The 60,948-nt window shown below is 44.0% G+C and overlaps 2 protein-coding genes across 2 annotated transcripts; both read right to left on the bottom strand.

Moving 5' to 3' along the window:
• Positions 1 to 831: 831 nt before the first annotated feature.
• Positions 832 to 11,199, bottom strand: LOC138788228 (cytochrome P450 2J6-like). Its single transcript, XM_069965918.1, has 9 exons — positions 11,013 to 11,199; positions 9,393 to 9,555; positions 9,103 to 9,255; positions 8,765 to 8,925; positions 4,356 to 4,529; positions 4,093 to 4,237; positions 3,812 to 3,999; positions 1,741 to 1,882; positions 832 to 1,372 (listed from the first exon to the last, which is right to left on the bottom strand). The coding sequence occupies exons 1-9, from the start codon at positions 11,172 to 11,174 to the stop codon at positions 1,191 to 1,193; spliced, it is 1,470 nt and encodes a 489-aa protein (XP_069822019.1). The 5' UTR covers positions 11,175 to 11,199; the 3' UTR covers positions 832 to 1,190.
• A 3,984-nt stretch (positions 11,200 to 15,183) lies between these two features.
• On the bottom strand, positions 15,184 to 39,132 carry LOC138789666 (cytochrome P450 2J6-like). The gene is made up of 10 exons (XM_069968423.1): positions 39,038 to 39,132; positions 24,142 to 24,361; positions 22,932 to 23,094; positions 21,553 to 21,705; positions 20,863 to 21,023; positions 18,046 to 18,219; positions 17,748 to 17,892; positions 16,997 to 17,184; positions 16,154 to 16,295; positions 15,184 to 15,456 (listed from the first exon to the last, which is right to left on the bottom strand). Exons 2-10 carry the CDS (start codon positions 24,301 to 24,303, stop codon positions 15,275 to 15,277), a joined length of 1,470 nt encoding a protein of 489 aa, XP_069824524.1. The 5' UTR covers positions 24,304 to 24,361; positions 39,038 to 39,132; the 3' UTR covers positions 15,184 to 15,274.
• Positions 39,133 to 60,948: the final 21,816 nt, after the last annotated feature.

Raw genomic sequence — 60,948 nt, 5'->3', positions numbered from 1 at the left:
CAGACCCCAGAATCGGCCCTGACAACAATCAGCCGACATGCACACTGTCAGCTGATGGTTCTCTTTCAACATGTTGAAAGCTCAACAATCTAGATAGCAGCAATATGCTGCCATTGCTTCCCGTAACTGTTGCTTTTTTCTATAAGCTGGCCGAAAGATCTAGTGATCACCCCGGCAGCCTCCCCGCACCCCCCTCCCTCCTTGCTCTTATGAGCGGGGAATGAGGAGCAAGCGAGCGCTGACAGTTCAGCGCTGGTTTGCTCCTCTGAATCGTCCTGTGTAATAGGGGCTTAAGTCCTGCCTTCAGTTTCCTGCTCGGCCCGGCTCTGCACAAAACTGCTCTTCACTGACATCCACAGTCCATCTCCATCCGTGCATAGAGCAGTGTATGGGCCTGTGCAGTAGGACTCTGAATGTGCAAGCAAGGCTTAAAGGGGTTGTCCACCAAAAAAAAATCTCTTTCAAATCAACTGCTGCCATGAAGTGCCAGAGATTTGTAATTTACGTCTATTAAAAAATCTCAAGCCTTCCACTACTTTTCAGCTGCTGTATGCCCAACAGGAAGTTGTATTATTTCCAGTCTAGAGAGCAGGAGGGGTTGTCTATGGGCATTTGCTGCTGCTCTGGACAGTTCCTGACATGGACAGAGGTGGCAGCAGAGAGCACTGTGTCAGACTGGAAAGAAAACACCACTTCCTGCTGGACACACAGCAGCTGATAAGTACTGGAAGACTTAAGATTTTTTAATAGAAGTGAATTACAAATCTCTGGCACTTTATGGCACCAATTGATTTGAAAGAAAAATTTTTTTGGTGGACTACCCCTTTAAGGTCCTATTCCACCAACAGATCTGACGACAGATTATCTGCCAAAAATTTGAAGCCAAACCCAGGAGTGGATTTGAAAAGAGGAGAAATTCAGTGTGTCCTTTATGACCTGTTGTCAGATCTGTTGGTGGAATAGGGCCTTTAGTAAGAAGAGAAAGCATGGGAGAAGGAAATATCTTTGTGCTGGGGGTCCAGGGCCACCTCCAGTGGACAACGGACCTCATTTGCATTTCTAAATACCGGCAAAGATCACAAGAATCGGCCAACTAATTCAAAACAAGGACCACGTTAACTGATGCAGTGCAGCGCGTCAATAAGGTGGTATGTAAAACTAGGTTTATTGATGATCGAAAATAATCAGCTTTATTGACGGGGAACCAGTCTCATTTTAAAACGTTTAGGAACCTGAGAAAGTCCAAACACTGGCTTGGTGTCAGGAGGAGATTTCCAGTCTGGCCAATGGAATTCAAAATGGATTAGCATATTAGTGAAGAAGAGGAAGATCTCCATACGGGCAAGGTTCTCCCCAAGACAAACCCTGGGTCCTGATGAAGAAGAATATATTGTTAATAGGAAGCATTGAACCAGGTAAATATTATAGATGTCATAATATTAGAGCTCTGTAAATATTACTGCATGATGCCAACAAGAAAGATTAAATGGATTGTTTACAACTATAAAAAAGGCTATGCTATTTTTCAAGAAGGAGCACCACCCTTCTCCATGGTGTCTGCTATTGTAGCTCATTTAGCGAGGAAATAGTAGTACTGTAGGGCTGGAATCACACAAGGCAAGGGAGGACTTGTAATAGTAGTCATACTACCTTATACGTATAAAGACGTGATGGATCTCAGAAAGAATTGACTAGTAAACCACCAATTCTCTATACAATTTTCTTCCTTTTTTTGATTACCTGCAGAGAAGGGTATAAAGCCATCTACTTTCATAAAATCTCCTTCAGAATTCAGGAAGTTTTCAGGATTAAACTCATGTGGATACTTCCATTGTCTCTCATCATAGTGTAATGAGGATAGGTCTGGGATAATCATCATTCCCTTAAGGCAAAAAAAAGAAAATATAAATAAATTAATAGAATATAGCCCCAGGTTTACTTTCACAAATGTGACATAATTGCCCACTTAAAGGAGAAGTCTGGCGAAAATAAAAAGTCTGGTGCAGGCGGAGAGAACATTATAAAGTATACTTACCCATGCCCCCCACAGTGCCGCATCACTGCTCCAGGATCTTCCGCTGGAACACATTTTCCCCCTGCTTCCTGGTACGTCACAGCTCAGGTGAAAGTACTTAAGCCTGCAAATGGATTGCCCGCTCAGACAGTCAGTGACTGTGATGGTGTTCCGGCCCAGTCACTGACAAAATTGTTTAGAGGGTCACAATAGGCTCTTACCCGCAATTTTAACTGGGTCACAACAGGCTCTTACTCTGAAATTTTAACAGGGTCAACAGGCTCTTACCAACAATTATAAGGAGGGTCACAACAGGCTCTACTCCATAAATTTTAACATGGTCACATGGCAGGTACCCATAATTCTAAGGAGTGTCTCAACAGGCTGTTGCCCACAATTGTTAACAGGGTCACAACAGGCTCTTACCCACAATTATAAGCAGGGTCACAACAGGCTCTTATTCATAATTTTTAACAGAGTTACAACAGGCTCTTACCCACAATTATAAGCAGGGTCACAACAGGCTCCTATTCATAATTTTTAATAGAGTTACAACATGCTCTTACCCACAATTATAAGCAGGGTCACAACAGGCTCTTATTCATAATTTTTAACAGAGTTACAACAAGCTCTTACTCACAATTATTAGGAGAGTCACAACAGACTCTAGCCTACAATGTTTTACATGTCACAATTATAAAGGCTTTGGCATTAGCTTGATGAGTCTACGAGTCCATACTTCAAAATGTAAACAAGATGGGTCTGACCATATCACAAACACGCAATGACAGTCAATAGTGGGTGTACTTTGTGTTCCCCCTCGTCTATGGCAACTATGGTTGTTAGAAATTACGGGAATTACGGTAATTAAGGTGAGAGATGGGGCAGCTTTTAAGGGGTGTAGGTGGATTTTTTTCTTTTTCTTTTTGTTTTCTCTACAAGTAAATGTACAGGAATGAGTGTTTCCTAAAATTTTTCTAAACTATAAATTAGACTTTATCTTGGCATGGGAGCGCAATATTGTCATTCTATAAAAGTGCCATTATTCAGGGACCTAGGAATCCTTAATGCATCCATGTATGCTCGCCCTGCCGTGCCAGTTCCATTTCCATGGTGTTTATTTTAGAGTATCCAGGTCATCTGTCAACTGGTCATGAGCAGACAAAAACAATTTCAGATGGCTAGCCATGCTCCCACTGGTTACTATTCTGTTGACTTGTGATTGGACATGTATAAGTTGAAACATCAATTGAAACATCAGCAAGAACTTACTGGGCTTTTACTTTGGAATAAAGCCTTATCTTACTGACTTTAACCATATTTTGAGCTCTGTGCTGCTCAATCTCCCTCTAACTTGGTAAAAATTGCTTATATACTTTCTCAGCCCTCCAGGGAGGCCCTAGTTGCTTGTCTCTTTTTGTGGTTATTCTGCTGTCCCTTCATTGCCGTGTTTTCTAGAGGCCTTTTGGAAAGGTTTTGAAGAACCTGGTTGAATGACTTTGTGACTACAATCTTCTCCTTGGACCTTCTCCACAACATGCTATCAAGCTCCACACTCTGGCTTTACATTTATTTTTGGTTATCTTCTAGAAGGGCCTCTCAGGTCATACGAAGGATATATTGGTACTACATGATAAACATTCACATGGTGATAATATTTTACTAACTATTGGTCTTTTTAGGAAGAAGGTTGAATAGAAGGAACACTCTTTATGCCCTCTGACCTCACAGTTTATTGAGACCACAGTGCTGAATTGTTTATGAATAACTGTCATGAAAAAAATTATTTTTTCTCACCTTTGGTATGGTATAGCCATTCAACTGCATGTCTTTTATAGGTGCATGGGCAACTCCCAATGGCACAACGGAAGCAAAGCGTTGGACTTCTTGCAGCACAGCTTGTGTGTATGGCATCCTTATCCTGTCCTCATAGTCAAGATGTTCCCTGACTCCTCGAATTTTGTCTATTTCTTCCCGACACTTCTCTGAAAAAAAAGGACGTTGTTCAGTTGACATCCGGCAACAATGAAAAAAAATTTTGAATATGAGAATGCCCATTCTGGACAGATCCTACGTGCCTTGTATTTCTGGATACATCATCATATACAGCAGACACCACTCAAGGCTGGCTGATGTTGTCTCTGTACCAGCAATAAACAGATCAGCTACACAGATAAATAGATTCTCATTATCAAATGTTGACTTGTTTCTTTCTCCTTGTCCCTAAGTTAAAAAAAAAAATTACAATAGGTTATATATTCTACACTGTGTATGGGAAAACCATTCTATTCTAGAATGCAGGGTCTTTGGTGTTATAATGCTTTATGGTGTTGTACTGTACCTTTTCCATCTCCTCCAAATAGCAATCTATGTAATCTCTAGGTTGTCCAGGCTCTTTTGTTCTCCTGTGCTCTTCTAAAACCCTTTCAAGGAAATCAAATACAATTTTCACATTGCTGAAGATCTTCCGATGAGGCAAAGGTAGGTGTTTGACAAATCCGAATGCACTGTACAGCTGAGAATGGAATCATAGAATGATCACATGCAGGAAATAAATGTTAACATAATAATATCTTTTGCAAGAGTGTATATATCATAGCATTACTAGCAAACAAGTGTGGGTGACTAGCCCATGGGTCATGTGAGGGATGTGAAGGAGGTAAAAAATATCAGATGTATGGGAGAAAAGAAAAAGAACAGGGAGGATGGTGCCTTGTGTAATGCTGCTAAGTATCGGGGTGTAGGTATAGATGGATATAACCCCAATAGGCAGGGGGTTCCGTTCATCATGGAGAGGGCTACCGGACAGATGAACCAGATATTAGGATGCTGCCATGGAGGGGGAAAGTTTTAATAGGCAATAGGAAAAAGAAAAAAAGTGGTCTGGAAAGTATCCTGGCGCTGCCACTGAGAATTAGAGTTATACAATTTGTTATGCCTTTATTGCCATATAAAACCAGTTAAAACAAATAGAAAAAAAAATATTGCTTATAACCATTTGCTTTTACATTTTTATGCCAATAAAGCCAGAACACTTTCCAGACCACTTTTTTCTTTTTCTGATTGCCAAATATCAGACGTGTAAGAGGAGTCTAGTGGGAGGTGATGGTTAATCCTACTGATGTTGCTGCAAGGGATCTGGTGGGGACCAGTGTACTGGCATAGCAAGTAACTTGCTAGGCAGTGGTTGCTTGACAGCACTTATGAAGAGGCGCAGTGCTTAATATAACAGTTTAAACTGAAGCTGGCATTTCTAATGTGGCAAACATACTATACACTCTTGCATGAACCAGGGGAATACACATTCAATTTCACCTCCAAGAAACAGCACTTTGGTACAGTCAAATGCTGTACCAGTGGAGCTACTCACATAGATGTGACTGATACCAATATTACTGATGGTACCAATATCACTGACAGCCTACTACTACTACATCAACAATCTTCCAGTTAAGCTGTCATTTTATGGTCACTACCACAGATGTGCGCAACCCGAGCATGCTCCAGTCTGATTGTTCGCCACTTGAATATCCGTGGCTGAAGAAGTTAGATGTAGCCCTTGGGAGTCCGGGAAAGCAAGGATACATAGGTTGTATCCATATTTTCCAGAACTTCCTAGAGCTGCATCCAACTTCTTCAGCCACTGGTATTCAGATGCCAAACAACTAAATGCTTGAGTTGCACTCATCTCTGGTCACTACCTCTGCATCTTCTGTTACCATTGGAAATTGCATAATATATCTATGGCCTAGTCAGCAGTCTCTCAGTTCATGTCTCTTTAGGCCCAGCCTCAGTCTCAGCTGTCCATAGCAAACACCGCTGTACCAGAAGTGGCTTGTCGCATAGGCCATAAATTCCTATTTATCCACTGGTTACTCCACACATTGTGCAACAACCACTTTTGGTGGGAAACTTTTAGTTTTATTGCAAGCATAGGGCCTTGTCCATAGAATGGTCACATATCACACTCTCACCAATCCTAGATGTGTTGCCCATGTGTAATATGAGAGGTGTAGTGTATGCCCAGCTGGTTGAAGTACTCCTGACAGACACTATGGTATCACGGTAGCTTGAGGCCCTTGGAAGGACTATGAGTATCCTACCTATGGACTTGGCAACCTTTGTCAATGGGTTCCTTTTGTCAATGTGGTAGACTAGTCTAGGACTCCCAGGCACTCTATAGTAATGGTGTCTCGGGGAGGATGTGACAATGATGTTAGGTATAGTATAAATACGTTTGACACAACACAAATGATGATAAACTTGATCAGGAACAATAACTGTTGAAAGGAAGTTTCTCTGTACAAGCCAATACAAGATACAGTTGCTCAAATTTGAAAAAAAAAAAAAAAACACTTTCTTGCAAAAACAGCACCACCCCTGTCATCAGGTTGTGTGTGGAATTACAATTCAGCTCCTTTTAATTAAATAGCCAGAAGCTGGAAGAAGCACTGTAACACTTGTTTTAGCCCTGCTGTTATGCCTTAATAAAGCATCCCAAGAAATGATTTCATGAGTACTGTCACTTTGTCTCCTTTGGTGAAGATTTCAATTAAATAGGACTGAGCTGCAAAACCACATCCAAACCGAGGACAAGATTGGTGCTGTCTTTGGAAGATAGCAGACATGTTTTTAAAAGCCTGGTAACACCTTTAAGCACTTATTATTATTGCTCCTGGCTCAGGAATAGACTTACTTTACTGAGAGGAGGGCAGACCGTGGTGAATACTTAGAAGCCTTTTGTTACTCATGGTTGGTTGTGCTATGATACCTTATTGCAAGCCGTAGGGCAAACAGGGTTGTGGCTTGTAAGTCACATAGCACTGGCTCCCTCCAGTATAGTAAATTGTTCCTTTTTTATTCTATTTGATGACCTTGTTCCCATACATATTAGAGAATATTCCGCAAGAGGCAGAAGCTAGGAGGATAATAACCATTGCACAAGTTAAAACCTCAGTGTATGCACATGTTAGGGTATGTTTAGACTGAGGAATCGGCACGGAATTTGAAGCAGAATCCGCGCTTAATTTCCCATGGATTCTGCTGGAAATTCTGCCTGTAAAATATGATATATATAAAAGAGCAATGTCCCACTGTGTTTAATGGAATTTTCACTGTTGTTCACACAGTGGAATTTTCACATGGAAATTTCCGCCACGGATCCTCTAGAAAAATCCTATAGAAGTCAAAGGGGCTTGAATTCTAACTTAAGAAGAAGAGGAAATTCTCCTCAGGAAACATTTTTCCTCTTCAATAAACTTAAGCAGTATAAAGACATACACGCTAGATGTGTTTGAGTTTACAGGACTTACAGAACTTTACTGATAGAACAGCATCTACTGTTGCACTACAAACTATATTTTCCAGCAGCAACAGCAGGTACCCTGGGGACTGGGTCACCGAACAGTCACATAATAAACCCTCAATCCTGGCCCATGCTAACTACTTCTTATAATCACAAGCCTGGAGAACAAGAAAATGGCTGCACATCTCACCCATGTTTGATATTAAAGATTTTCAGCTACATTAAAAACCAACATCAGGTCACAGGACCAAGCCCCCAGGGCCAGGGCTCCACCACCCCACAAACACAACAAGCATCCAAAGCTATACTAACGTCTGTTGGGTGAGATGCAGTCTTTTTCTGTTCTCCAGGCTTGAACACTTTATGTATTCTGTCTCTTTTTTGTGGTTTTGCACTCCACCCAGTAAGACCCATATGTTACCAATTAGCAGGAGGCGGTCTACATGGTAAGTACTTCCTCTATTTCCCAGTCTAACTGGGAGCACATGGAGTGAGCTACAAGACCTGTTCACATTGGTGTTGGCTGGCGGCTGTTGCCTCTTCTTGTTGTGTCTGCGGGTTGGTGTGACCCAGGGGGCTTGGTCCTGCCATGAGGCAATATTGTTTGATCAAATGATACACTAAAGGGCCTATTACACGGGTCGTCAGAGGAGCAAACGAGCGCTTTCAGCGCTTGTTTGCTCCTCGTTCCCAGCTCGCTGCCGCCGTTATTCAACGTGGCTGCAGCGAGCGGGTGAGTGCGGGAGGGGCGGCGGGGAGCTAGGGGGGGGTGCCCGGGGGATCGCTAGATCGTCCGGGCAACCCATAGGATATAGCAGCGTCTGCTGCCGATGCTCCTATTCAACGGAGCGACGGCAGCAGATCGCTGCTATATCAGTCGCTTGTTTTTCAACATGTTGAAAAACAAGCGACTGCAACGATCAGCCAACATGAACGATGTCGGCTGATCGTTGCACTCTATTCCACGGGACGATTATCGTCCGTAGCGGCCGATATCGGCCGAATACGGACGATAATCGTTCTGTGGAATAGGGCCTTAACTTCTGATGTTGGTTTTTAATGTAGCTGAGAAGCTTCAGTATCAAACATGGGTGAGATGTGCAGCCATTTTCTTGTTCTCCAGGCTTGTACTTTCTATAATTACCCAGTATCCAGGGGCAAAGTTCCCTTTAGTCAAACTATACAGATACTTCAGAAATATACAAGTTCTTTTCTGGAGCATGTTCGTACTACGCAATTCTTCCAACTCTAGGACAGTAGTTATTGCTACCTAATTTCCCAATGCACCATCCACTCTATTCTCAGGCCAGGTTTTTAAATTTGATTGGTAATACACACCATCCATTGGGAAGGGTGGTTAAAAGGATTTTATTTACAGAATTCAAAGGAAAGACATCAATTTTTTAATTCATCACTTTCAATAGCCGGTTCATGAAATGTCTTACCTGAGCCCAAAAACCAGATGCCATCTTCATATTTTCATGTATAATGTTAAGGATAATTCGGAATGTTGAGTCATTATAATCGTAACGCCTTCCAAATACAATCATACAAATTATATTTGACACTGCATTATCAATGACAAGGTGGGGATCAAATAATGTATCTGCGAAAAAGCAATATCAACAGTGAAAGACTAAAATCTGCTGCAATGGAGCAAACAATGCGTAATACTGTCAAAGTGAAAAATTATTTCCCTAACAGCTACTTTAAAAAAAAAAAACTTTATTGCAATCTATAAAAATATAACATTCTGCTTGGACTGTTATATTGAGGCATTTACCTTTATTTTTCTTAAGTTCTTCAATTAGATGTACACTCTCATCACAGATCCTCTCTTCCATGGATTTTTTACCCAGGCCAAAGTTGCGAAGTGTAGAAAGAGTGAACCGCCTGTGCTCCTTCCATGCTTGCCCATAAGGAGCTACTACCAGACCTAGAGATCAATGTTGTTTGGATTAGTAAAGGTATTTTATATGGAGTTTTGCCTCCATCTCTATTTTTAGTACATGAGTATCGGTTGATATCGACTGCTGCTAGTCTGTGGCCAATATCAGAAAACTCTTCGATTACCTTTGGTTCCAGAAATGTCTTCCAGCAGCCTATTACGAGGCCTGTCTGCACATTCATGTCCTTTATTTACCAAGACTTCTTTAAGGTTTTTAAATCCTCGGACCACTACAGCTGGTGTGAACCCTAAGTAAATACTGTAAACTGGACCGTATTCCTCAGAGAACTAAAATGAAAAACAGATTTTATGGATATATAAAGGGGTTATCCCAAGATTATGCAGAAAACTGGGAGCTCCTACAATCATGAGGTTCCATGTCCTACAAGTGAAAGGAGCAGGTGCCTGGATAGCCGGCGATGGCTTCTTTCACTCTCTATGGGGGGGGGGGGGGTCCATTCTTGTGATCGGTGGGTGCCCTGACAGTAAGACCCCCAAAGAAATTAACGGACGGATAAGTTCCCCTTCTCTAAGTTTTTTGCCTGGCCTTGTGTTACGGGATAGGGTGCAATAGGGTAAGATTAGTACCTGGGTAGTTGGGGAGGTGGGGAATACTTGATTTTTCAGCCTAGGACCACATTCCGAGAATCAAGGCCCATGGGCTTTTTATGTATTACTTAACAGTATTTTTTGTGTATTTCAAAACTTATCAGATGGGAAAATGCAATACAGCTAGTGATTATCAGTGGAGGAGACGTCTGACTGTAAGTGACCCCCCCCCCATGAATCTGTATGGATATTGTTGTATGTGTTGATGTCTGTATCATTAGATCATGTACAATTGACCCTTGCTTGTGTGAAGGGTATACTACTGTGATTCTAGCAATACCAAAGATAATAAATAATATAAGTAAAGTCACAAAAATCACGAAAGTAAATGAAGAAATGTAAGAATGATTATACTTAGTATACTTAGTTACACTATGCTTCCATTTATTCCCCCATTTCAGGGTTTGGTGACAAACAGGCTCTGATTGTACAAACTGTTTTTGACCTATTAACTGCACTGACACTAAGGGTCATTTATCCCTGATGAAGTCTTGAGGATGGAACCCGTAGGGACTCCTCTATTCTATCCACCCCTCTGGGAGCTGGATAATGTGACCTACAAATATCACCACTATTCAATAATTTATTTTTTATTTACTTTTGTGGAATATTGAAAGAAACCACTATTCCATTCTCCAGAATTCAGTAAAAAAAGGTTGTCAAATGTGTGTTTTATAATATGACTATGGGTAACATTTCATGATGTTTCAATTATTGGACCTGTTAAACAAATGCCTAACAGTGGCATCTGTCACCTGTAGGCTATCATGTCATCATAGATGTCACAACGCGCAGGGGTAAGCGAGAATAGACCTGCTAGATTGGGGCTCAGTCACTGAGCCTATTACATTGCTTAATAATTCTGCAGGCAGAGCTGCACAGATATCGCAATGTTAGTGGAGCACTTGCTTTCATCAGCTGTTGGTGGCGCTGATGGAGAAATGTGCGGCCAGCGGTTAATGACTTTTTGATAGATATATGATAATGGATATAAATAGATTCATATTTTAAGAATATGTTCAATAAAAAAATAAATAATCAATCACAAGCCTGTATTAATCCGTCTTCATATTGACATTGTAGAAATTAGGATTCAAATAATACACACTGCCTCTGACCCTGGAATTTCTACTTACTTTCTTCATTGATTTCAGTGGATTTGAAAAATCTATCTGCAGTATGTTTCCCAACACAGGTAGGGGTCGAGGTCCAGGAGGAAAACCCTTAGGTCGAGATATCTTCCTCCAAAGTAAAACCAGTAATAAAAGTCCCAGGAGAAGAACTGTGCTGAGCTCCATAGTGTGTTTTGTTAGTTCTCTCCTGAATAGGGCCTCCTGCTACTGTACTTCCTACAGCCCAAAGTACAACCCCTCCCAGAGAGGAAGCGAGGATAATGACTATATGCATACACACCACATGTATCGCTGATGAGTACAGAAATACCTAAAGTGTATTCTTAGGGACAAGTTAGCTTATGGGATCTCTGGGGTAAGATGAAGAAATGGCACATAAAGAAATACTAAATTCAACCCAGTGGATTAGGTACTTAACTGTGCAACTAGCTTTATTCTTTTCACACAGCAACACAGGCTGTTGATATAAGACCATTGGCCATATACCCAGAACAACATTTATTCTCAACGATCTTGACTACCACAGGTCTTGACAGAGCTTGTCCTTACCTGGTTGTCTGTGATATTACAAATGATTATTGGCCGCATTTGGCCGTTTAACGCCCATTATGGTCAATAATCGCTTAGTGTAATAAAAGGCAATAATCAGACGACATGCACGATATCTGCTGATTGTTGTCTTTCCACGTGTTGAAACACAAAAGATTACTAAGGCAACAATCTGCTGCCATCGCCCCATGCAATAGGAGCGGAGGCAGCAGACTGGGGAACCCACCACAGCTCCCTGCAGAGCCCCCCTTGCACTTTCCCGCTTACCGACGAGAAGCAAGCGAGCGCTGACCTGAGCACTGTCCCATTATCCTCCCCAATAAACGCCCCAGTGTTTGCACACTGTCAGGTTCATACACTTATTTGATCATTGTCACTGTGATATGTGTAAAAGACAATTGGTCCATTAACTCATTTTAGTATACCAGAATGTTGTCCACTCTGCAGTAGTGTTTGCAGCTCTTGTTCTTAGTTTGTGTGTGGTATCGCAGCTCAATTTCAATAAGTAATAATAAAGGACTTTATTGGGAAGGGGCAATTATTTATTTTTTTTACACATTTTATTTTCCCCCCAAAAATTTTTAAGTTAAACTTAAAGGGGTACTCTGATGCTGAGTCTGTCTCCGTTTGAATTTCCCGCTGTTTGCAGGTCCCTGAAGCTTCAGTTGGTGGCTTTATTATCTCTTCGCTTCCTGGTTTGGGGTTTCCCATGATGCACTTTGTCTCCAGCGATGTCTGACTCTGTAAAACTGTTAGATGGATTACAGCTTGTTCAGCCAATCAGAGCTGACGAGGCTGGCCTAACAGGGCTTAGACCCGCCTCCCTCTTGATGTTGTCATTGTCACAAAATGTCTTCCTGGGGTCAAAATTCAATAGGGAAGAATGAGTTGACTTCACTTCCTGGTGGGTAATTGAGGGGGTAAAAGATAGGGAAGGGGGGAAGATATAAGTTTTGTAACTTTGTAATGTGTTTCAATTACTGGGAAAAAGCTTTTCGCTGGAGTACCCCTTTGAGGTAAATCATTGTACATCAGTACTGCTGCATACTATACATGTCAGTTTAATGTTGTCAGATTGGAGGTCATGATCTAACCTCCAGCTGCTAGGCTACCATTGGGACACCACAATTGCATCCTGGGGGCCCGATAGGTGACAGGGGGAGCACCCTCCCTCTCGCAACTTTACAGATGCAGCGGCCGTTGCCAACGGCTGCATCTATCTGGTTATACTGCTGGAACTGGTGCCAGCAATGATCTCCACAGCAGGGGCCTGGCTGTCATCAGCTTCTGAGCCCTCACCACAATAAATAACACGCAATAAGTACTTTATCCAATTCCTTGTTTTATTGCGTATGGAAATTTCTTGCCTTTATTGTGTATTTAAAACCTTGGAACTTTTTAGCTGATGAAGAGAGCTGGAACCTTCAAAGCGCATTGTTGTGGGAACAATAAATTACAACTTTTGAAAATAATATTGGCGTCCGCAAGTGTCTACCAGCGACTCATGGGCTCCATCTCAGAAACAAAGTTAGCACCAAGAATTCCACCATTTTTTCCAGGCTGAGGCAAGCTACTACGGTATTGTTCATTGCTACAATTATGCAATTAGTTTGTGTTAGATGTGTTTTACACATCATTTTTTTTTCTTTGGTTGTCTCTTAAATGCAATTCTTAAATGCAAGCGAGGAAAGACTGACTGCTGGCCTTAGCACACAGAACATTATTAGCCTATTAGGCTCATAAAACCCCCTGTAATAGGGTTTAGAGATACACAGTTTACAATATGTTGTGATGCATGATTACAACGCAAGGATCTATATCAGCGTGGGGGATTCCTGACCAATATGGTGCAGTACAATCATGATGAAGGTGTGAGCAATGGGATTTGTGATGTTTTGCATTTAAATAGAGGTTATCTGCTCTGTTGAAACTGCCTGTTTCCTCTTTAGTTTTAGAAGCCTGATCTAACACTGTAAAAAAGAAGTAAGTCAGTAATCTGTAGCAGTAGGTATCTGGCACTCTGATGTGGATTCCTACTCTTTTTAGGGACTATAGAAATAAAAGGATTGTTACAGATGCAGAGTCAGTTCTGTAAATACATAAATGGTAGTAAGAAATTTTTCACCCATATGGGCTGGGAGCTTTACTGTTGGCCATTTCTTAGGGGCTTGAATACATTTTTTCCCATTATCCCTTGAAGTGCTGTATACCAGGGTAGCTGTACAGTGTTATAGCAGCTAGGTGGGTGTTGGATCACTTGGGCACTTGTCACGGTGGCCAGGAGTGGTGTTGGAACCCATCCCCGGACTGCGCTTGAAGTTGAGGATAACCCAAGTGTAGGAAGGTGTAGGTGCAACAAAAGTCCAATGAGTCAATGAGCCAGAGTCCAATATCTTAAAAAGGGTAACTGCATTTACTTGTAGAAAACTTCAGTGCAATACAATATAATAGCAACTTGGAGTGCAGGTGCAGGCAAGAGGTAGTTGAAGATAGTTGTAGAGAAGAGAGTAGAGTAGGGAAGCGTCTTGGGGGCATTCTCCAGGTAGAAATGTACTCTGTTGGGATAGTGTAGAGTAGTAGAAGAAGTAGATAGACAGAAGACTCATACTCACGTTTAGATACAATATCTGACCGCCTTGTGCCCTAACTAGTTCACGGAGCGCCAAGATTGGGTAGTACAAGGTCCCAGGAATTTACAACTGGGCAAAGCAAACTTCAAGACTTCCCAGAAGAGCAGTGCGATACAGTAGGGAACGTCAGCTGGGGCACTAACGGACTAACTAACCTGTAACCTCTCTTTTATAGGGGCAAACCAAGCTGTGTGTTGATTGATGGGCTGTGGAAAGAGGACAGCGAAGAAGTAGGATAGGTGGAAAAAGAGAAGGAAAAGAACCTACAAGGATGATAGGACAATCAATAAGCATATGGCACAAAGCAGTTAACCCATTCACCTTCAGCTGTGCTCTGTACAGAATACATAATAAATACGATTATGGTTTATGCGCCACCAACATTAAAGGCCCTAAAATCTGTGGCGGCCTTAAAGAGTCACTGTCGTATTTTTTTTTTTTTTTTTTTTGCAGAAATCAATAGTCCAGGCGATTTTAAGAAACTTTGTAATTGGGTTTATTAGCCAAATATTCCATTATCTGCATTTAAAAAGCCTTTTTCCAGGTACCCCCCCTCCCTCCTCTTTTCCATCCACTGCAAAAAATCAGGAAATTGTGACTTGTTGCATCAGACGTACCCAGTCTGTTCTAGGGAGAGGGGAGGAGGGAGGAGGGAGTTAGCCGACAGCAGAAAGCAGATAACAGAGGATTACAGGCACAGAGCTGGGTGACAACTGTAATCAGTGCTCAGAGAGGTCAGTGGTGACTGCCAGAGGAGATATTTTCCTACAGGAAGGAAGATATTTCTACATTATAAAAAAAAATCATCTTATTATTATTATTGTTTATGTATTTATTTATTTATCTATTGTAAAGCACTCTTGATTCCAAAGCATTGGTAAAATACATAATGTCAAATAAAATTAAGAGAAATGACAGGGTGCTAGGGCTTACAATCTAGAAGCTTTTAAAATTTTCATCTTTCATTAGCCTCAGCTAATTTGGTAGGGAGATAACATATAGACGACCAACTAAGCAAAAACATAGACGCATATACACATATATTCAACTAAGCAAACAAATTATTTTTATTTTAAATGATCTGATCTATACACGTTGTACAAGCCTCATCTTAAACCGTTTAGGGGAGTGAGAGACCCCGAAAACTGGTGTGGTGCCTGGAGGTGACTTTGGGTTTGGCACGTGGAATTCAAAGTGTGTCAGCATATTAGTGAAGAACAGAAAAATTTCCATGCGGGCAAGATTCTCCCCAAGACAAACCCGCGGCCCTGGTGAAGAAAAAGTTGATTAGTAGATAGCAAAGCGCAAATAATGTACGAGCAAAGAATAATTGCACCCAACCCTTACAATGACTTCTTACTTTATTGTACATTACACTGTTAAATAGTTATGATGGTGACATACAGATGATTTACAAGAGATATAACAAACTAAGATGGGAATATCCTTTTACATAAACTTTAAAGGGGTACTCTAGAGAATTTTTTTATTCAACTGGTTTAGAAAGGTATACAGATGGGTAAATGTTTTATTATTGTTATTTTTTTTAATCAAGCCTTTGAGTACTTATCAGTAAGGTTATTTGCAGTGCAGGAAGTGGTATATTCTTTCCAGTCTGACACAGTGCTCTCTGCTGCCACCTCTGTTTGTGTCAGGAACTGTCCAGAGCAGGACAGGTTTTCTTTGGGAAATTGCTGCTGCTCTGGAGAGTTCCTGTCATGGACAGAGGTTGTAGCAGAGAGCACTGTGTCAAACTAGAAAGGATACACCACTTCCTGCAGGGAATACAGCAGCTGATAAGTACTACATTTTAGTACTATTTTCTTAAATAAAAGTAAATTGCAAATCTGTATAACTTTATGACACCAGTTGGTTTGAAAACATTTTTTTTTCCTTTGGAGCACCCCTTTAAAGGTCAGTTTTGAAAATTGCACATGAAGCAACAATTTTTTTTTCTCATGGTACCTGCAGAGAATGGTAGAAAGGAGTCTACTTTTGTGAGATTTCCATCCTTGTTCAAAAAGTTCTCAGGATTAAATTCATATGGATACTTCCATTGACTCTCATCATAATGTAACGAGGACAGATCTGTGATAATTGTTACTCCCTGGGTAGAAAAAACAAAACAGGTATATAAAGTCTAATATACTGTGGACATCAGCAAGCTCAGCTTCATCGTATTATAGTAAAAGCATGCCGTACATGAAAGCAGGGCCGTATTAACAGCTGCTACTGCCCTATCTAAGCCCCATCTTCACTCACCAATTAGCATCATGATTTTCTACCTAGCTAATAGCTCCAGGCGTCACATTTAACACCGCCACACCAGACCTGAACAATACCACAATACCTCCCACCCCCTCATCACCAGATACCAGATTTACTGGCAAGTCTGAATGGGGGGTTGGAGAATAAAAAAAATAAAAACAAAAAAGATTTTTTTTTGCCCCTGCTCCCTGGTGCTGCCCCCCTGCAAGGAGCTGCCCTAGGCACCCGGACTACAGGTGCCTAGTGGTAAATACGGCCCTGCATGAACGCCACGTGTCCAAGCATTTGCATCTTACATGTACGGGATGTGTCACCAAGGGGTTTATAAATGGTGAGTGCATCATCTAAAGTGCCTGTTGTCAGATTTTCGCCTAATTTGGAGCAGCGGAACACCCTTCAGAGGCCACTGTGTAGCAAGTGTACAGGTGGGATTAAGCAGCATGATACACATCATGCTGAAATCCCTTTACTATACTCCATACAGTTACTCAAACCAATATGTTCACATATTTATTACAAATAACTAAAAAAATTACTTACTTTTGGAATAGTATAGCCATTTAACTGTACATCTTTTATAGTTGAGTGAGCCACTCCCAGTGGTACCACTGAAGCAAACCGTTGTACTTCTTGTAAAACAGCCTGTGTGTACGGCATATGTGCTCTGTCCTCGTAGTTAACATGATCTCTTGTTCCTCGAATCTTGTCTATTTCTTCTCTGCACTTTTCTAGAATAAAATGATTATAATCAGAGAAATGAAGAGCACACAATTAAAGAGGTCCGCCGAAAATTTTTATTAAAGTATTGTATTGTCCCCCATAAATTATACAAATTACCAATTTTCACTTATTACGGGAAATGCTTATAAAGGGCTTTTTTCCCTGCATTTACTACTGCATCAAGACTTCACTTCCTGGATAACATGGTGATGTCACGACCCGACTCCCAGAGCTGTGCGGGCTGTGGCTGCTGGAGAGGATGATGGCAGGGGGACACTGAGGGACACAGGGCACTGGAGGGACACTGAGCATCCTCCTGCCATCATCCTCTCCAGCAGCCACAGCCCGCACAGCTCTGGGAGTCGGGACGTGACATCACCATTTTATCCAGGAAGTGAAGCCTTGATGTAGTAGTAAGTGCAGGGAAAAAGGCACTTTATAAGCATTTCCCATAAATGTATATTGTTGATTTGTATAACTTTTTCTTTTTTTGGGGGGGGGGGGAAGCAATACAATACTTTAATGAAAATTTTGCTGGACTTCTCCTTTAAATATAATTTCAAACTATTACCTTGAATATCTGGATACAACATCATATAAAGAAGACACCATTCCAGGCTAGCAGATGTTGTCTCTGTGCCAGCCACAAAAAGATCTCCCACACATGTAAACAGATTTTCATCATCAAAGGTTGACTTGCTGTTATCTTCATGCATCTAAATGGAACATAAATTAAAGGGGAACATAATTTAGCCAATTATTTATTCTAAAACCAAAACCTAATATGGTTTGTGGTGAACACAGCTTGATGGAACTGTTACTGGCAGAATTTTGTGTTCAAATATTTTTGTTATAGTACATGACTTTACCTTGTCCATTTCATCTAAATAACAGTCGATATAGTCTCTTGGATGGTTGGGTACCCTGGTTTCCCTGTGCTCTTCCAAAACATTCCTGAGAAACCCAAAGATAGTCTTTACGTTTCTGAAAATCTTTTGATGTGGTAGGGGGAGATGCTTGATGAATCCAAATGCATTGTAAAGCTGGGACAAGAAATTAAGATTTGACAATTATTTTGAGGGTGTTATAACAACAGGGTCTTGAAAAAACAAAATCCATAGCTAAAAGTACCTTCAGCTGGGCACATAATCAGTTCAGTGCCCAAGCCAGCTGGCTATGGTATAGTAGTTTGTTTGTCCCCTCGAGACCAAACACACACATTTTTCCCCCCCCTTTACCAGCTATGTCCCGGCAAGACTAACATAACTTGATAACAATGTTTTCTTCTGAATTCCATGTCATTTTGCTGCCTTATGTTTAAGCATGCGTATCAGACTTTAATTTGGGAAGATTTGACAGATGTGCAGATTTCAGGTGAAAAATGTCTTGGTGGACTTCTAGGCCATTGAGTCTCCCGCTCCCTGCCTTGGTCTGGGGCTGTAATCCACACACCCCCTCCCCCGGGGAAGGCCAATCCTAGTAAAACAAGCACTGGAGGGGGCAGGGAGAGGGCGACTAAGCGGCCTAGAAGCCCCACTCGATGACACTGTGCACCAACTATAAAAAGCGTTTTTTTTTTAAACTAGTTTCTAAGCCGCTGTCGCGTATCGGTGCATTGAACTTCATCTCTGCCAATAGGGACATTATCACTTTAACAACAGGCAGTTGATAGCAGATTGCAGAAAAATAAGATACCTAGTGATCAAGATTCAAATGCAAGAAAGTTTCTTGAAACAATAATGGCTGTTTAAGGGAATTAAACACCAGGGATCAAAGTTTTATTTCATTCTAGTGGATAGTGATAGTACTATCCTAGTACTGAAGGGCAACTGTCAATTACGACTGCCGGCAGGTGTGACACCTCCTGTAATATATCCTTTTTTGCTTAATGGTGTTGGCTTCAGCTTATTTCTTTTCTTTGACTTTAACATATAAATATCAAGGTACTTCAGATTTTAAAACAAGGCTAGAAAGTCCACCTTTCCAGCATATCACAGACCACCCTTTTTCAGGGACAACCAGTCCCTGTGTTGATAGTATGAAATATTTAAAGGTTTCTTAGTATGAATTGTTTCTTGAAATGTTACACATTCAGTGGAAAAAAAATTCTCTCAGGTCCTATTCACACATCCGGGGTTCTGTCTGCAATTGCAGACCTGCAACTGTGGACAGAACATAGGGCCACTACATTTTAATGGCCAAGTTCACAAATCCATACACGTGTACGGGTCCGTGATCTGTGCCACAAAACAAAGCACAGGTCCTACCTACTATTGTACATTGGTAGTGCATTCCGAGGTCGCAGGTTGCACTACGCACGTGTGAATGAGGCCTAACTCTACCAAGTGAATCTGTACCGAGCACATGTCGCTTCTTACAGCTTACTCTGCTATCTGCTTGTCATGCAATATTTCAACCAGGAAACAAACAAGAAAAGCAAGTTCACATAATTTTAATTCTGCATCACAAGCTCTTTGACTAGTTATTGTTAGTGCATCAATTTGCTATAATTTGTTGTTAAAAAATGGAAAGAATGTGTTGATAATGTTAAAGCGTAACTGTCATTTCAGGGTCATTTTTCTGAAAACATTAAATATCAACAGTACAAGCGATTTTAAGAAACTCTGTAATAGGTTTTATAAACCAAAAGAGTTTCCTTCTGTACTGAAAAAGCAATCTCCCAGCCTCCCCCCTCACATCAGATGAAGCAGGATTTCTGTCTCCATTATGTGGCTATGGAGAGGGGAGGGGCTGGTAGGAGTGACTGAGCACGGAGGATTTCTGCAGAGCACAACACCCTGCAACCTTCTCTCAGTAAGTTCATAGATAAGCACTGACCTTTCTGACACCTGAATTCTGCGTTTTAGGTGCCCAGAGAGTCTACAAACAGCTGACCTTCATGTCACCTCTTCCTGCTCCCTCATTTCCCTCAGCCCCTCCCCCCTTCATAGGCTTACAATGGAGAGAGCAGAGCCCGTCTTCACTGGCTTCTCTGTAATGAAGACGTGTTTGCCTGATAATGCACAGATAAGAAGTCAGGGGGGGAGGCTGGGAGATTGCTTCTTGAGTACAGAAGGAGGCTTTTTTGGCTGGTGAAACCTATTACAGAGTTTCTTAAAATCACTTATACTACTGATTTCTGCAATAAAAAAAAACATGACAGTTACGCTTTATGGCTAGGTTAACATACAGTAAAATAAAAGCTATATACAGTACGACCAAAATTTTCTTAAAAAAATAAATAAAACAACGTGTGAGCAGATTAAACCCACCAATATTTTGCACATGATAAATAATGGTAAATAATGAGCATGTTCATTATTTGGATGATTGTACTCAGTTGTGGACGTTATTCTATACAGTGTGTGCACTGCCAGCCAATTTCCCTTTGACTTCTATGAAGCGCATTATTACATTGAAAATATAACTGCAGTGAGCAGTCTGAATATTCCTGAAGAGGGACGGGTAGATGTGTGCACCAAGTCCTGTAGTCCCGCCCCCAGTGCGCCAAACTGCCTAATTAACAAATGTATAAAACTGAGGTGTTCATCCTTCCCTATGGGATCATAACAGCAGTTAGATTGTTCTAACCAGCTGATATTTTCCCTTTACATTTTCATTCTATGTATTTACATTCTTTACTAGTCTGTAAGTTCAGATACATAAGATTTCATAGATTTTCATACCTGTGCCCAGATTTCAGTTGCCATTCTCATGTTTTCACGCACAAGATTGAGAATATTTCGAAATGTTGAGTCATCATAATCATAGCGTCTCCCAAACACAATGAAACAAATTATATTGGACACAGCATTTTCAAGTAAATGGTGTGGATCATACAGAGAGTCTGAAAAACACCAGTATAGAACTCTACAGAACCAGTATAGAACCTTATTAGCAAGTAAAATAAATTGTGGCATGCTATACACACTACACACATTACAAAGATATTTCACCTAGAAAATTATTTTATGTGCCTATATGTCCTGGACTTCGATCATTCGAATCTACTGTTTTTATTATTGCTTGCCATACACTATGGGCAAGATTTATGAAACTTGGTGTAAAGTGAAACTGTTTCAGTTGCCCCTAGCAACCAATCAGATTCCACTTTTCATTCCTCACAGACTCTTTGGAAAATGAATGGTGGAATCTGATTGGTTGCTAGGGGCAACTGAGCCAGTTGTACTTTACACCATGTTTGATAAATCTCCCCCTATGTATTTTCCAATAGGGTAAACCCTAAACATTACCTGTATAACCTTAACTGCGAAAGTTAGCTAAAGATGAAGGCCACAATATATTTATTTCTGAATTATGTGTCATTTTACATACATTTGATTGATCATTGATGAATTCTATCGGACATTTATCACCTTTATTCCTCTTTAATTCCTCAATGAGGTACAGACTCTCTTCACAAATTCTCTCTTCCATAGACTTTTTTCCCAGGCCAAAATTCCGTAATGTAGACAGGGTGAAGCGCCTATGCTCCTTCCATCCCTGTCCATAGGGGGCAACAACCAGCCCTGAAAAAAAGAATAAACTGGATTTATTCCAGCAATCAACATACAGGAGAGGATTCCTTTAAATGTCTCATACGTTGTTCTTAAGAAGAAAAAAAACTTCTCCCAGCGCATGGGCACATTGAGGGACGTTTATTAAAGGGAACCTGTCACCCCCCGTGCCGGGGTGACAGGCTCCCGACCCCCCGTTAGAGACCCCTATACTTACCTCATCCCGCCGGGTCCGGCTTCTGGATTCGGTCGGGTCCCGGAGATCTCAGCCGCTGCAGCCCGGCGCGCGCGCTGAGAGATGAGTCCAACACCCATAGAGAATGACAGGAGAGTCCAGCGCTCCGTCATTCTCTATGAGCGTTGGACTCATCTGTCAGCGCGCGCGCCGGGCTGCAGCGGCTGAGATCTCCGGGACCCGACCGAATCCAGAAGCGGGACCCGGCGGGATTAGGTAAGTATAGGGGTCTCTAACGGGGGGTCGGGAGCCTGTCACCCCGGCACGGGGGGTGACAGGTTCCCTTTAAGACTGACGTACATGTACACCAGTCTTAAATAAAGCCCCCAGTTTCCCAGACTGGTTTACTAAGGAACACACCTCATAGTAAACCTGGCTGGCCCGGCACCTGGTGCAGGCAGCAGCAAGTCTACACCTGCTTGGAAGCAGATGTAGCACAAATCAGGCACGAGTGGAGACCACACTGTCACTGACAGGCTGAGCGGGACATCCGTCAGCTGGGTCATGACATAGCCAGGGGGGGAGCTAAGAAGACAGCTAGCTGGGGTCCAGGAGCAGGACATGGCACTGCGCGGGTGCCGAAGCAGGTGAATATGAGCTCTTCTTTATGTTACCCCACCCCCAGCTCAAAATAATTTTTTTGCCTCCCCCCGGACTTCTCCTATAAAAGGACTATTTCCATGCCATCACTTTATGATCAGTGGGGATCCTACCGCTGGGGCCCCAACCATTCTTAAACCCAAATGGCCGCAGATATAATTCAGTACTGTAGTCTCTCCACAGTTTATTCCTGCACACAGCACTCTTGGCACCAAGGTGTACAGATAGAGGCTGCAGTGCTGAATTAGCTATGCATCCCCTTTTTATTAAGGATCATGAAGTGATAGCGTAGCCTAGTAATATGTATTCACTTCATGGGATGTAACAGCTCCTAAACCAATTTCATTATTCTAGTCGAAACTGGCCAGATATATAAGTATAGGCAAGACTATATAGCATTTACCTTTTTTACCAGAGATAACTTCTGAAATCCTGTTCTGAGGTCTGTCTGCAAACTCAACACCCTTAGTCACAAGAACCTCTTTAAGGTCTTTAAATCCCCGGATAACTACAGCTGGTATAAATCCCAGATAGATGCTGTACACAGGACCATATTCGTTGGAAAACTGGCAAAGAAATAGAAATGTTTTGTGTACTAGGCATATAAAAGAGGCAATAGGACTTCAGTTTTCCATGCAATTTAATCCTTCTGCATGTGCTTGACTTCATTGGCAGAGATCACCTTCTTAGATTTATATGTTGTGCTAGAGCTATCCCCACATACTGTATACACTGTGGCTACATGTCCATCAGCCTCAGTCCCTGAACTTGGCATAAAGTGTCTCTTTAGGATCATCACAAAAAGATTGCTAGTGAGAAACTGTCGGGTCTGACTGTTCAGATGCCTATCAATCAAAAGATTGAGCCAGGAGAAGTGCTTGGCTGTGCACTTCACTCCCTGGCTCCCTATGCAGTTACAATAGATGGGCTCCATTATATTATTATATTGTATGGAGCCTATATAGTGTAACGGGGGAAGATAACAGCAATATCTCATAGCTGGGATAGATTTAAGCTGGGATTTACACCTATTTGCCAGTGTAAATTATATAGTAAATTTGGCATGCGTGGGAGCAGGTGCCGCGATTTGCAGCTCCAGAGCGACCTATTTCAGCTTACAGGCCGCTCTGAAGCTGGAGCGCGCGGGACCCGGGGAGAAGCAGAGCGCAAAAGAAGCACTGCAGCATGGATAGGTAATGTATAGAGTTTGGAAATTGTCAGCCGCCAGCAGCACATCGCTATTACACATAGCGATGCGCGATCTACGGCCGACAATTATAGGTCCAAACTATATCATGATCATTGTCATTGGATGATTGTTGTGTTTATTACACGGAGCGGTAATCGTCCGGGTAGGGCCGATTCGGACGATTATCGCTCCGTGTAATAGGGCCCTTAGACGGTGTAATAAGCTTAGCTAACATTTCAGCATCGATGTTACAGTTGTAATTCTTTGACCAAGTAAAGGTCGGACAAAATCATATACTTTCTATATTAAGATTTTGGTAAAATATACAAATGCAAAAAAGTAACATTAAAAGATACTCTACTTTCAACTTCACTAAAATAAAAATTCCTGTCTATAGTCCTGCGACCCTGTATTCTCTACTTACTTTCTTAAGTGCCTTCAAGGGATTGGAGAAATCTATCTGCAGCATGTTGCCAAAGACAGGCAGGCATACAGGTCCAGGGGGGAAATTCTTAGGGCGACGCATCTTCCACAGTAAACACACTAGAAGGATGATCCCCAGGAGAAGAGCTGTGCTCAGATCCATGATTACTCCTCGCCTGGTGCTTCAGAGCTAACTCCTGATCAGGGCCTCCTGTTACTTCCTGCAACACAGAGTACAACCCCTCCCAGAAATAGTTATGATAAAGACTTTCCTCTAGTTACACACAAGAATTACATATACTTCTTTAAATACAGGGTGGCTTGACTAACATTTTAATTCTAAAGGTAAAACACCTTACAAACATGGACTTTGCTCCCTCTATAGCAGGTCATATAGATTTGTTATTTGTCAATAGATACTGCTAGGCACCTAGGGTTTATTCACACATCTTAGTAATGTGCTGGTTTTTCCACAATTTTTAGGACATTAGGAGAAACACAGGGAGCCTGGAATTTTATCTACCAACATCCTTGGAATGGATGATAAAAGACTTATGGTCCTTTTACACGGAACGATTTATCGTTCGAATTTGCACGATAACGATCGAATTCGAACGATAATCGTACGTGTAAACGCAGTGACGATCAAACGACGAGCGATAAATCGTTCATTTTGATCTTTCAACATGTTCTCAAGAAATAAACTACAAAAACATGTGGTATGTGTCAGTCTAAAACATAACGTTTAATACTACTATTAAAATATACGGACTTACAACAAAGAATAAATCAGAAAACTCTGCCACAACAAAATCAATAGCCACAGTTCATCTATATTGCAGAGTGGGGACAGAGGACAGTAACACTTACGGTTATGGTGTTATTCAAGATCAGTCGACCCCAAGCTCAGTGATGGTCTGGGAAACAAAAAATCCCACAGTGAGTCACAATGATTACTGTACCTCAAAAATTAAAAGGACCTTGATAGCTGGGAAAATGCCCTAATCAGCCCTAGATATAGTCCAGGCTCTCCCTAGCCTGTCCCTGTCCCAAGACACAAGGCCATTGAAAAAATCCTACGGGGTCTCATAAAGACTGGAATCGCAACATAATGTTATAATCTGATGCGATCCTGTCCAGACCCCATTTAAATACCTCTAAATACCTCTACGCGTTTCCCTCCTAAGCAGTAAAAGTCTCTAGGAGTTCATCAGGAGGTCAATACAAAAGGATAAATACGTCCCTGGGGTAAAGGATACCGATAGATGAAATCCCACAGCGGAACCTGGCACCATGGATGGAAGGCAGCCTCAACATGTTCTCAAATCATCGTTGATCGCTAAAAATTCGCAAATCGTTCAGTGTAAACAGTCTTTCAACGATTTCACCTATGTGTGAGATAGGCTTAAACGATCGCAAAACGATCGCATAGCGAATTTTCCGTACGATGTATAGTTCCGTCTAAACGCTGATCGTTATAAAAAAAACATCGTTCATTCAAAATAGTTAATCGTGCGATTGGGCGAATTATCGCTCCGTGTAAAAGTACCATAATGGTACTTTTACACGGAGCGATAATTCGCCTGATCGCACGATTAACGGAAATTTAGTAGGAGCACTGACTATAGATTCATGAACATGTAAACAGGGAAAAGGACCACAAGCATGGTGATTATGATGGGTTATATGAAAAGGTACATAAAGACTGACAGAAGACCGCCTTCATCTCTCCTCTGGGGGTATACATACCCTTCAGGATGGCTAATGCCTCAGTTTTCTACCAGGTGTTAATGAATCTTTGGCCTCTAACAGGTCTCTTTGCCTGTCAATCAACCCTGCATTGTCAGAGAGCTGTGACTAGTTATGGGCCAGACACCACCCGGATGACTAGTTTCTGCCTCTCTCCCTGTCTCATGCGCCACTTTAAAAGACGCTTTGCCCAGATATAAGGTTACTGAAAAAGGAATCCCAGACATGGTAGGGGGTTTCATTATAACATCTATTCGGTGCTGCTAGGAAATTAATATACACAATTGGGCTGATTAGCTGCCTTTAAATTTTATATGTGTAATTTCTCCTCTTTACCACCAGGTGGCACATGGTAGTATTTATTCCTGCTGCTATTCACATTGCAGATTGCTGTCAGTAGATTCCCAGAACTGACCCCGGGAATCGAATCCCTGCCCAAACTATAGCATAGCAAGACAACACTGTTGTATGTAGCGCTGACTTGCTGTCAACTGCTTACTGAAACTGGGCTTCTCAGGCAAAAGCAAAAAGTTTTATCAAGACTTGCACCAAAACCTTAAGCTTTTGTCCTTAGAATCCCATGGCTTCCCCACAATGCTGGAGAGGTATGTACTTGCTGACAGAATGGAACCAGTGTATTTATTTTCTTCGCAGCTGTGATGTGAATTGTGTGGTGGTTCTGAGTTTAACTGGGAATGTTTGCTGTACAATTCTCGTCTCTATTGGTATGTTGTTGTATATTTACTGTGAACAATATTAAAGTCATCTTGTACTTTAACTTTCTGACACTCGATCTCATAACAATTTGTTACATTTTTACTGTTCTTTGAAAAATTAATGAATAAACAATTTATTTTAAAAAATGGTGTTAACCTTGAATAACTTTCCCAATGTCTACCTAAAGGCTTTCATACACTTAATACAAGTCAGCATTGGCCAACTTTAGTACAAAGTGTATGGGGGCCTTTAGTCTTTAGTGTTCATTGCTCTTTCATTGCACTACTGCTTATTATAAATGGTGAAATTGCAACAAATTGGACAGTGTGACTGTAAATTCATGGACACGTGTAAGCAGGGGAAAGGACCACAAAAATGGTAATTACTCTGTGTTACATGAATCGCTGATTGTTTTGTAGAAAATGGGACAAGCCTAGTAACAGGGCAATCTCTAGGGCATTTTGGCAACGGGGCAAATCTTGATAAAAGCGCCCCCCTCCCGACCTCACTCTGTTCAGCGCTGGGGAAAGCAGGGGAGATTTTATCAAGATTCAGGTTACTAGGAAGAAGCAGTGTGTGTATTACGGCCATAGGCAGATTATGAGGGCAATCTGGGCAACCGCACTTCTCTCCTCTCCTGCTCGACGGCACAATGACGTCACTTGTCCACTGCCAAGCAGGAGAGGAGAGAAGCTCGGGCACCATGGGGCTGCACTGGGGGGGCACCAGCTGGCCCAAGCCACCAGTGATGCTGCTGCCACCCCCTGCCCCTTTCACCCTGGCTGCTCCTCCCTGCCCATGCTACCCCAGTTGCTCCCCCCTGCCCCTGCCACCCCCACTTTTCCCCCCTTCCCCTGGAACCCCAGCTGCTCCTCCCTGCCACCCCCATCTGCTCCCCCCTGCCACCACAGCTTTTTCCCCCTACCCCTGCCACCCCCAGCTGCTCCTCCCTGTCACCCTTAGCTGCTCCCTCCTGCCCCTGCCACCCCCAGCTTCTCTCCCCTGCCACTCCAGCTGCTCCTCCCTGCCACCCCCACCTGCTCCCCCTGTCCCTGCCACCCCCAGCTTCTCCCCCTGCCACCCCCAGTTGCTCCCCCTGCCCCTGCCACCTCCATCTTCTCCCCCCTGCCACCCCCAGCTGCTCGCCCCTGCCCCTGCCACCCCCAGCTGCTTGCCCCTGCCCCTGCCACCCCCAGCTGATCCTACCTGCCACCCTTAGCTGCTCCCTCCTGCCCCTGCCACCCCAAGCTTCTCCCCCCTGCCACCCACAGCTGCTCCTCCCTGCCACCCCCAGCTTCTCCCCCCTGCCACCCCCAGCTTCTCCTCCCTGCCACCCCCAGTTGCTCCCCCCTGCCCCTGCCACCCCTAGTTTCTCCCCTCTGCCACCACCAGCTGCTCCCCCTGCCACCCCAGCTGCTCCCCTCTGCCACCACAGCTGCTTGCCCCTGCCACCACAGCTGCTTTCCCCTGCCCCTGCCACCCCAGCTGCTCCCCCTTTCACCCTAGCTGCTCCCCCTGCCCCTGCCACCCCCAGCTGCTCCCCTCTGCCACCCCCAGCTGCTCCACCCTGCCACCCCCAGCTGCTCCCCTCTGCCACCCTAGCTGCTCCCCCCTGCCATCTAGCTGCTCCAACTGCTCCTGCCACCCTAGCTGCTCCCCCCGTCCCTGTTACCGTAGCCGCTCTCCCCTGCCTCTGCCACCCTAGCTGCTCCTCCTGCCTCTGTCACCCTAGCCTCTCCCCCTACCTCTGCCACCCCAGCTGCTCCCCCTGCCCCTGTCACCCAAGCTGCTCCCCACTGCCATCCCCAGTTGCTTCCCCTGTCACCTTAGCTGCTTCCCCTGTCATCTCAGCTGCCCCCCTGTCACCCAGCTGCTCCCCCTGCCCATGTCACCCCAGCTGCTCTCCTGCCATTCCCAGCTGTTTTCCTTCCCCTGCCACACCAGCTGCTCCCCCTGCCTCTGTCATCTCAGCTGCTCCCCCTGCCATCCCCAGCTTCCCTCCTGCCCCAGTAACCCTCAGCTGCCCGCCTGCAGATCAGTTGTGGTCGGAGAAGTCTTCATGATGGCCAGATGGAGAAGAAAGCGAAAAGTGAGCGACAGCAATCAGAGAAGCCTTCATCTGTGAGTCATCAGTAACTGCATTGTAATCACTTCTATTGGTAATATTATTCTTGGTGTACTGGATTTGGTTTCTAACAGTGTGACGGTATGGTGACAATATGGTAACAGTGTGACGGTATGGTTGTAATATGGTAACAGTGTGACAGCATGGTGATAATATGGTAGGGGTAGATGTTTTTGTTCTGTCTCCTATTAATGCTGTTCTGGGGTCACTTCCCTTCACTGAGCCCCCACAGAACTTGGTATAGTGATTAGTGATGAGCGAATACTGTTCGATCGAATAGATATTCGATCGAATAGTAAGATATTCGATCTATCGAAATATTATCGAAAAATATTCGATAAGTGTTCAAATCCCCCAGCTTCCGGTTTTTAGCTCCAAGTGGTTGAATAGATGTTTTTCTATAATCGAATACTTGTTCCCATTGACTTTAATATGATCGAATATTTGATCGAATATTCGAATATTCTGGAGATATTTGTACGAATATTGAATATTCAAATATTTCACTATTCGCTCATCACAAATAGTGATCTTCCATAAAACATCCAGTGTATGATGCACCTAGGACCCAACTACAACAGCTGCAGGCACTACAACTCCCAGCATTTACTAACAGTCTGCAGCCCTCAGGATTTTCTGGGAGTTGTAGTACAGTGTAGACAGATGTATTGCTGGACCTTTAGGGCTGATGGTTGTCACCCACAGATTGCTGCCACCAGGAGCCTCTGCACAGTGATTTATTAAAGGGTTGTCCTCTCATAGAAACAGTGTCGGACTGAGGTACCTGGGGCCCACCAGAGCAAATGATCCTTGGGGCCACCAATACAGAACCAGTGAGACACGACATGATGACCCGCTCCTTTCCTGGATTCTATTGTATCTGTGACAAATGCCTTGTGAATAACTTTTTTAGTCAAACTAAAACTCTAAGAACAGCCTCCATTTATACAGCTCTCAGGGTATGCTGGGAGCTGTAGTCTCTGAGAGGACAACCCTTCAATAAATCACTGTGTCTCCTGGTGGCTGCAATCTGTGGGTGACAACCATCAGCCCTGAAGATCCAGCAATACATCTGTCTACAGTGGCAGTTATCAGAGGATTGTACTACTGTACTACACATCCCAGCATATCCTGAGGGCTGCAGCCTGTCAGTACATGCTGGGAGTTGTAGCGCCTGCAGCTGCTGTAGTTGGGTCTTAGGTGCAATATACACTGGATACTGTATGAGAAATCAGAATACAGAGTTCTGTGGACATCTACGCCTACCATACTATTACCCTAGTGTCACACTGTTAGTAACCGAATCAAGAAAGCCAAGAACAATACTACCAATAATACCTGTATATAAGAAACAAATATTATCACCTCACAATGACCACTACTATTACCATCACATAGTGACTAAGGGGTCATTCACACATCTGTAGAATTCTGTCTGTACATGGACATTGTTCTGCAGACTGGACCTGGGAGCTCCCAGCATCATCAGTATTAATTATATGATGTCGGGAGCTCCGAGGCAGTTTGCGCTAGTGTACTGTAGTGACCGCTGGGCTGTGTCAGTACACTAGCACAAACCATACACTGACCCATTTAGATCCCAATGGTACACAGACTCTCCACACTATAGAAGTGATTACAGTGCAGTTACTGATGAATCTGATTGCCGTCGCTCACATTTTGCTTTCTTCTCCATCTGGTGCGGCCATCATGAAGACTTCTCCAGCCACAACTCAGGGGGGCAGCAGGGGGTGACTGGGGCAGGAGGGCAGCTAGGGTTGGCAGGGGCATTGGGGGCAACTGGGGGTGACTGGGGCAGGAGGAGCAGCTGGAGTTGACTGGGGCAGCTAGAGGTGACAGGAGCAGGGGTGGCAGCTGGGGGTGAAAGGGGGAGTATCTGGGGGTGAATAGGGGAAGGGGGGGCAAATGGGGGTAACAAGGGGGCAGCACCAGGGGGGGTGACAGGGGCGGCTGGGGGTCACAGAGGGGCAGCTTGGGTTGACAGGGGAAGGGGGAGCAGCTGGAGGTGACTGGGGCAGCTCAGGGTGATAGGGTCAGAGGGGGGTAGCAGGGCATGGCATGGGCAGCAGCTGGAGGTGACTGGGGCAGCTCGAGGTGCCAGGGGGGGCAGCTGGGGGTTACAAGGACAACAGCTGGGGTGACAGGGGCAGGGGAGGCAGCAAGGGGTCGTAGGGGAAGCAGCTGGGGTGAATGGGGCAGGGGGCAGCTGGGGGTGACAGTGGGAGCAGCTGAAGGTGATAGGGGCAGCTGGAGGTGACGGGAGTCTGGAGGTCACAGGGGGGAGCTGGAGGTGACAGGGGGCAGCTGGAGGTGACAGGGGGAGCAGCTGAAGGTGATAGGGGCAGCTGGAGGTGACGGGAGTCTGGAGGTCACAGGGGGGAGCTGGAGGTGACAGGGGGCAGCTGGAGGTGACAGGGGGAGCAGCTGGAGGTGACAGGGGGAACAGCTGGAGGTGACAGGGGGAAGCTGGAGGTGACAGGGGCAGCTGGAGGTGACGTGGAGACTCCATGTTATGCACTATTTGGGAGAGGTTTGAACTCTGCTTTGCCGGTCCTGGGCGAGAGAGCCTGAACGCTGATGCTGTCATCTGACTGGGGAAGTGAGGGCCCAGTCAGATGACAGCATTGATAGAACGGTAGTACTGTATCACTGCCGGGGGCCCTGCTGCCTGACAGTCAGTGCGCCGCATGCGTGGGGGGCTGGGGCCTATCAGAGAATAATAATTCACTGCAGAGGACATTGCTCTGCCATTTTTCCTTAGTTGGGGCAAGGCTAGCAGGGGGCCCACAATTTCTGAACTGCCCGGGGCCCATGGTACCCTTAATCTGCCCCTGATTACGGCATAGATCAGTGTTGCACCCCTACCTAATAATATTTTACTGAATACAAAAATATTATTCAGGAATTCACAGGTGACGTCTTCTTTGATCTAAGGTGTCACTTTCTTTTTTCTCTCCATCTGGCCCAGACCACCGTGACAACTGCTACAATTTACTTCTTCAGAACATGTTGTGCCTCCATAGGGTTATAATGTCCCCTGCTGTGCCCTCATATAGTAATAATGTCCCCCTGCATTGTCCCCATATAGTAATAATGTCCCCCTGCATTGTCCCCATATAGTAATAATATCCCCCTGCATTGTCCCAATATACTAATATTGTCCCCCTGCATTGTCCCTATATACTAATAATAATGTCCCTATGCATTGCCCCCATACACTAATAATGTTCCCCTGTATTTCCCCATACAGTAATAATGTCCCCTTCATTGTCCCCATACACTAATAATGTCTCCTGCATTGTCCCCATACACTAATAATGTCCCCTGCATTGTCCCCATACACTAACAATGTCTCCTGCATTGTCCCCATACACTAATAATGTCCCCTGCATTGTCCCCATACACTAACAATGTCTCCTGCATTGTCCCCATACACTAATAATGTCCCCTGCATTGTCCCCATACACTAATGATGTCCCCCTGTATTTCCCCATACAGTAATAATGTCCCCTTCATTGTCCCCATACACTAATAATGTCCCCTGCATTGTCCCCATACACTAATAATGTCCCCTGCATTGTCCCCATACACTATCAATGTCTCCTGCATTGTCCCCATACACTAATAATGTCCCCTGCATTGTCCCCATACACTAATAATGTCCCCTGCATTGTCCCCATACACTAATAATGTCCCCTGCATTGTCCCCATACACTATCAATGTCTCCTGCATTGTCCCCATACACTAATAATGTCTCCTGCATTGTCCCCATGCACTAATGATGTCTCCTGCATTATCCCCATACAGTAATAATGTCTCCTGCATTGTCCCCATACACTATCAATGTCTCCTGCATTGTCCCCATACACTATCAATGTCTCCTGCATTGTCCCCATACACTAACAATGTCTCCTGCATTGTTCCCATAAACTAACAATGTCTCCTGCATTGTCCCCATACACTAACAATGTCTCCTGCATTGTCCCCATACACTAATATTGTCTCCTGCATTGTCCCCATACACTAATAATGTCCCCTGCATTGTCCCCATACACTAATGATGTCCCCCTGTATTTCCCCATACAGTAATAATGTCCCCTTCATTGTCCCCATACACTATCAATGTCCCCTTCATTGTCCCCATACACTAATAATGTCCCCTGCATTGTCCCCATACACTATCAATGTCCCCTTCATTGTCCCCATACACTAATAATGTCCCCTGCATTGTCCCCATACACTAATAATGTCCCCTGCATTGTCCCCATAGACTAATAATGTCTCCTGCATTGTCCCCATGCACTAATGATGTCTCCTGCATTGTCCCCATACAGTAATAATGTCTCCTGCATTGTCCCCATACACTATCAATGTCTCCTGCATTGTCCCCATACACTAACAATGTCTCCTGCATTGTCCCCATACACTAATAATGTCTCCTGCATTGTCCCCATACACTAATGATGTCTCCTGCATTATCCCCATACACTAATATTGTCTCCTGCATTGTCCCCATACACTAATAATGTCCCCTGCATTGTCCCCATACACTAATAATGTCTCCTGCATTATGGTTAACCACCCCCTAAGGGAAAAAAACAAACAAACAAAAAACAGTCCTGGGGGGCATGGGACAGGGGTGGTCGGTCCTATTATGCGGTGAGTGCGCAAGGGCCAGGCACCACCAAGCGCCCCCTAGCTGTTGGTGCCCCGTGCGGTCGCCCGGCCTGCCCGGTCATAGAAATGGCCCTATCTAGTAGTACTCATCACATTGCAGAGTTCTGACAATTTAGGTTCTAAGTATGTAAACAAAGAAACACAGATGTGGAAACACAGCCTAACACTAATTCATTCATGAATAAGGAAAGATTCTAATTGCCCCCTTAACGACAATGGAAGTATGCATGCAATGAAAGTATGAAAGTCATTGCCTAGATGACACATGCCATACATTTACATCATAGACTGCAGGGGCTCTATGAGCTCAGCTTTTCACTGTTGATGATGGGCCGCTACAACCATGTGACTGCCCATAATTAACCCTTTCACTGTCCGATTGGGACCCCTGCAATGTGTTTTCGGAAGTCTCAATCGTTTTAATTGACTGCCTGTGGTCTCTTTCCTATCTCCGTGCAGTCAGCTCGGCTGCTATAGGCATTGCTACCGGTATAGCAATATTATACCTGTATGGTGAACAACATAAACGAAAAGAGAAAAAAAAGCACCAGAATCACTGATTTATTTGTCACATTAGCAGGCATGGTCTGAGGGAGGATCCATTAAACTTACCCGGAGGGAGGATCCATTAAACTTACCCGGCCAGGCCTCAGCGTTGGAATGACCTGGCTCAGTATTCTGTTGATCTGGTCTGCAGCAGACCAGACCAATGGAGCACCGATCTCAATGGGAGATTAATGCTGTGTATATAGAAGTCCCCCAGGGGACTTCTAATTACTGTGTAAAAAAAATTTATAATAATAAAGTTTTTTCATTAATTAAAAAAAAAAAACCTCCTCTAATATAAATTTAAATCAACCCCCTTTTCTCATTTTAGAAATAAAAATAAATAAATAAATAAACATATTTGGTAACTCTGCGTGCGTAATCGCCTGAACTATTAAATTATCAAATTTCTAATCTCACACGGTAAGTGCAAAAATCCAAAGTGCAAAATTGCGCATTTTTGGGAGCATCAAATCCAGCAACATTGTAATAAAAAGCTATCAAAAAGTCGCATATACGCAATCAAGGTACCGATAGAAAGTAGAGAACATGGCGCAAAAAATTACACCTCAACCAGCCCAGCATGGTCATAGAGCAATTTTAAGGAGCTTTTAGAGTTTTAAAAAGGTTTTAATTTTTTAAAAGCCATCAAATAAAATAAAAGTTACACAAATTACATATTGTTGTAATTGTGCTGAGTTGAGAAACATACGTAGATAACATGTCAGTTTTACCATAGGACAAATGGTGTAAACACAACCCCCTGCGCAAATATTTTTTTCTGGTTTCGCAGCATATTTTATGGAAAAATTAAGTCTGTCATTGCAAAGTACAGTTATTGCTGCAAAAAAAAGGGTTTGTGTGGGTCTGTAGGTGAAAAAAAGGAAGTGCTATGACCTTTTAAACGCGAGAAGGAAAAAATGAAAGCGCAAAAACAAAAATTTGCACGGTCCTGAAGGGGTTAGTAAAAAGAAGAGCCCTGCAGGTGATGAAATCAAAGCGCTATGGCTCTTAGAAGGAGAGGAGGAGAATGGCTTACAGTCTGTGGATTCACGTTTGGTAAAGGATTCTTTTGATGTTTAAATTAGCTGCCATATAATGGAGCATAAATGTAATTTATGGTTGTGACAGTTACTCCCTACCTGCTGTGGGTCACTCTGTCCTGTGGTCATCTGTACACTCTCCTGCTCTGAGCTGGCCTCCTGGAGGATGGGGCGCCTTCTAGTGGCAGGCGTGCGTTTGTTCACCTGTATTTATAGCTCAGCTCACATGTTCTGGAGAATTCTAGCCTGTTCACCTCAGGGTACATAGCCACTACCTCCTCTGTGCTCAGTTGTTGGTGTGTTTAAGTCGGCATACCATGTCTGTGCTCCCTGGCTGCCACTTCCTCACTTCCTAGTATCCTTCTAGCTCTTTCGATCTTTTTTTTTTTTTGTATTCAAAGCGGTTTTTATTATCAGAAAATAGAGTACAATAGTGTACAGGGATAACAAAGCACTTGAACACAAATAAGGTAAAGCAAAACACAAACCATAAATGAAATTGCCAGGAAAACAGAAGGCAGCATAAATAAATCAACACACGAGACCTAGTCCAGTGATGCCGGGTATCACACCAGTGACACTCGAGGCGCTTCACAGCAATGGTTAAGGATCAAAATATGAGTCTCTTAAAGTAATATCTGGCCCATCAAAAATAAAAGGAAAAAGGGTCCAACTAGGACCTAGAAACACAAGAACGTAACTCGTGACATGCACTAACAAGGGAAAGTTGCCAGGGCGGGCTTTCTTCAGCAAGTGCAAAGAAGGAGGCCAAAGAGGAGGGAGGTTAGGGTAGGAGGAGAAAGGGAGAAGGGGGGAAAGAGAGGGGGTTAAGGGTTATCCGAGAAGGCTAAAAGGTACTCAGGCGAATCGACAAACTCCAGCCAACGACGCCACACTTTATAGTGACGATCAGCAGTTTCCTTCGTGTCTAACACCAATTCCTCCATACGGCAGAGATAGAGGATCTCCCCAAACCACTCCGCGACACTAGGGACCCTGTCGGTCTTCCATAGGCGTGGAATCACAGATCTGGCGGCCTGTAGGAGAAATCTCAGAAGCCCTGTGTACAGGGGCTTCACCTTGCCCGGGATTATGGACAAGAGGAGGGGGGCCGGATCATTGTCGAGCTGGACCCCTGTGAGTGAGTGGATGAGTGTTATGACTGTCAGCCAGAATGGTTGGAGCCGTCTACACCTCCACCAAACATGCACCATGGTGCCCCTCGCCTTCCCACATCTCCAGCAGAGATCAGGGACCGTTGGATACAACTTCTGCAAGAGAGCCGGTACACGGTACCACCTTGCTAAAATCTTAAAGTTGGTCTCCTGGGCCCAGCTGGAGACGGAGAACCTGTGGCAAAGTGTGAAGGATTTGCTCCAGTCAGCGGCCTCGAAGGTACGTCCAATCTCCCTCTCCCAGCCTCTGGTGTACGAGGGAAGACCCTCAGAGCTGTTGTTCAAAAGTAGGTTGTAGATTAAGGAGACCGCATGGGAATGGGGGGTCTTAGAGTTACAGAGCTCCTCGAAGGGGGTCAGGGCGCGAGCTGGGCAAAGGCGTTGCAGGTTGGAGGAGATGAAATGTTGGAGTTGACGGTACTGTATCATAAGTAGCGGCGTGTGGGCCAGGTCAGGGACCAGGTCTGTATAGGGGAGTAATCTGCCATTGTTGGTGACATGACATATGCGCAGGGCAGGGAATCTGTCTCGGCCCAGGAACACAGGGTTCACGGTTCAAATAAAGGGTTGCCTAGTAAGGGGGTCAACGGGCCACCCGGGCGCACCAGTCTCGCCGAACGAGCCTGGCCAGAGTAGGTCCTCGCCAAGGACTGGGAGACCAGGGGCCAATGCCGAGTTTGACTAGGGCGCAGGGCGGCTTGTGGAAGCCAGGGGATCGTGGCGGGGTCCACCCTGAAGAGGGATCTCTCTAGCGGCACCCACTGCTTGGAAGAAGCATGATGTATGCAGTCGAGCACTCTCGCGGAGGTAGCCGCTAGGTGGTAGAGGAAGCAATCCGGCAGAGCCAGGCCCCCAGCCTGCTTGCGTCTCGCCAGGATGGATCGCGCCACTCTAGGGGAGCCCCCCGACCACACAAAGGAGCGAAATATCTTGTGTAGTTGGAGGAAGAATTGTTTAGGAATGGATGTGGGTATCGTTTGAAAATAATATAGAAGACGGGGGAGAATCGTCATTTTAAGGGAGTTAATGCGCCCCAACCAGGAGATGTTACTCTTGTCCCACCTCTCCAGTTCTACCTTGACGGCCCGAAGGAGGGGAGGATAGTTAAGGGTGTAAATGAGGCCAGGGTCTGACGGGATCTGGACCCCCAGATATTTGAAGGAGGTGGATTGCCATTTAAAGGGATAGTGGCGCTGGAGGGACCGGGTCAGGGGATGGGGCAAGGTGACCCCAAGGGCCACGCTTTTGGAGAAATTAATCTTATAATTACTGAATAGGGAGAAGTCTGTCAGGTCAGACATGACGGCCGGGAGAGAGGAGGCAGGGTCGGAGATGAACAGCAGCAAGTCGTCTGCAAAAGCGGAACATTTATGTTGCGTCTGTGTGGGGGTATGGAAGCCAGTAAAGTGGGGGTTATTTCTCAGTGCTATGAGGCGGTGCTCCATACAGAGAACATATAAGAGAGGGGACAGGGGGCAGCCCTGTCTTGTGTCGTTTTTGATCGGGAAGGGCTGGGATAATGTTCCGTTGATTTTGAGTTGGGCTTGGGGACTACCATAGAGGGCAAGAATCCTCCCCAGCATGGTGGGGCCCATTCCTATCTGGGCGAGCGTCCCCTCCAGGAATCCCCAGTCCACCCGATCGAAGGCCTTCTCCGCATCTAAGGATAGCATCATGAGGGGGGTGCGACGCCTCCTGGCCTGGGCAAGGATCGAAAACGCCCGGACAAAACAAACCCCACTTGGTCCGGGTGGACTAGTGAACCCAGGAGGACCGCCAATCTCTGCGCGATCAACTTGGCAAAGAGCTTTGCATCTAAGTTAATAAGAGATATGGGCCTATAGCTTGAGCATTGGAGAGGATCCCTGCCCTCCTTAGGCAGTACTACAATGTGGGCCAACAAGGCAGCTGGAGGGAAGGAGGAGGTGGGAGATATAGAGTTAAAGGCCTCCAAGAGAAGAGGGGATAGTTCAGGTTGAAGCAACTTAAAGAAACGTGCTGAATAGCCGTCGGGGCCTGGGCTTTTACCGTTAGGCATGGAAGATATGGCAGTCTGGAGCTCCTCCGCAGTGAAGGGGTCCTCCAGCGAGGCCGCATCATCAGCCGAGAGGGATGGTAGGGCCGTGTCGGAGAGGTATTGGTGTAGCGTGCGGGTAGGCGGTTGGGATGCGGTCCCAGGGGGGGGCAAGCTATACAGGGACTGGTAGTAGGAGCGGAACGCTTCCAATATGTCGCTGGTGAGATGGCTGGTGGTGTTGGAGGAGTTTTTGATAGATGCTATGAACGTGGAGGACCTGCGGTCTCGCAGAATTTTTGTTAGAGCCCGGCCAGGTTTGTTTCCCCATTCATAGAGCGATCTGCCACACAGCTGCTGGTATCGTTTATATATCTAAAAGAGCTTTTATCTCGTGGCGGGTCTGGAGAAGTTCCCGGAACGTCGCTTCCAACAGGGAGCGTTTATGAAGTGTCTCCAGATCTCCAAGTTTCTGGAGGAGGCGCCCCAGTTTGGCTGCTGCAGCACGTTTTAGGCGAGCGCCATGTTTGATCAGCACTCCGCGAAGAACGCATTTGAGGGCCTCCCACTTAGTTTGGGGTGGGGTGTCATCTGAAGCGTGGTCCGCCCGAAAGTTGGAGATGGAGGTCTTCAGATCAGCCACACATACACTATCCTGAAGCAAGGATTCATTTAACCGCCATGTGAAGGTCGGTCTACGGAGCTGGGGGAGGGAGAGTACGCAATGCACCGGTGCATGGTCCGACTGGAGTATGTGTCCTATGTCCGATGAGACTAGATATTGGAGATTGTGGTGTGAGAGGAGTATGTAGTCAAGTCTACTATATACCTGGTGTGGGTTGGAGTAGAAGGTGAAATTCCGGTCTTGTGGATGAGTGATACGCCAGACGTCGCATAGTTGGTGCAAGTGCAGCTGCCGACGCAGGCGGTTGAGCTTGCTGTGGGAGAGGAAGGAGTGCCCAGTGGAGGTGTCCTGGAGAGGCTGGAGCAGGAGATTGAGGTCGCCAACTAACAGGAGCATACCCTCCGCAAAGGCGGATAGGTCGTCCAGCACCCTTAGGAGAAAAGAGACGTGGTTAGTATTTGGAGCATACACATTAGCTATCGTGACCACTTGGCCCTCTATGTTACATTTGACGAACAGGTATCTCGCCGAGTCATCCAAGAGGGTGTCCATTACCGTGCAAGGCAAGGATTTGTGGATAAAGATGGACACCCCCTTGGATCGACTCTCCGGGTTGGCGCTGTGGTAGCCGACTGGAAAGTACCTGTTCCTCAATACGGGGACATGCCCCACCTTAAAGTGTGTTTCCTGAAGACACAGTATACGAGTTTTTTGCTTATGAAAAGAATAGAGGACCTGTGCCCTCTTCTCGGGCGTGTTAAACCCCTGTACATTAAAAGAGGATATTTTGAACTCAGAAGCCATAAGTAACACTCAGGGAAGACAGAAAGGGGGAAAGCAGGGGGGCAGGAGAGAGGGGGGAAAGGAGGGTGACAGAGAGGGTATGAAGGGAGAGCCCGCCCCGGCAGACAAACAACGATACTGAACTACTATCAGAGGAGTGTAACTGTAACAAACACTAAAGACAGACACAAACAGGGTAAGCAACAAAACGTTAAGTTGCTAGGGTGCTAAGATATACAGCACAGATTGCTGATTCAACGGCGCGATAAAATACGCTCAGGTACCTACTGAGGGGGTTAATATATGGCACTTCCGGTGGACAAAAAGGAAAAATGAAGCTAGAGGAGGCAGTATTCCTGCTCTGTGGGCCTGGGAATTAATATAGCAAGGGGGGATGATGGAGAAAAAACAGGGAGGGGGCTGTGAACGAGACTAACAAGGATATCAGGCCCAGCCGCAGCGGCTGCTCGGTCTCAGGACCAGACATAGGAAGCGGGACTGCATGGTCTCTGGTCACAGTTCCGGCAATTGGGAGGCGTCCCTCCTGGGACGTCTGGGTTGTCGTTGCGGTCGCGGCGAGGGCCCCCTGGTTCTGGATGGGCCAGCTGTAGGGGCGGAGGCACTGCCCGGTCACCTTGGCTGTGCATAGGGGTCTTTGAGGAAGGCAGTATATCCCGACAGGTCCGGGGTCGGCAAGTTAAGGGCCCGGAGAAAGTCTGGGAGATCCGCAGGAGAGCGCAGTGTCGTCGTTCTGGTTCCATCTCTGACGATCAGGGCAAACGGATACCCCCATCTGTAAGGTATGTTTCTATTCTGCAGTAAGGAGAGTAATGGTTTTAGGGTAGCTCTTTGACGCAGGGTTCTGAGAGAAAGATCAGGAAACAGTTGGAGCTGTGCCCCATCGAAGTCAATGACCCTTTGAAGCCGAGCCTGCTTCATTATCTCTTCTTTGATAGCGAAGCGGTGTATCCTGCAGATTACGTCTCTGGGGAACCAGGGATCAGTGTTGGGGGCCCGCAGAGCCCTATGAGCCCTATCTATTTCCAGCGGGTTTGTGAAGTAGGGTATTGAAAATGCCCGTGAGAGTTGGCATCAGGTCTTGAGGATGTGTGGCTTCCAGCAAACCCCGCAGCCGGATGCTGTTGCGGCGGTTTCTATTCTCCAAGTCATCTAAGTGTTCCGCCAACTGGTGATGAGTAGTGCTATGGACTGCGGAAGTAGCCTGAAGATCTTGGATAGTAGACAGGACCGAAGTTTTAAAGGATTCCAAGTCCTCCACTCTGGTCTGAAGGTTCTGAAGATCGGCACGGACAGTGATGAGATCTCTGCGCCACGCCCTTTTCAAATTGGATGCTAGGGAGTCCATGTCTGATTTAGTGGGCAACAGGGCAAGCAGGGCCTTCAATTCAGGGTGTCCATGCAGTATGGTGATGGCTTCTGCAGGATGCGGCAGCTCAGATGTCAGTAGCCCCACAGTGGGGGAGGGGGACCACATGGCCGCCCGAGTATGTGTTGCCCGAGAGGAGTGCCCCTCATCTCTGTCCTCTACCCCATGCTCATCAAATGTGAGGCCCCTGCAGGTGGATAAGGGCCTGTGGGCTGGGGTGACCGAGGGGCGTTTGGGCGGGGGGCTGCTGTCCCAGTCCTGCAGTGGGGCCGAGTGGAGGCTAGAGGCCACACTATCCTGTGTGTCTTCGTCATGGCTACTTTGTAAACCAAATATGGAGGGCAGGCCCGGGGTGGTTGTAGGGCCCCAGCAGGGTGCAGACCCGTATCAGACAGGGGCTGCTGAGTGGCGCCGGTCTCTCCGGCGGGAGCCGGTCCCGTGGATGAAGCCTGCTGCCGTACCTGATGCTGGTGGCATTGCGCTCCGGGGTCGGGAAGGAAGACACCGGTAGCCGTCTGAATCTCCCGCGGTGGTGCTGAGAGCTGGAGAGGGTGAGGAGCCGCCGCCATCACATGGTCGGGCGCCATGTTGGAATCCGCTCCCGTCTGTTCAGGACGCGTCGCAGGGCTAAGGAGGGGATCCAGCGGCTGGAGCAGCGGAGCTGAGGTAAGCGGAGCCTGGCTGCAGTGTGTGGAAGCCAGCGGTGTTACCGGGAGGGCTGTCGTGGGCCGGGTGACGGCCGCCATGCGGTCCGGCGCCATCATGGAGGCTTGCATGGCCGGCATTATGGCCGCGGTCGGGTCTGGGCGCTGCTGGAAGAACGCCAAAATCGGCTGCACGGTGGCCGGGTGGTCTGCAGGCACTTGTGTGACCCGCCTGGGTCTCGTTTTCCCCATCGGAGCAGGTCTTTGTCCCCCTTTTAGAGCAGTGGACTGCCGGAGCTCCTGTACTTAGCTGCTGCTCGCCAGCGTGCCAAACCACACCCCCAGCCCTTTCGATCTTGTCTATTTGTGATTCTCAGCTCACCTCCAGTCTGAACAGCGCCTTTTCATCATTTTCTGAAGTGTGACTGCAGAAGAATAGCAGCTAGTTCCAGGCTCCTGTACTCCTTCATTACTATCAGTCGGTGCTAAGCGGGGACCTTCTCTGAGGATAGCGACCTGGGAGTTTTCCGCAGCAAAGTCCATGCCACCTTGCTGCAGGCTCTGGTGAAAACCAGGGGCTCCTTAGAGGCTGCTCCCTGAAGAAGGTACGTCAGCACTCCTCAGTGATCCAGGTGGTCTACCATCTTGTGTCAGGTCCAACTATTACAAAAGCTTATCTTTCTGCCTACTGAGCTGATGGCACCTCTGGATAAATTTCAATAAAAAGGGTTGAGCACAGCGATGCGTGGGGGTGCTCGGGCCCATGGAACGGTAGGCTCTGACTCTTTGACACTATTCACAGCCCAAATAAAGTCATATATATATATATTCCTTTTGCAGTTTGCTAATTGACAATAATTAATTAACTTCTATCGTGAAAGCATTCTTACTTTCTAGAATACAATTTTTATTACACCTGCCTAAAACTTTTTCACACTACTGGATAGATAGATAGATAGATAGATAGATAGATAGATATTGACAGTACTGTGCTGTATTCATCTACAAACACTAGAGGGTGCACTAAATCCAGACATTTTCTGGTCTTGTTACTGCATCAGAACAGAAAAGTGTAAAATGCTGCTTTAAAGGAGAAGTCCCGCCAGAAATTTTTTTTTTATATGTTATTTCTTATGGAAAGTTATATAATTTTCTAATGTACATTAATTATGGGAAATGCTCATATACTGCTATTTCCCTTAATTTAGTGTATCAGGAAGTGTTAGAATGGTGTAATTCCTAAGGAGTGTCCAGCAGGGGGCGCTCTATGTATAGAAGTCAATAGAATACCATTGACTGTTATATATAGTGCGCCCCTGCTGGACACGCCATTGGAATTACAATGGATGTGTGTATGTAATGTAATGTTATGCACTGTACTTTGTGATTGAATACATTTATAGAATACTTTGGGGAGCAAGTGTCCTTGCTCCCCAAAGTATCCCATAAATGTATCCAATGAATACATTTGCAGGGAACCGAGCAGGGAGGGAGAGAAGTGCTGTTCGGTGCTGGGCACATATACACAGTACGGGCGGGTTCACACTACGGAATTCTCGCGGACAATGTCCGCGGAATTCCGTCAGCTGTCCGCCCGCACATCTGGGCGCCTTTCCGCCGGCCCCATAGACACCATTCTATGGACCGGCGTATTCCGCTATACGCTGAAAGAAGTGTCATGTCACTTCTTTTAGCGGATCGCAGAATACGCCGGCCCATAGAATGGTGTCTATGGAGCCGGCGGAAAAGCGCGTGCTGTGTGGGCGGACAGCTGACGGAATTCCGAGGACATTGTCCACGAGAATTCCGTAGTGTGAACCCGCCCTACTACTCCCCCATTATCTGCAGAAACACTGATACACTAAATTAAGGGAAATAGCAGTATATGAGCATTTCCCATAATTAATGTACATTAGAAAATTGTATAACTTTCCATAAGTAATAACATATAAAAAAATTATTATTTTGGCCGGACTTCTCCTTTAAAAGTAACCTGATCTTGTTTCAAGAAAAAAAATCACTTTCTATAATTATTATTACATAGCAAAGTATACATTTAATAAAGTTTTTAATGTATGCATAAAAGGCAGCATACAACAGCAATAGACACATGGAAAACATACTAGGTAGTTAACAGCTACAAGAATGTGTTGCAAGCTGTAGCATGCTGTGTTGCAAATCTGACAGCTGCATTTAAATGTATTAAGTGCCCCATTCCCTGATGTCTATTGGGGGGATCTCACCCCCCCCCACGATGCGATCCATTTATCTGGCAAATCGACAATCCATTCATCTGGTCTGCTGAAGCCCAAAGCAATACAGCAATGATCTGATCATTGCTGTATTAAGTATACTGCAGTGATCTCTATGGGAGATCACTGCAGTAATACTAAAAGTCCCTCAGGGGGACTAAAAGTTAATGTATACAGTAAAAGAAAAGTGTTTTTATTAATAAAAAATCCCCTCCCCTAATAAAAGTTTGAATCGACCCTTTTCCCAATTTACAAAATAAAAATAAATAAATAAACAAACATATTTGGTATCGCCTTGTGCGTAATCGCCCGAGCTTTTAAATTATTACATCCTGAACCTCGCACTGTAAACGGCGTAAGCCGTTAGTGCTAAATTGCTCATTTTTTGTTACATCAAATCCAGAAAAATTGTAATAAGTGATCAAAAAGTGGCATATATGCAGGTAAGGTATAGATAGAAAGTACAGATCATGGTGCAAAAAATGACACCTCACTTAGCCTCATAGACCAAAGAATAAAATCTTTATAAGGCTGGGAATAGAGCAATTTTAAAAACACTTAGTTTTTTTTTTAAAGATTTAAATTTTTTAAAAGCTGTCAGATAAATGAAAAGTGATATAAGAAGTGCTTAGCTTCACTATTAGTGTAAATTAAAGGATCATTTCAGCTTCTATCCAGCACTGAAGTGGTTACTTAAACACGTGCAGCAGTACTGAGCAGACACAGTAACCTGTCACATTGATCTCTACCCAGGAATTAGGGGAAAGGTAAGTGTTCTCTTTGTGGGTTATCACAATCAGATAAGAGACATTTCTACAGACACCTGGTTAAATATAATCTGCTATTTATTCTTCATGTAAATTAGAAGTATGAGATGAAAGATGAATATGTTTTCAAGGTTAGTTTTATACTTTCTAAAAGTGCCTTTAAAAGAAATATAATACTGACAAATACTAATATTAATCACTGGTATGCAGAGAAAATAATTCATAACGAGTTTTGTGTGTATTTTAGCTGCATATTTGCATATTTGTATATGAGCTTGGTATATTGGGTGTGTGCCTGTGATTGGTGTAATAAAATATTTTATAAAGTTGACATAATTAAAAAGAACATTGTTCCAGATATAATTGAGCAAACTCCTTGCACCCCAGAAAAGAAAACATTGATCTGTATAACAAAGACCAATGTTCTTCAATTTGTGTGACAATCCCTCACTGACCCACACCACAATCAAGTATTCAGGAAGTTAGATGTTTAAATGGATATTCCCATCCGGATATGCCTTAAATGTCTGATAGGTGAGATCTGCACCTATCTTGAGATTGAAGGTCCCGTTTGATTGTGACCGCTGGAGGTAGAACTGCAAGCTTGGCTGTTTCTGTTAACTTGTGATTCATGTAAACAGGGTAGCTCTCAATGCTACACTGTTTATACATCACACTTAGGGTATTATTTCACGGGCCGAGGAGGGCCCGATCAACGATGTAAACGAGCGCCGATCTGCTAGATCGCCGCTCAATTAGTGGGCCTATTTCACGGCCCGATGATCGTTGAGCGAGGGCTGCAAGGCCGGTCAGCTGACAGGCCACTCAGCCAATCACAGGCCGCGGGGGTCCCGGCCTGTGATTGGCTGAGCGCTCCGTCAGCTGACAGGCCATTCAGAAGCTAGAGCGCGCGGGACCCGGGGAGGAAGACAAAGCGGAGCAGAAGACCTGACAGGTAATGTATGCTGCTGCTGCTGCTCCTCAAATCGCCGGTCGCAAGCCGTGCATTGCTATTCAACCGTGGCAATGCGCGGTGGGGGAACGATGATTTTAGGTCTGGCCCTAAATGAACAATCAGCCGATGACAGGATCATCGGCTGATCGTTCTCTCTATTTCACAGAGCGCTAATCGTCCGAATCAGGCCGAATGGGGCTGATTCGGCCGATTATCATTACTGTGGAATAGGGCCCTTAAGGGATTACTAATAAACCCATAAGGGATTACTAATTTGGTGGATAAACAAGCATTAAGAGCAAAAGCAAATGGGATTATATGGTATGAGCCACACAGCTGAATAGTGAAACTTTGCAATAGGGTCGCATATTTTCTATGTACACCCATGTCCCCAGTGGTAGTATAGTAGAAATGGCAAAGTGAGACTGATGACTAAAATTAGATGTCAACACATCTAGTTGGTATGGCCAGGTAACATCGCTGTCCAGTGTTTCCTGACCCACTAAATTATAATGCCCCAAGCTAGAAGATGGACCTGTGTCACTTTTAGCTAGCTTGATATTCCACAGTGGCATAGCTTGGGTTGCCAACACCCAGGGCAAGGAATGGTATTGCACCCCTCTACTCAACTTAACAGTATAAGCAAGTATTTTGGGTTAAAAAAAAATATATATATATAATCCCCCACCGTGACCTCATATTACCAGCACAGTTAATTCATTAGCATTATTTTATTACTAGCATTAAACTTTTAATAAAACCATACTATTGAAAAAAAACAGTATACACGGACCAATAGCAACAATAATAACACTCTACAAGTGAGTGGTGTCGGTAGGTAGACCCCCAGTTAGGTAGGTATATTCCCCATATTCCCCACCAGTAGGTAATTCATTTTACCCCATTCGATAGATCTTCCCAAGTAGGTAGATAGGTAATTCCCCCCCCCATTAAGTAGATGCCTTAGGAGGTAAGTAAACCCCACCCCCCACCCCCACCCCCAAGGTACATGGTGACCAGTAGATAGATACTTTCCCCCATGGCTGTCCAGACAGAAGATTGTGCATATGAAACTGCTGCCTGCGGTGCCAGGATTTGTGGCCTGCAGAGGAATAGATTTCCTTTAGCTGGCCTGCAGAACGTTGCAGCGGATTGGGGACTGCCCATATTATAATTTTCTAGGCAGCAGGCAGTTTTAAGGCTGCAGCCTAGAAGTGAACAAATCGTGTGGTGACGTCATCAAGCATCCTGCACCAGCTCATCCTGCAGCCACAGGAGCCACATTGTGGGAGCCAGGATAGTTCAATCCAGTCTCCCGGCAGTGGGGAGGGAAATTATGTATAAGGGGACAAAATAGGGGGGGACATTTATAAGGGGGACAACATAGGGGGAACATCTATAAGGGGGACAACACAGGGGGCCTTCTATAAGGGGGACAACATGGGGGGCCATCTATAAGGGAAACAACATAGGGGGCCATCTATAAGGGGGACAACACAGAGGGAGCCATCTACAAGGGGGACATCTATAAGATGGACGACATAGCCGGCCATCTCTAAGGGGGACAACACAAGGGGGCCATTAATAAGGGGGACAACATAAGGGGGCCATCAATAAGGGGGACTACACAGGGGAGCATCTACTATAGTGGGCTACACAGAAGGGCCATCTATAAGAGGGCTACAGAGAGGAGGGCCATATACTATAGGGGATGCGCAGAGGATGTAATCTACTATAGGGGGACTACACATGGGCGGGCTCTCAAGGAGATACCCACGGGGCCATCTATATAGAAGACTGAACAAGGGGCCATCTATAAGAAGGCTACACAGAGGGGGGCCATAGGACAATTAATACATAACCTTTATTTAAGGTATTAAAAACATGGTCCACAAAAAAACATATATACACACCCAAATCCGTGCTCTATATACAGTGTAGTTTCCAGATGGATGCCTACCAGATCAGGGTATTCTCTAAGATGTATAACACCCTCCCTCTCATATCTTCGGGGGAACTACGGGCCTATGTGGGTATGCTCCGGCAAATGGTGACCCCAGGAGACTCTATAAGCTAAGTGACCCAATACTGCTTTATAATTTTGATGTTTGGGAGGTTAACAGGGTAATATTTGTTACTTGTTATGTGGTATTGTGTTTTATTGGTCTTAGTATACTGGATTCGGTCAGTAACAATATGGTGGTGATGGTAAAGGTATTACTGGTAATATTGGTCACAGTATACAGGTTTAGGTCAATAACAGGATTATAATATGTATGGTGATAATATTTCCTCTTCCTATATACTTGTATTATTGGGGTAATATTGGTCTTGGTGTGTATGTATCAATAGCATCGCTTGGTCGTCAAAGGGGGCTCAAGTTCAAGTTGACCTCTTGCACCAGGGCTCAGGAGACATTAGCTATGCCCCTGCGTATGATGCTAGTCACTTGAAGAACTTAAAAAGACATCATATGGTTTTAGTAAAAATACATTTGATTTGATATAGTTTTCATTAATTGCTCAATAATCCAAATATCAGGTCAGGTTTTTATCAAGGAAATTTAAATTCAATAATTTTAAAGGAATTTTACTACTACTATTTTGTAATGTCTTGCCTTGTATTACAGTGTAATGGGGGTGGGGTGTATTATTTGACCGTACATATCTGTGTATGAGTGTATGTGTAAAAGTTTTCCTTTTACAAGCACCTGATGTATGGGTTTTAGTACCTGGCTCCTGTGCTTTGCTTCTGAAAACAGTTTAATCTTTTAGCTCTAACCTCCCCATGAGTTTAATAAGGTCACAGTGACCTTTACAACATAGGTGGAAGGTTTGAAACAATAAAGAGGAAACCTCAAATATCACAGAATAACAGGGTTATGTTATTACACACAATGGGAAAAGTGTATATCAACATTTTGGACATTGTGGCTTTGTTACCATAAGGTTTACAATTAATGGTAAGAACCTTTTACACTGAAAGGTATAATTGGTATTGATAGCCTTATGTAATGGACGTAACTCGGAGTTAAACCAACAAAACTCTTTGTCCACAAACATCACAAAAAAGATGTTCCATTCCACATAATATGCCATTATGTATGTTTTGTATAAGTGTATCCAAACCTTTAGGCTATGTTCACACAACGTATGAGACCAGCTGTTCTATGACCCGGCCGGGTCACAAAACAGCCTGTCTCTGAAAAGATCATCCCGGCCAGTACTTTAGCGCTGCTGGTTTCTGATGCGGGTGCATCCGTGCGCGCCTGCATCAGAAATTTCCCCTGCACACTATGGAGCGAGTGGCCGGAGTCGCTCGCTCCATAGTGTGCACTGACATGGATAGTGGAAACTGTCATGTCAGTTGTTTGCGGCGCCGCTAGGGATCTCGGCTGGAGTGTGTACTATAGGGGGAGTTACGAAGCTTGCGCCAGAGGCGTACGCCAGGGAGAAGATGCAGATTGGCCCCTTTCCCTGGCATACGCCTCCCGTACACCTGGCTCGCCCGATGGGCGGGCTGGCAGAGCTTAGGGGTGTGTGATAAGTCGGGGAGGAGGCGTGGCCTCCTCCCATACCTAATTTATCATGATTTACGCCTGCTCGCAGCAGGCGTATGCCTCTTAGTGAATCCTGCCGGGGGAAAGGAGGTGGGGCTTAATATAAGACCGGCGTACATGTACGATGGTCTTCGTAAATCCCCCCCTATGTGTATACCCTCTGGCCGGGATCCCATAGACAGCAAGGTAATGTATATTTTCATAATAATCACGGCCGTTGTACAAAAATATATGTTGTGTGAACATAGCCTTATACTGTATATTATACTGTATGTTCCTACATACACCTGCCTGTTATGTATCTGTAAAGTGATGATGATTCCAGCTACCGCATTTCCCCGAAAATAAAACAATGTTTTATATTAATTTTTCCTGTCTTATTTGTCCATAAAAAAGAATTCACATGTCACATGCACAGCAGAGACAGAGTGTAAAATATGGCGGCTTCAAACCACCAGGGGGAGCTCTCCTCAACCCACTTGTACAGCAGAGCAGGGACAGTGTATGGTATGGCAGCAGGTGACAGGATAACGGCAGACTGTGGTGGCAGGTGACGAGCCTCTTGATGTCTTGCCTGCAAGTGACGGCCACAGAATGGAACATCAGGGTTGGTGGTTGGTGATGTCTTTATGTACTGCAACTCAGCAAAACCTCTACTAGGTCTTATTTTCTGGGAATGTCTTATTTCCAGAGAAACCGCTATTTTAGAAAAATAGTTTATAAACCAAATATGTAAATTAGCTGCTTTGGTGCACTGGGGGCCTTTCCCATCCCCCGAAGTGCACCAAGCAGCCCACCCACCAGCTTGTTTGTTGCCGACTACTTATTCATATGCACACGGTATATGTATTAGTAGTGACATTTCCTCCCTCGGCCCAGATTCTCTTTAAGAACAGCCTCATCCAGGGGCAGAAGGAATAAGACGGGTTGTACATTCTTGCTTAAGATTTTGTTACATCCCATAAAACAGAACTGATTACCTCTCAGCAGGGCTGTATTAACAGCTGCTGCCCTAGGCACTAAACCTGAAGATGCCCCATCTTCACGCACCTATTGGCGATACCAGACCTGACCAATACCACCATACCCCCCACCCCCCTGGAAAAGACACCAGATTTACTGGCAAGTCTGAACGGAAGGAGGGAGACTAAAAAAATAAAAACAAAAAAAATAGTTTTTTTCTGTCCCCCTGCTCCCTGGTGCTGCCCCCCGCAAGGTGCTGCCCTAGGCACCGGACCACGGGTGCCTAGTGGTAAATACGGCCCTGCCTCTCGTTTTTTTTCATGTCTGTATATGGAGGCTCATTAGGTGAGAAAGGGATAGGACATGGATATTTATGGCATTTTTTTGTGGATAGTGGGATTCAATGTTCCTCTCATTTTACATGGAGATATATTTTTTGTAAAAAAAAAAATTCTAACAAATTTTATATTGATCGATAAAAAATGTGACATAATCTGCTGCATGTTATATTATGTCAAGGATTCTAAGGAATAATAGGATACCTTGCAGAAGCACCATGCAGCAGTCCTTGCAGTGATTAAGACGTTACACGTCAAAACACGTGGCATTTTACACATCTGTATGGACATCGTTTTACCTGTGAAGTAATAAAAGGTGGTTTTAATGGGATGGCTGTAACAATGATGTCTTTCTTGGAGATTGTTGTGCACACCTGTTGAGTCCCTGGGTGTTAGCGACGCTTCCCTATATCACATCTATTGTTCAGTAGAAGGCTCACACTAAAGAACATGGCATGATTATGGTAGCAGTGGTTTTATATTTTTGTTTGCTAATGCACAGCATCCTATGGGGTGCCTACACCTCATCAAAGTAGACAATGTTCCTCAATGAAAAACTAATAAAAATGCCACAGTCTACTGTTCTTTTTCAGCAGTGCTGTGTATATTTTACACATAAGTACACACATACGTATTTTATATTTATATTATATAATATACATTTTAATAAAAAAAAAAGGTTATAAAGCATTTGGAGACTCTTGATTGAGTACTTCATTGGATTTTTTTCGCTGTTCTCCTTGAATTCAGTGATTACTGTGTTTTGTTGGTTGATTTTTCATTGCCCCAACTAGCCAGAATCCTACCCCACACTGACGAGGGGCAAAAACCCCGAAACGGCTGTCTGTGGGTGGAAGCCTGTCTTTGCAAGCCCTTGTCATGATCGCAATACTCGCACCTTGAGTTAGACATTGACAAAAGGGGCCACCCTGTTGTTTCCCTGTCTATGTTCCAATACTCGCAACCGAGTGGGACTTAAGGGGTTATTTATCAGGGTGGTGTGGTGCTCTCCCCATCATGGAGGCACCCCGTTGGCAACAGGCTAGAGATATCTGGCTATCCCGTGGTTTGAGACTCATAACTGAGGCTCCACGGACTCTTGTTTTGCATATTTAAATTTTTGGGGGCATCAGTGGAGACTCTTGATTGAGTACTTCATTGGATTTTTTTCACTGTTCTCCTTGAATTCAGTGATTACTGTGTTTTGTTGGTTGATTTTTCATTGCCCCAACTAGCCAGAATCCTACCCCACACTGACGAGGGGCAAAAACCCCGAAACGGCTGTCTGTGGGTGGAAGCCTGTCTTTGCAAGCCCTTGTCATGATCGCAATACTCGCACCTTGAGTTAGACATTGACATAAGGGGCCACCCTGTTGTTTCCCTGTCTATGTTCCAATACTCGCAACCGAGTGGGACTTAAGGGGTTATTTATCAGGGTGGTGTGGTGCTCTCCCCATCATGGAGGCACCCCGTTGGCAACAGGCTAGAGATATCTGGCTATCCCGTGGTTTGAGACTCATAACTGAGGCTCCACGGACTCTTGTTTTGCATATTTAAATTTTTGGGGGCATCAGTGGAGACTCTTGATTGAGTACTTCATTGGATTTATTTCGCTGTTCTCCTTGAATTCAGTGATTACTGTGGTTTGTTGGTTGATTTTTCATTGCCCCAACTAGCCAGAATCCTACCCCACATTGACGAGGGGCAAAAACCCCGAAACGGCTGTCTGTGGGTGGAAGCCTGTCTTTGCAAGCCCTTGTCATGATCGCAATACTCGCACCTTGAGTTAGACATTGACAAAAGGGGCCACCCTGTTGTTTCCCTGTCTATGTTCCAATACTCGCAACCGAGTGGGACTTAAGGGGTTATTTATCAGGGTGGTGTGGTGCTCTCCCCATCATGGAGGCACCCCGTTGGCAACAGGCTAGAGATATCTGGCTATCCCGTGGTTTGAGACTCATAACTGAGGCTCCACGGACTCTTGTTTTGCATATTTAAATTTTTGGGGGCATCAGTGGAGACTCTTAATTGAGTACTTCATTGGATTTTTTTCGCTGTTCTCCTTGAATTCAGTGATTACTGTGTTTTATATAGCATTTGGCTAAAGGTTTTCTTCTGGCAGCTTTCACCTCTCATTACAAAAAAAAAAAAAAATCAGCTATATTTGCTTTACTCTTTGTAGCAGTTAAATCTCTTTATCATCCCCTGAATGCACATAGTAAAAGCTACACATTGTTATAATGTTGACAGTAGGGGCGGTGTATGACAATTCAAAGAATGCAGCTGCAGAATACCAGGAAAAATATCTATAGAAAACCAGATCAAAGAGGATGATAATCCATAGGTGGTGTAGCTCCATGAAAAAGTGTCTCTGTCAACCCTACCCTCCTCTCCTCCAATCAGCTGTAATGGAGAGAAGTAATGCAGCAGGCTGTAAACATATGCCCTGCCTTCTCACGTGTATGGTCTACGCAAGCCACACCAGCCAGTTAATCCTATCAGTGTTTTTTTTCCTATGCCCATAGCAGCGACATTAAAGATTGTATCCATTATAGATAAGGAAACAGTTAATGGGAATTTGTCGATATGCCAATATGGTTGGTAGATTTGTAATTCAGTCAGAAGAGTGGAATCTTGGGAATATGGGGATTAGGGTAGTCCACAGTAGCTGTAATCGGGTCAGTACAGGTTCCCGTGAATGTGGGGTCAACCCATCTGCAGAGTTTTCAGAGCTCTGTCTATTGGTTCATCAGGAGCTAGGGACACCAAAAGCAAGAAGGATTGACAACATTCATAAATTACAGTATACTGTATGAAGATTACATGAAAGTAAAACTAAACCTTGTTGCATAAAACCGGTATACATTTAAAAAAAAAGATTATGGCTTGTCCTGGGGGCGCAAAATTGGCAGGTCCTTAGGGGAATTCATAAATATGGGCTGGTCTCCTTTGTATACAGGAGTAAGATGAAATACAAAACCTTATCCATTCAATACACTAATGCACATATTGAGGCTTGTACAGAAATTAGTCTCAATGTGTAATGAGCAATCAAGAAAGTGTACATAGGGTTTAATCCAAGTAAACAGAAAAGCCATGCATTCAACGAGGGTGTCAGATCCAGAATAAGTGAGGATGGACTAGATTAATTGTGTTGACCATAAAAATAACCAAGGAGTGTTTCATAACGATGTCAGAGACAGGAAAAGGTAGAGATGAGCAAATCTCGAGCACGCTCAGATCCATTCAAACCCAAGTATGCAGTGTTTGATTGGCTAAAAAGGTTGAATGCAACCCTAAGGCTCCGTTCACACAGAGCAAAACTGGTGGAATTCCGCCAGCCTCCCTGTCATAATGACAGTCTATGGGAGGCACGCGCGCCTCCTCTCTCTGTGTTGAAGCATAAACATGTTCCGCCGCGTAATTCCGCCAATTGTGCTCCGAGTGAACAGAGCCTAAGGCTGCCTGGAAACAGGCCTCCCTATGGCTGTATCCAACTTCTTAAGCCAATCAAATGCTGCACACACAGGTTCAGACGGACCTGAGCGTGCTTGAGATTTGCTCATCTCTACTTCTTACTGTTAATGATTAAGACTTTTTGTTATGTAAATGACTGTAACAATTTTTTCACCTCAAAAAATGGCACCTGTAGCAAAAACAATTGCCACATTATGGTTTTCACCTATTCATCAATTACGGATCAGGCTGTCAGTTATCTCTTTCACCCCCTGTTTGTACTTCCCATACACAAGAATGTTTATGGGGACACTTTCTGACTTCAGCTTATCTCTCCCAGAACAAAAGTGTCAGGCTATGATTCTCCATCATGCCTGACTCTATGTCCACCAACATCATCTGTCAGTGGTCATTCGGGAAAGCCCCATACACCATATACTGGAGGTTGAACCCACCACAAGCAGCAGGTATGGACGAAAAAAGTCTAAGATGCATATGGGGACCTTAAGATACCCGCAAGCAAAGGTGTAGCTAAAGGCTCAATGGCCTTGGTGAAAAGTTCAGCATAGGCTTCCCTCCCTCAACTTGGGGATTTAACCACAGATTTAATTTGTTGGATTGCAATGAATTCAATTTGTAGTGAAAATTTGGGCAAATCTGTAATTGATGGGACTACTGGGAATTTTAAAGTCAACAACATGTCTAAAATCTGCACATTCTTTTGCTGCATGGGTTTTCAAACTCAAGTCCACATTCTCTGGTGAAGTCATTCTTTTTTTTGTTGGACCTGGCAAATTATCTAAAAAAATAATAAATGTGTCACAAGGCTTGAAGCCACATTTGTACAAATTGCACCAGAAAACAGCAACAATGGAGAAGTTGTGTCCAGACAGAAACCAATACAGGAGTAGAACATTATAGTATCCTAGATGACACATAAGTGAGAATCGGCGGAACATGCCATGCATTTATTGACCACATAAAAGAAGAATTAGAAGCATTATGGTTATTATGTCTGCAGGATTTTTAAAGGACCAAGGGAGTCAGCAAGATCCGCTTTGCAGTACGTATAAGTCATATAAGAACATAGCCTTATTGGTTTATAAACTGGAAACATATAGGAATCTATGATGCTTTCAGTTATGTTATTAGATCTGATATCTTGCAAGGACTTGTAGTGTTTTCTGCATTTTTAAGTACATACTAGAGATGAGCGAACCGGGTTCGGGTTCGAGTCGATCCGAACGTTCGGTATTTGATTAGCTGGGGCTGCTGAACTTGGATAAAGCTCTAAGGTTGTCTGGAAAACATGGATACAGCCAATGACTATATCCATGTTTTTCACATAGCCTTAGGGCTTTATCCAAGTTCAGCAGCCACCACTAATCAAATGCCGAAACTTCGGGTTCGGATCGACTCGAGCATGCTCAAGGTTCACTCATCTCTAGTACATACCTTTTTTATCATAAACAATGGTTTCACTTATTTATAGCCGTTTTTTCTTTCCCACAAAGTCAGAATGCTCCAGAGGCAACATTTCTTAGGAAGTCCTTGTTCACACCAGGTGACAATGCTTCATCGCTTATGGTTTAACATATTTCTTCTGTTTAGTTTCTGAAGAAATTTTGATTCTGATTAACATAAATATTCAGGCAAAACAGAAGTATATGCAGGCAGGATCTTCACAATTTATTACAGGATTGACGGCAAAGAAGAATAGTTTATAAATGGATGTATTTGCCTTTTGATAACTAAGCTTTCTCCTGTGCCATACTTTGCCTGGAAGCCTGGATAATTATTCGATTTATAAGATGCAGAATTCTTTAAATTCTGAAGAAAGAAAAAAAAAAGGAAAATAATCCACTGGGAAATGTATTGCCAGCTGGATCTTTATGCAGTAAGAATAGAAGGAACAAGGGCTCTAGGTTAATTAGAATCTTTCATCAGACATCTAGAAAATAAGATTTCTAAAGCAAATAAAGGAAAAAAATCTACTTTTCTCTGAAGATTTTAGAAGCATTTTATATTTGGGAAAGGATTTTCAAGAGACTGGTGATGGAAAATAATTCAGACACTGTGTGTGTGTGTGTGTGTGTGTATGTAGGGGGGTGATGAGCCAAAGACTTCTAGGTGGCAAACCGTGCTAGGTGGCTGCAAGAAGAAATCCTGGTGGTCTGAGTGGGATGGAAAAAAAGGAAAGTCTGCAACTTCGATCTGATTAGACACCATCTGTGATCACTGATTGTAACTGCACAGTACTCATTTACACGTTGTGCACCATTATAGGTTACTGTATAGTTACAGTATGAGTGTAAGATTTGTTTGTGTATAGCATCTTTTATTTAGCAGTGTAACACAACCACAACCACTATGTTTTGATAAAATGTGATCCTGATAATTAGGTACCATTGTGATGACAAAGGGTAGGCCCCATGCACACTTCAGGAAAAACCTTTCCAGATTTCTTATCAGCAACTGACCTATAGGGTTCTACTGGGCATAGACACGACTTCAAGATTTTTTGAAGGGTGTTTGTGTCAGAAAATAGGCCCAGAAATTATAAGACAATGTCCTATAATTGTTTGGAATTCCAGTACGAAAGCCCTATAGGACCTTATGGGAGCATCCAAAACTCTGGACTATGCTGGGCGTGCATGCGAAAATTGGATGTGCTGCTTGCCAGGCCAGGCAAGCATCAGCACCCGGGCAACTGTCACTGGGTGCTGAAGCTGGCTCTTCATGGATATGTATATGGTCCTAATCAGGAGCGCATGCTGTATTTCGCAAGGTACTATAACAAAAGTATGGGACTACCTATGAACGATCCATTTTATGTCTTAGAAGTAGCCTGTAATCACAAGACTATTGGATCAAGGTTTAAGAGTCATGTTTGTGCCATCTGCCCAGCCATTGTCCTAATCTGCCACTGAAGAAGGAGTAAGGGCCCTAATCCACGGGACGATTATTCTTCGGATTATCATTGAATCGTTCAAATCTAAACAATAATCGTTCGTTTGAATAGCAGTTAACAATTACCGAACAAGAAATCATTGATCGTTTAATAAGACCTAGACCTATTTTTATCGTTGCTCGTTCGCATTGAATAAAATGTCTTTCGGTCGTTCACAGTAGTGACGAACGCATTAGTGACGACAAGAAGACCGCAAGAACGATCATAAGTAACGATTATCATTCCATGTAAATGGGTGAACGATTTCAGGTCTTTTGCAATAGCGGTCGTTTGGATCATTTATTGTTAACAATTATGCGAACGATAATCGTCTCGTGGAATAGGGCCCTAACCGTGTTTTACCCCAAAACACATTTAGATACTACACCTACAAATAGATATTTCTATCTAAAGACTATACAAGCCATCAAATGGGGCCCTGCTGAAACCAGACATCCAGATAGCGCTTCTAACATTGATGTGACTGCTGTTACCTTCCAACGCATTCATTTGTTAACAACCTTATTTATGCATATTCAGAAGAAGGCTGCCCATTCAGCGATCTCCCTTGTCAGTTTGGAGAAGGCTCACTGCCGAACGAAGGAAGAAAAGGAGACTACGGAACACTCTGGACCAGTTTCAGGACACCGAGATGGGTAAGACATACAGTTGGCTTTTCTCCCCCTGGACTTGTCTGACACGGTATATCAGCCTATAACATTAATGAACAGCCGAACTATGTAGAGTTGACACTGATACCTACCACTACAAACCACATAATGGCTACTAATACACACTATTTTGTCTGCCCTGACCTCAACCTCAATAAACCGCAAGGGCCCTGAGGTTATTTTTTAGTATTTTTATTTCCATTTTTAGTTTGGTCTATTTTTTAGCCTATTACATTATCCATTATCTTTCTTAATTTGTTTCCTAATGAAACTGAATCTTCTTTGACCATCAGAAATGTAAATTTTTGGACAAAAAAGGTCAATGGAAGGATAGCTCAAAATGAAAATGATGTATTCATTTTTTTCACTTGTCATTTAATTGATTTCAATATTTAAAAAAATAAACTGCAGAAAATGTTAATTTTTCCCCTGCCTCCACTTTGAAAACTGGTGTGTCAGATAATAACAACAGAAGGATGACAAATGAGTGTGAACACAACCTTAGTTTATTTTCACATACAGAATGCATGGATTTAATTAATAGTTGTTTACTTAAAGTAATATTCAAGTTACTCATAGAGCTGAAATAAGCTCCCATGCCCTAAGTCCTACATTTTATATTACTTAATGTCAGGTATTTACTTGCTGCGCCATCTGGTCATATTTTTCCTTTAATAATAAAAGCTGAACATATATTTATCCTCAGCTGGCACTGGGAGGGTTTGAACATCTCGTTCCCTTTCTTGCAATGAAATGAATTCAGGTACTGAGAAATAAAGGGTTGATGAGCAAATTGCTATGTCTTTTGTTTTTCCACTCTTAAAACAATAACTGGATGAAACCTAAACCTTTTCACATTTAATTTAAGTCTAATTGGCAGATATAGGATTACTAAGAGAATGATCACTGGAACTATCACTAACAGTAAGCTCTGAGAAGAATGAACTAATCTACTTATGTAACACTTTTAGCAGAGATGGGCGAACCTGACGAAAGTTCGCATGAACCCAAACAATCAGCATTTGAATCCTGCTGCCTGGAAAAGGTTGGTGCTGCTTATGGACTGCCTGGAAAACATAGATAAAAATTAGTCCGAGCCTGAACCTTATGCAGGTTCGCCTAATCTTTATTTTATATCCCATGCAGAGTTCACAACAATTTACTAGGTCATTGGTGGCAGGCAACATAAGGGTTATGTTTGGGTGGTTTGAGAGCATCTGTGGCTGACAATCTGGGGACAGGTACCCTGCGGTAGCCTGTGTGATGAATATTCTAGAGGGTATCTATGGCAGCAGCTTGAAGAGCACAACATGTTCTGTAAACCTCAAGAAACAGATGGGGCTGGAAATTAAGATCTTCTTTTCCTTGAAAATATTGTACAATATGTACATTACAAAAATGTAAAAAAGCAAAAACTACACTACATTCTATTCACAAACCCTTTTTTGTGTTGTTTATGCAAAAGGAGAGCCCGTGGAGCCTCATTTAGGCGTCTCGAAACACAGGACTAGCCAGATATCCCTCTGGGAAGGACCCAGCCAAGGGGTGGATCCTGTAGAGAAACCACCATATTAAGTGGCCCTATAAGTCAATGTAATGATCAGGGAAAACCAAGAATGAGTATCCACTGTCTGTGGATGGATACTCAGCCTTGGTTTTCCCTGGTCATTACATTTACTTATAGGGCCACTTAATATGGTGGTTAGGGTGGTTTCCCCACAGGAGCCACCCCTTGGCTTGGCCCTTCCTGGAGGGATATCTGGCTAATCCCGTGTTTCGAGACTCTTAAATTAGGCTCTATGGGTTCTTCATTTGCATATTCATGTTTCCCAGGGGGCAATGTACCTAGGACTTCAATGTATTGTGCACTTTAACCAGCAGCTGACAGTGTTATCTTTGGCTGGTCCTCCTGATGTTTAGTTTTGTTTGACATCACGTCAAATACATGGAATGTGAGCCTAGATCCTTTGTACCTGAATAGTGAATGTGAATGTGCATGTTTCAGCTAATTTTCCCTGGTATTGCAGTTGCATTAACAATGCAGTAAATCTAAATGTAACACTGATGTTACATGGTGTGAACTGACTAAAATTGCATTTTTCCATGGAAGTACCACAGAAATCATGCTGAGCCACAGCATAAATGCCTCTTCCCTCACCTCTCCCTTCCTTGACTAATTGATGTACAGGGCTGGAGGCTACGCCATGTATATTAATAATTCCAGACAAGGAGGATGTAGAAGGGAAGAGATGTGCATGCTGTGGCTCAGCATCATATTTGTGGCACTACAGCTTCCAAAAGGCTCAGTGGTTAGCACTGTTGCCTTGCAGCACTGGGGTCCTGGATTTAAATCCATTAAGGACTACATCTGCAAGAATTTGTATTTGGGTTTCTTCCCACATACAGGTGAATTTAGACTGTACATCCTAATGGGAACAGGGACTGATTTGAGTGTAATAAATTTGGATCAGCTTCATGTGTTTATTAGCAATGTCTAGAAACACTGAGGGACATTTACTAAGGAGTCCAATGTGTGCAACTATTCTAAAGGGGATTGATGTGTATTTTGTTTCAATATCTTGTGACTGAGTTATTAACATGTAGCACTGTCATAGTAAATGTATATAAGTAAAAAGTTGCACAAAAAGTCACAAAAATGCACAAATTTTGCAAGCATATTCACCTGGTACTGACCAGACGTAGGCTGGCACCTGTTTGTTCGACTTTTTAAAAAGTCGCAAATGATAAAGTGGGCACTAATCCCGGATTATGTGAACTTTTGAATAAATACTCAAAACAGGCAGATTAAAAAAAAGTTGCATCTAAAAAATATTCACCTGTCGATTACTGGTTCATAAATAGAACTGGGCGAAAAATCCAATTATTCACTTAAAAATAGACGCAAAGCCCTTAATACATATTCCCCTTTGTGTTTTAAGTAGAACCTTTTACTATATTAAGTCTGTGACAATTTAATCTGAAATGGAGTGGCTGAATTTTTCTTCCTACATATTGATGTCAATGACATAAATGACATAATTATATTGTCTTATTACTTTTAAAAGTAGTTCTTCCTGACTTCTTAGTAACCTTTTCTTTGTTGCCTACTAGTGATGAGCGAATACTGTTCGATCGAATAGTACCTCACATGTGACCATATTGCACTGTCCTGGAGCGGGTGTCCATTGCTTTATGCAGCATTTGTAGGTAGGTACTCGTGTTTGTATGCCCTGGGTCTGAAGTGTGTAGCTTGCATTCCCCCCATGGTGTCACTGTCTCCTGGTACACGATTAATACAGCTGAAGGAGAAGCTGTTAAGGGTTAACTGTGAAGCTCCATTGTCATATGTGTTCATCTTATGTCTATTACACAGGTAGTTTGGGAGGGGAG

The sequence above is a fragment of the Dendropsophus ebraccatus genome, chromosome 4, assembly GCF_027789765.1.
Source record: "Dendropsophus ebraccatus isolate aDenEbr1 chromosome 4, aDenEbr1.pat, whole genome shotgun sequence".
Taxonomy (NCBI): domain Eukaryota; kingdom Metazoa; phylum Chordata; class Amphibia; order Anura; family Hylidae; genus Dendropsophus; species Dendropsophus ebraccatus.
Note: the sequence above shows the minus strand (reverse complement) of the source record. Positions and strands in the feature narration are given on the sequence as shown.

What these genes read in the sequence shown, in the direction of transcription:
- LOC138788228 (XM_069965918.1), bottom strand. Translation starts at nt 11,174, where the DNA reads ATGGAGCTCAGCACAGTTCTTCTCCTGGGACTTTTATTACTGGTTTTA. An exon ending in AGAACTTAAGAAAAATAAAG is followed by an intron (nt 8,926 to 9,102) that starts GTAAATGCCTCA and finishes GCTTTTTCGCAG; the next exon opens with ATACATTATTTGATCCCCAC. An exon ending in CATCTGGTTTTTGGGCTCAG is followed by an intron (nt 4,530 to 8,764) that starts GTAAGACATTTC and finishes TTCCATTCTCAG; the next exon opens with CTGTACAGTGCATTCGGATT.
- LOC138789666 (XM_069968423.1), bottom strand. Translation starts at nt 24,303, where the DNA reads ATGGATCTGAGCACAGCTCTTCTCCTGGGGATCATCCTTCTAGTGTGT. An exon ending in CAACTGAAATCTGGGCACAG is followed by an intron (nt 18,220 to 20,862) that starts GTATGAAAATCT and finishes TTCTTGTCCCAG; the next exon opens with CTTTACAATGCATTTGGATT. An exon ending in ATGGCTATACTATTCCAAAA is followed by an intron (nt 16,296 to 16,996) that starts GTAAGTAATTTT and finishes TTTTCTACCCAG; the next exon opens with GGAGTAACAATTATCACAGA.